The 72089-nt window shown below is 35.9% G+C and overlaps 2 protein-coding genes across 2 annotated transcripts; both read left to right on the forward strand.

Annotated features, from left to right (window-relative positions):
- Positions 1-17625: 17625 nt before the first annotated feature.
- LOC139889300 (uncharacterized) lies at positions 17626-33604 on the forward strand. Its single transcript, XM_071872260.1, has 4 exons — positions 17626-17782; positions 30934-32171; positions 32253-32447; positions 33389-33604. The coding sequence occupies exons 1-4, from the start codon at positions 17626-17628 to the stop codon at positions 33602-33604; spliced, it is 1806 nt and encodes a 601-aa protein (XP_071728361.1).
- A 996-nt stretch (positions 33605-34600) lies between these two features.
- On the forward strand, positions 34601-40575 carry LOC139889301 (secreted RxLR effector protein 161-like). Its single transcript, XM_071872261.1, has 3 exons — positions 34601-35063; positions 40049-40140; positions 40459-40575. The coding sequence occupies exons 1-3, from the start codon at positions 34601-34603 to the stop codon at positions 40573-40575; spliced, it is 672 nt and encodes a 223-aa protein (XP_071728362.1).
- The last annotated feature ends 31514 nt before the right edge of the window (positions 40576-72089 follow it).

Consider the following 72089-nt stretch of genomic DNA (forward strand, 5'->3'; position numbering starts at 1 on the left):
GGAACCTTTAAGTATGGAAGACCGAATGAGAGCTAAACGCACTGGCCAAGGTCACGCAATTACTCATACAGACATTAATGCGCCAGATTATGAAATCAAAGGACAAATTCTACACATGGTGACTAATCAATGCCAATTTAGTGGTGCGCCGAAGGAAGATCCAAATGAACATCTACGTACCTTTAATAGGATCTGCACACTATTTAAAATACGAGAAGTGGAGGATGAACAGATATATCTCATGTTATTTCCCTGGACTTTAAAGGGAGAAGCCAAAGATTGGTTGGAATCGTTACCTGAAGGAGCGATTGATACATGGGATGTTTTAGTTGACAAATTTCTTAAACAATTCTTTCCTGCATCTAAAGCAGTAAGACTTCAAGCAGAAATTGTTACGTTCACACAGAAGCCAAATGAAACTCTATATGAGGCGTGGACAAGATATGGAAAGTTGTTAAGAGGATGTCCGCAACATAGTTTAGACACCTGTCAAATAGTACAAATATTCTACCGAGGATGCGACATCACTACAAGAAAAGACATAGATATAGCAGCTGGTGGTTCTATTATGAAGAAAACCGAAACTGATGCTTACAAAATTATTGATAACACTGCTTCCCACTCACATGAGTGGCACCAAGAAAAAGACATCATTAGATCATCTAAAGCAGCTAGAGCCGATTCTAGCCATGACTTAGATTCCATTTCAGCAAAGATAGATGCTTTCGAGAGACGAATGGAAAAGATGACTAAGGATATTCACTCAATACGAATTAGTTGTGAGCAGTGTGGAGGACCACATTTGACAAAAGATTGTCTCAGTATTGAATTAACAATGGAACAAAGAGAGAATATTTCATACATAAACCAAAGGCCTGGAAATAATTATCAGAATAATTATCAACCGCCAAGACCGATTTACAATCAAAACCAGAATTATAACCGAAATATTCCATACAACAACCAACAAGGTCCTAGCAATCAACAAGTATCCAATAATACTTATAATCAGCAAAGACCTAATTTTCAAAACAAACCACCACAACAAACCGATGATAAAAAGCCAAATTTAGAAGATATGATGACAAAGCTAGTTGAAACTCAAACGCAGTTTTTCACATCTCAGAAACAAACAAATGAACAAAATGCTCAAGCATTTAGAAATCAACAAGCTTCTATTCAAAATCTGGAACAAGAAGTAAGTAACCTAGCAAGGTTAATAGGTGAAAGAAAACCGGGAAGTCTACCTAGCGATACAAATGCTCACCCCCGGAATGAAACAGCTAAAGCTATTACCACAAGAAGTGGTACAACACTTAAACCACCTGAAATACCTGTAACTTCTGATGAAACTATTCCTACTCCACAAGAACCACAACCTGATCAAGATAAGGAAAAAGAACCGGTAGTTGAAAAGGTTAATGAAGATAACACAGTTAAGGATAAACCTTATGTTAAACCATATCAACCACCACTTCCTTATCCGAGTAAAATGAAGAAAGAGAAACTTGAAGCCGAGCAATCCAAATTCTTGGATATGTTTAAACAGATAAATGTAAATCTTCCTTTCATTGATGTGATTTCAGGAATGCCTAGATATGCTAAATTCTTGAAAGATCTAATCTCAAATAGAAAGAAAATGGAAGAACTCTCGGCTGTTACTATGAATGCTAATTGTTCAGCAGTGCTGTTGAATAAGATACCAGAAAAACTATCTGATCCAGGAAGTTTCACAATTCCATGTTTTCTGGGTAGTCTTAGTTCAATAGAAGCATTGGCAGACTTAGGTGCTAGTATAAATCTAATGCCGTATTCACTATACGCTAAACTAGACCTTGGAGAATTGAAACCAACCAGAATAAGCATACAACTAGCCGATAGATCAATAAAATATCCTAGAGGGATAATGGAGAACATGCTAGTTAAAGTTGGTACTTTAGTATTTCCAGTAGATTTTGTTGTTTTGGACATGGAAGAAGATTCTCAAGTTCCTCTCATATTAGGAAGACCATTCTTAAACACGGCTAAAGCAATGATAGACGTGTTCGGTAAGAAACTGACCCTAAGTATAGAGGATGAGAGTGTTACCTTTTCAGTTGATAGAGCAATGCAACAACCACAATCTGCAGATGATACATGTTATTATATTCAAACTATAGATGCACATGCAGAATTATTAGAAGAATTTCCAGAATTACAAGGAACAGGAGAATGTTCTTTAGGAGAAGGTAATGAACCAATTGATGAAGCTGAAATGTTAGCTACACTTATAGCTAATGGATATGAACCAACAACAGAAGAAATTCAAATGCTAAAAGAAGAAGACAGATATCGATATAAATCATCGATAGAAGAACCTCCGAAATTAGAGTTAAAGCCACTTCCAAACCATTTGGAATACGCTTATTTACATGGTGAATCTGAATTACCTGTAATAATATCGTCTTCTCTTACTGAAAATGAGAAATCACAGCTCATTTCTGTGTTGAAAGCTCATAAACCAGCCATTGCATGGAAGATTCATGATATTAAAGGAATAAGTCCTTCGTATTGCACACATAAAATCCTTATGGAAGAAGGTCATAAAACGTATGTGCAACGCCAACGAAGACTAAATCCTAATATGCAAGATGTAGTTAAGAAAGAGATTATTAAACTGCTAGATGCAGGTTTGATATATCCAATCTCTGATAGTCCATGGGTAAGCCCAGTTCAATGCGTGCCTAAGAAGGGTGGCATGACTGTCATCACAAATGAGAAAAATGAGCTTATTCCTACTAGGACTGTAACAGGATGGCGTGTATGTATTGATTATAGAAAATTAAATGACGCCACCAGAAAAGATCACTTTCCCTTACCTTTCATTGATCAAATGTTGGAAAGATTAGCCGGAAATAGTTACTATTGTTTTCTAGATGGATTTTCCGGATATTTTCAAATTCCAATAGCACCCGAAGATCACGAGAAAACCACATTCACGTGCCCTTATGGTACTTTTGCTTACAAAAGAATGCCATTTGGACTTTGTAACGCCCCTGCAACCTTTCAAAGGTGTATGATGGCGATTTTTCACGACATGATAGAAGAATGCATGGAAGTATTCATGGATGACTTTTCAGTCTTCGGTGATACATTTAAATCATGTCTAGTTAATCTGGAACGAATGCTAATTAGATGCGAAAAATCAAATCTAGTACTTAATTGGGAGAAATGCCATTTCATGGTTAAAGAAGGCATCGTTCTTGGACATAAAATTTCAAAAGAAGGAATTGAAGTGGATAGAGCTAAAGTAGATGTAATTGCTAAACTTCCACATCCCACCAATGTTAGAGGAGTTAGGAGTTTTCTAGGGCATGCCGGTTTTTACCGACGTTTCATAAAAGATTTTTCTAAAATTGCCACTCCTATGAATAAACTCCTAGAAAAGGATGCGCCATTCATCTTTTCAGATGAGTGTATCAAATCGTTTAATATTCTTAAAGAGAAACTCACTAATGCGCCGATCATGATAACACCAAATTGGAATCTACCATTTGAACTAATGTGCGATGCAAGTGATTTTGCAATGGGAGCCGTTTTAGGACAAAGGATTGAAAAACGATTTCAACCTATATATTATGCTAGTAAGACATTACAAGGAGCACAAACGAACTATACAACTACTGAAAAAGAACTCCTTGCTATTGTCTTTGCTTTTGACAAATTTCGATCATATCTCGTTCTAGCAAAAACGGTGGTCTATACCGACCATTCTGCTCTTAGATACCTATTTTCAAAACAAGATGCTAAACCAAGATTAATCCGTTGGATCTTACTCTTACAAGAGTTTGATATTGAAATCCGAGATAAAAGAGGAGCAGAAAATCTCGCCGCTGATCATCTTTCTCGTCTTGAAAATCCCGAATTAGAAGTTCTAAATGAATCGGCCATACAAGACAACTTTCCTGATGAATATCTATTGAAGATAGATTATAAAGAAATCCCATGGTTTGCAGACTATGCAAACTACTTAGTTTGTGGATTCCTTGAAAAAGGATTATCGTACCAAAGACGAAAGAAATTCTTCAGTGATATAAAACACTATTTCTGGGAAGATCCACATCTGTTTAAAAGTTGTCCCGATGGAATAATACGCCGATGTGTATTTGGAGATGAAGCTAGTAAAATTTTAAACCATTGTCACACAGGACCAACAGGAGGGCATTATGGGCCTCAACTAACAGCAAGAAAAGTTTATGAAGCTGGATTCTATTGGCCTACAATTTACAAAGACGCACACCTTCTTTGCAAATCCTGTGATGCATGTCAAAGGGCCGGAAGAATAAATCAACGTGATGAAATGCCACAAAATGTCATCCAAGTATGTGAAGTATTTGACATTTGGGGTATTGACTTTATGGGTCCATTTCCAAAATCTCATAATAATTTATATATACTCGTAGCCATTGATTATGTATCTAAATGGGCGGAAGCACAAGCTCTCCCAACTAACGATGCACGAGTTGTAGTAAACTTTTTAAAACGTCTTTTTGCAAGGTTTGGAACACCGAAAGCTTTAATAAGTGATCGAGGTACTCATTTCTGTAATAATCAACTTGAGAAAGTTCTTAAAAGATATGGAGTAACTCATAAAATCTCCACCGCATATCATCCACAAACAAGTGGACAAGTTGAAAATACCAACCGAGCTTTAAAACGTATTCTAGAGAAAACCGTAGGATCAAATCCGAAGGAATGGTCCATTAAATTGGAGGATGCACTCTGGGCTTTTAGAACAGCCTACAAAACTCCAATTGGAACCACACCTTTTAGACTTGTTTATGGAAAAGCATGTCATCTTCCAGTAGAAATTGAACACAAAGCATTTTGGGCTTTGAAGACATGTAATCTTGATTTACATGAAGCCGGACGTCTACGATTAAGTCAACTAAACGAATTAGAAGAATTAAGACATGAAGCATACGAAAATTCGTTAATCTATAAAGAAAGAACGAAGAAATGGCATGATAAAAGAATCAGAAGTTCAAAAGAATTTAAAGAAGGAGACAGAGTTCTTCTTTTCAATTCACGATTCAAGCTATTTCCTGGAAAACTGAAATCAAGATGGTCTGGACCATTCATAGTCAAAAGAGTTTTCCCATACGGAACGATAGAATTAATAAATTCAAATGGGATTGAATTTAAAGTTAATGGTCACAGAGTTAAACATTACATACATGGTCCGATGGAAGTCGACAACGAAGTTAATCACAATTTCGACACCACAGCTAACTAAGTGTGGGGAGAATCAAGTCTTTAAAGGATAATATGTATTTCTGTTAGAGTTAGATTGTCTGTTTTCGTGTAGTTCTCGAAAATGGAACACGTATGGTCTTTCCCTAGCAGACCCTAAAGAACTAGTCTTCTCCCCCCATTCTGAATTTTTATTTTTTTTAGGTTTTTACAAAATGAAGACTGCCTGTGAACTAAACCATGGTCTAATGCTACACGCTTTGATCACTAAAAGTAATAATGACATACTACCGAGCGAATTAGTATCAGTAATCAGAGAAAGAATGGACGGAGTTAGAAAAGGATCCAGATGCAAAGATAATAAGTTACAATTTGGTAAAGGAAAATCAAAATCCGCAGCGAAAAGAAGAGCACGACACCTAGAACGATGTCACAAATGCGGAAAATGGTCACATGGAGGTAAATGTTCAAATAATCAAACCTATTCAAATACCGAATTTGTTACTTTATGCAGAGACGGACCGTTCATATGTTTAGAAGAAAAGACACTGAATGCTCGAGGTTACGCCTTTGGAGCCATGGAAAATCAATTAAACCGACTATCTTATGAATGGAATAGATCATATAACTAAGAAATCTATTTCACAGGTATGTCTGTACAGTTTTTATTTTTATTTTTATTTTTAACCTTTTGATAATAAACGCTAATTTGTTCGCTAAAAAGTATTAAATTGGTATTAAATAAAATTAGGTTTGGCGACCGAAATTATTGATATCGTTCAAAAATTTATTACATCACTGCGAAATTTAACGTTTATTCTTAAGGTATAAATATCTTTAATCAATCAACCCAAAATATTTCAAAAATTCGTCATGAGTTAAATTAGGTCTTGGAACCGAAATTACTTTACCGAAAAGAGGGGCGCATATTTTTGATAATATTTGATTGATTAAAGTGGGATAAAAAGACAAAAAAAGATTTTTAATTTTATTTTTACCATGTTTTTAAAATTAATATTTAAATCTTAAATTAATATTGTAAACTTTGTAAAAACAATATATTTAAAATTGTAAATATTTGAAAAATTAATATAAGTTTGGTGTGAATTTATAATATAAATTTTTAAAATAAGTTTGGTGTGAATTTATAATATGAATTTATAAATTAAGTCTGGTGTGAATTTTTAAAATATGAATTTTTAATTTTATGCATTTCAAATTTTAAGTTTGGTGTGATTTTTTTTTATATATTAATTTTGAATTTTATAATTGTGTGAATTTAAAAACAAAAATTTACTCTATCTCATTAAGTTAAAAATATGATTTTTAAAATTCGTCGTAAGTTGAAGACTAGGTCTTTGAACCGAAATTGCTTTACCCAAGGGAGGGACGAGAACTTTTATTATCATTATTTTTAATCTTATTGATTTAAAGTATGCCAAAAAAATTAAATAATCCAAAAATCTAAGCTTTTAAAACAATCGCTTGAAAATGACAAAATTTTAAAATTTTGTCGAGGGACGGACTAGGGCATCGTCCCGAAACGACCTCGTCTTAAAAAGAAACAAAATTTTTAAAATTTTATTAGATTTTATGTTTTAAAAGCTTAAGGTTTTAATAAAATAAAAAAAAAAAAAAAAAAAATATACCTGGAATTTAACCCCATGCGAGTCGCATGGGGATGGGCAGGAAACCATGCGACTCGCATGGCTAATAAAAACTGGCCAGGATCAAAATTCCAGTCGACCTGCTTCTTTCTCACAATAAACACACATACACAAACACGAAAACTCTCCCAAATCCTCTCAAAAATCCGCCATTTTTCACCAAATTTCTTGCAAGACTTCACAACAATCATGCCTAGATTTAGTAGTGTCAACCCCTTCAGGAGAAAGGTAAAGATTTCACCCCTAATCTCTTTAAATTCAAATTTTTGTGTTCTTGAGCTAGAAATTTTATATTTTGATTTTGTTAAATTTAGGTGTAATTAAAGCTAAATTTTTGTTATATTATGCATGTATATCCTAGATAGAAGCTATTTAACATGAATTGAAGCTAAAAACTTCAAATTTTTAAGAATCTAGGGTTTGTGTTCTTGAGCAATTTGGGGCTTTTTGATATAAACAGGTTATGGCCGATTTTTGTCATGAATTGTTACTCAATTAAGTAGTGTAACATGTTTAGGTAGTTAATTGATCCAAACTTTGAGCCTAAACATGTTTTTGATAATTAAAGTAGACTTTTTAAGTCTAAAAATTCATGAACTTGGATAATTTGATATAAAGGCCATTTGAAACTTGTTTCATTGCTAGTAGTGATTATTTTGGCATGTTATTTGAGATAAATGCTTATGAACTTGATGTACATTTTTCGTATATGCTTATTTGACAAAGTGTAGACTTGACAAAAATATGAAAATGAGCACTAGTTTGATTTGAATGCCATGTAACAAGTGTTTAATTGTTATAATAATTATTGTTGACATGTTTAAGAGTTTAATTGTGATAAAACATTGTACACATTTTCGTATGTAAAAGTATATAATTGTTATTTTTAGGAAAATATGTATAAAATGTGTTATGAATTGAACATGTCATCATAATTGTTTCAAGTTATTATTTTGCTAACACTAATGCATATTTGGATGCACAAATTTTGTGTTTAATGTGTTTTGCAGAGAAATACAGATACGGTCGGTGCATCATCGTCCAGACAACCAGAGCCCGAACCGGAAATGTTTCATGAACAAGAACAACATATGCAACAAGAAGAAGAAGAACATGAGGAGCAACATATTCCTTATCACGATCAAGATCAATTATTCATGAATCAGTTTCGTCAATTCGCTCCACATCAAATGATTCTGAGCTTAGACATTAATGAAGATCAGTTACACCCAAATCTAAGATTTGATCGATGTTGGATAGAGTATCCAGATTATCAAAAGAACATGCACATTCTCTACTTTAAGGTTGTTGAAATGCCAAGGGCAATTAACTGGGTACCTTTGGAAACAGTTGACCTTGCCGAACCGATTCGGGAATTATTGGTGCAAAGGTATGGTAATTCTCAGTTTAACGATTGGATGCGCCTATTTTCCATTCGTAGAACCATATATAGGGAATGGTGTATAGAATTACTTAGTACTATTAAGTTAAACAGTGATGTTAGGAGGATAGATGATAGAAGCTTTATTAGATTTCTGTTAGGTAGACGCATGTACAGAATGTCCATGATAGATTTAGCCAGGGCCTTACAGATTTACACCCCTGCTGAACTTTTGAGCCCCGACTGTAATAGCCTGATTGCCCAAGGAGAAAGGATAGATAGGGAATTTGATATTAACGCCGTCTGGAGGCGTATGTCCCACTTTAATGAATTTCACGCCAGTGGAAATCATACATACTTAGATATAGACAGAGCTGAACTCCGGGTGATTCATAGATTCTTAGCAAACACAATTACACAAAGGGGTAAGAATAAAGAGAAATTGACCGTAAACGATTTGTTCTACCTCAAGTGTATTAGAGACCGGAGGAGTTTCGTTAACATTCCCTATTGTGTTGGTTATTATCTCGCTAATGTAGTTTCGGGGATGAAATCGGGGAGTATTATAGGTGGTGGTATTTTCATTACTCTCATTGGAGAGTATTTAGGTGTGGATAAGCACCAAGGGGGTCCAATGAACGAAATAGAGGACGAAGGTGAAACTATAAGTTCAAACCTTTATCACGGGGCAAGGGTATTATTGATGAGACGTGGTCGGGTATATCGATACGAGGGACCTCAGCGACAGGTAGAGAGAGGTTCGGATGACGAGATGGAGGAGGCGAACAACATTATAGGAGTTGTTCGGGAGACTGCTCTTGATTTAGGCGTTCGTATGGAGGATGAATACATGACGAACTATGATAGGCATATGCAGTACGAGGCATGGCAACGTCGGAATGACTACGAGCATTCCCGGCAACGAGAGCATGGCCGATGGGATTATCATCAGCGCCAAATTATAAGCCAGTTGCAGCCTGGCGAGATGTATTATCCGACCCGACCCGCATACTATCCCGCACATCAGCCAGAAATGAGACCACCCTATGATTCATATGATTATGACGCAGCATACCAGTTCACCTATAATCAGCCATGGAACCCGGACGCGAACATGAATTGGGATCCATATCCTAATTTTCCTCCTAACCCACCTCCTGATCAGTAGAGATAAGTTGGTAATTTATATTTTTATTATTTTAAACACTTAACATTTTTATTACGTTTATGTAATGTTTGATATTCTTATTATTATTGTGTACTAATATTTTTCTTATAGTTTGAAAGTGGGATGCCAAAGTTCCATTTCAAATTGCATGTATGATTATATTTGTATTGTATGTATTCTCTTTTATGCACAAAACAGGGTAAAACAACGCGTTTTGAAAGACTGGCATTAAGTTCAGCAAAAGCAAGTAATTTTGACGACAATGATGAAAAATGTATGTGAAATAACAACAAGACGGAATGAACAAATGACGTGCACCATTTATCATTCAGCAAACAAACGCCAATATATTTGGAAACTTTGGTAAAAATTTAATCATTTTCACACAAATCACCCTCAATAATTTAAATTGTTACTGATTTCTTGCAAATGAGGGCATTGCGAGATCTTAAGTGTGGGAAGGGGTTAAATTCTTTCGGATTTTAAAATTTTTATATTAAACACTTGGTTACCATTAAAAATACTAGTAAAGCAGTAGTTGTATTAGAATCTAGTGCTCTCTGATAAAAAAGAACAGCCCTAGTCTTATATACTAACTACCCAATTCTAGTAAAATTTTTCAAAATTTTCAATTAAATGAACTCAAAATCATGTTTATACATATTTATGACCGATAAAACTAGGTTTTAACACCGAAATTATTGTTACCTCGGAAAGGACATAAATTGAGAAACAAACTAAAATGTTAAAATTCATTTAATGGAATAGAGGACGATAAAAAGGAAAATAAAAGCCAAGTGTGGGAAAATTTACCAAGTTATTTTAAACATATGTCACATATATCTGTAACAAATAACTGAAAATACTTTTGCTTTGGACTAAACTAAACTGTTTTACCCGATAAAAAAAAAGAATAGATGGATCTACACGATGAATCAATTCCATCATTAGAAGGAAGTAAAGTCTTCCGAAAAAGACACGCGCTTCTTGATTTAGGTCATGAAGTTGTCGTCCAGACCAGCTGTAGGTTGACGAAAAATCTAGAAAAGTCATCACTAAAATCGGCTGGAAATCCACGGACCTCAGCATCAAACAGGGTCGCCAAGTGGTCAGATTTATCCTAACCATGAGAAGGATTTATCTCGTACAATGGGGGGGCACCGTGCAAATTAGCTTGATAAGACTAATGAATCAGATCCCCAGAAAGGATAATCTCCTTAAAGATTAAAAATCAGCTTTTAAGACTGATATTACTCAATCCTAGAGATTGACCTTAAAGATTGAGAATTACAAACTCATGGAATTCGATGATATCTAAGCTCGAGCTTAAACGAGAAAATATTTTGATCAAAATTATAAACCGATTTGTTTTCTGAAAACCCTATTTTCAATGCGTTCATTACCATTGAACGTAAAATCCTAGGAATTCACCTGGAATTCATTAGGTCACCTGAACTAAATCGGGTGTCAACCGTAAGAACGGTGGTTGCATAACATGGTCAAAGACAGGACCTTGTGCCAAACCGACAAATTATAAGGGTGAGCTTTACTATTGCTCCTACCAAGGATAGTAATTGCGTCCGACACGTTATAGACCATAATCAAAAGCATGTCACGGGACATTGCCTTAACAGTTGCTTGTTCAACGCTTTCCTTTACAACCGGACGGTAGTTTGCCGAAAGGTAATATACGGAACAAGTAAACTGGACGTGTTGCTTTCCTAATACAAGGTTAGCAAGTGGGTGACACAAAACCGCAAGTTTTGAGCTAAAATTTTCAAATCTGAAACCCACCAAACCCACAAAAATATTTTGCAAACACCGGTAAAGGGTTATTCCGGAAAACTTATCTAGGGTAAAAACTAGATTTAATTTTCAAAAGATCAAATGTTTTCATAAAGATCCAATTTCCTTAATGGATCTAAATTTTTATAGTCATGTGGGACTGTAAACCACATCGTTACTACCATTGTTCATACCGCCGTATTGAAATCACTGATGTACAAAGTGTGAAGAATAAAGAAGTGATTCTAGTATTTCAAAACAATATTGCTTGAGGACAAGCAACGCTCAAGTGTGGGAATATTTGATAATGCTAAAAACGAACATATATTTCATAGCATTATTCCTCAAGAAAGACAAGCTTTTAGTTGCAATTGTTCTATTTACAAGTGATATTCGTTTAAATAATAAAAGGTGAAGACAAAAGACAGATTCGACGAATTGAAGACGCAAACGTCCAAAAAGCTCAAAAGTACAAAAGACAATCAAAAAGGTTCAAAATATTGATGGGGAACGTCTCAAAATGACAAGAGTACAAGTTACAAGACGCAAAGTACACGATATAAAATAATACGCGAAGACGTCCGAAAATCCGGAACCGGGACCTGAGCCAAGAAGAAACGCCCGACGCAACGGACCAAAAATATCTAGTCTACTATGCACAAGAATATAATATAATATATATATAATTATATATTATATTATATATTATTATTATATATATTATATTACGTCGGCAAGAAGAAAACAAAGCAATTTGGCTGGATCCAGGGTGGCCATGCGACTCGTATGGCCAGAGGCACAAATCCATGCGAGTCGCATGGAGTGAAATTGCTGGTCAGGTCCTATATAAAGCCAGTTTTCTGCCGAGTTTTACACACATAATTTTAATCTCTCTCAATATATACGATATATATATATATAATTTATATTTTAATTTTAATTTTAATTTTAAATCCTAATAATAAGGGTATGTTAGCGAATGTTGTAAGGGTGTAAGTCGAAATTCTGTCCGTGTAACGCTACGCTATTTTTAATCATTGTAAGTTATGTTCAACCTTTTTATATTAATGTCTCGTAGCTAAGTTATTATTATGCTTATTTAAAACGAAGTAATCATGATGTTGGGCTAATTACTAAAATTGGGTAATTGGGCTTTGTACCATAATTGGGGTTTGGACAAAAGAACGACACTTGTGAAAATTAGACTATGGGCTATTAATGGGCTTTATATTTGTTTAACTAAATGAAAGTTTGTTAATGTTAATATAAAGATTTACAATTGGGCGTCCCTATAGATTACCATATACACTCGATCGAACACGATGGGCGGGGTATTTATATGTACGAATAATCGTTCATTTAACCGGACACGGGAATGGATTAATAGCCACTAGAATAATTAAAACAGGGGTGAAATTACATTCAAGGGTAATTGGTGTAATTGTTAACAAAGTAGTAAAACCTTGGTTTACACGCAGTCGATAACCTGGTGTATTCATCAAACAAAGTATTAAAACCTTGTTACAATTCGAATCCCCAATTAGTTGGAATATTTAACTTCGGGTATAATAATAATTTGATGAGGACACTTGCAATTTATATTTATGACTGATGGACTGTTATGGACAAAAACCAGACGGACATATTAAATAATCCAGGACAAAGGACAATTAACCCATGGGAATAAAACTAAAATCAACACGTCAAACATCATGATTACGGAAGTTTAAATAAGCATAATTCTTTTATTTCATATTTAATTTCCTTTATTTTATATTTAATTGCACTTCTAATTATCGTACTTTTATTTATTGTTATTTTATTTAATCGCACTTTTAATTATCGTACTTTTTAATTATCGCAATTTTATTTTCTCGCATTTTTATTATTCGCAATTTCATTATCGTTATTTACTTTACGCTTTAATTTAAGTTTTGTATTTATTTTATATTTTACATTAGGTTTTAACTGCGACTAAAATCTTAAAATCGACAAACCGGTCATTAAACGGTAAAAACCCCCCTTTATAATAATAATATTACTTATATATATATTTGTATTTTTATAAAAGTAAACTAATATAGCGTTGAGCTTTGTTTAAAGATTTCCCTGTGGAACGAACCGGACTTACTAAAAACTACACTACTGTACGATTAGGTACACTGCCTATAAGTGTTGTAGCAAGGTTTAAGTATATCCATTCTATAAATAAATAAATATCTTGTGTAAAATTGTATCGTATTTAATAGTGTTTCCTGCTAAAATTAATAACTATTTTATATATACCTCGCTTCGCATCATTATCCCTTTGGGAGGGGACTGCTTAAAACATCTACGACACTGATGTGGTTACTCTACATATTCCTTCCTTCGTTGGTTGCAACTATCTGTTGTCCTAGTTAATGTTAACCCTAACTTCAACATGTAACTGAAAGGATGAAGTTACATTACGAAACTGTGCTTGCATTTCATCCAAGGATAAGTTCACCTGCAGTATGGTAAACTGGGTGATATCCTTCATTTTTCGTTCAGACCGTCCTGAAGACACTATAAATAATTATGGCTTGCAAGTCCAATTGGTCACTTTCAGCTAAAATTTCAATTCATTTATTCAAATGAAACATTCTTAAATATCGAGTTCTTTATGTCTATGGCCTCCTTCCGAAATCAAGGGGTTAGTAAAATTCGTGGCTAACACTATCAAGACATCAAATCGCATGGTTGTGATCACCATATTTTTCATTCTACCTGTCAGCTTATATTGCGACATACGCGCTCAATGTTTTAGATGAGTTTAGTAACATTCAAGATTCATTTCACGAAACCAGCTTACTGAAGATGCCTGTAAGGCTAAAAACTTCATCTTTCCTTTTGTGGGTATATATTCAGATGACATACACATGTTAACCGGAAATGAAATCAATTTGTTGATCTCTTAGGACAAGAGACTTAATTAATGGCATATACCTATTCTTACTTTCATACGCCGAAGTACCCTACAAGGTAAATAACTCACTTCTAAGCCTACGAGTCTCACGGAACTTTGATACGCTCCTCCTTATTCAAATATGGTACCATTGTTGGTCACTCCTCAAAATTTCAGGACGAATTTTTCTTTAACAGGTGGGTAATGTAACGACCCGGCTTTTTCGACTTGCTTTGTGCTTTCACGAAACTGCATATTTGTGCGTACTGAGCTAGCTTATGCTCTGGGATCTTTAATCATGATTAATTACTTTCGTTAATATCTTACTACGTGCTATTAAGTGTGTAATCACTTAACTTGATCCCCGAATTCTTTTACGATCGTTGGTGTCACTTATCGTTTTAAACGAGATACATACTTGGTACACGTTAAACTTTTGTCGTAATTGGAATATTATGACTGCGTAAACTTGATTGTTATTTATTATAACAATTACTTGGCTTAAGGGCTTATTTAATTAAGCTTAGTGTTTACTAATGCTTACTAGTTACCTTAATGGACTTGTCACCGTATTTGACTTTCCATGTCCCGACTTGTCTTTGTGACACACGCTTTTCACGAATAATATTTAGAATATTATTTACGTTCATGATTAATTTTTATTAATCATTTTTAATTAACTAATGTAAGTAGTTAGTTACTTGGGCTTTATTTATTTAATTGTTACATACTTGGACTTGGGCCTTTATCAATGGACATGGACTTGGAAGCCCACCCTACTTTCTTAATGGACTAGTTAGCCCATCATTAAGCTAGTGAATTATTAAGGCTTAAACTAGATTAATTAGTCAATAAGGAGACAAATACTACAAGCATGCTTGCACCTCTTTCCCATGCATTTAACTTTAATCTATTCTAAGCTTACACCATCTCCCCGTGCATGAAAGTTGGCTTTTGACCTTGCCCCTTTTGGCACTCCTTTGGCCGTTAGTTTTGTAGCTAGGAGGAATGAGTTTCATTTCTTTTTTTTTTTTGATACTTATAAACTAGTTTTCTACTTCATTTTTCACACATACTTACACCACTCTATTTTTCTCTCATCTTTTCTCTCAAACTTGTAAGTAACAAAACTTTATTTTCTTTCTTTTTCTTGTTCCAAAACCGAATTATTCATCATCATTTACCAGTTTGTAGTTTGTTGTTGTTTGTTGTTAAAGATCAAACTTGTTAGTTTGTATCTTCATGAATCTTGTTCTTCCATCTTTGTTTGATGAAGAACCAAGAACAAGGATCTAAGTTTCTATAACTTATGGTTCTACACTTAAATGTTTAAAGATCTAAAATTCATAAGCCTTGAGAGCTTACTTGTGTTCATGTTTTGTAGACTTAAATTCTTAAGATCCAAGCTTGACTTGTATCTTCTTAAGTATAAAATAAACATGAACATAATACTTGTAACTTTAGTTTATTTCTTTCTTTTGTAAGTACTTTAAAGTTGTGATGTTGTTAATTTGGTCAAGTATTACTAGTTAAACGTGATCTCATATTTCTTGAAACTAAAGTTAAACTTTGTAAGTTCAAGAACATAGAAGTATAACTTTCTAGTTATAACTTCATAAACTTATATTGGATCTAAGTTTCTATAGCTTATAGTCTTCTAATTTTGTTGTAAACAAGAGCTTATAAGCTTATATACATTTTACAAGATGAAAATCTAAGTTTCATAACTTATGGTTTTATTAAAGTAAATATCCAAGTTCTATAACTTATGATTTAACTTAAGAACACTAGATCTAGACTTTCTAGTCTAGGATCTTTAAGATCTAACTAAGAATTAAGTTCTACAACATAAGATCTTGTTTATTTAACTTACTTTCAAGTTTATAGCTTAATATTACTACTAGAACTCATGTATGTGTCGGATCTAAGATCTTGATGTAACTTTGGTTCATCAACCTACTTACAACCCTTAAATGAGTTGTGCTACTTATATTAGACATACACTTGTGTTATGATGGTCAAACCTTGGTTAAGATGATGCAAACACATCAACGAGTTATACACTTGAACCTACAAGCATCAAGGATGAGAACCGTGATGAGCATCAAGCACCAAGAACTCACCGGAACACATTACTTACTGTTTTCTGGAACTGATCAGCAACCTGGGCTACTGGAAAAGTTAATTTCCAGATTGTTCAGTTCGATTAGATGACTTTTCATTTAAGACTCGTCTTAATCCGATTTACGGTTTGGGATTTATAGCCTTCCAAAAGTCACTACACCATTATAACGTTGTGCTGAAATTTCTGACCTACTCGCACTTAAACCGTCGCCACGGTCAAACAAAGACGAGTTTGGTTCTGAATTTTGGTCAGCAACTAGTGGACTCACATATGGAGCCATAGCCACTGATTGCGCGTCTTTTCGATTTACATAGAGGTCGTAGCAGCTGATCAAAGTCGCCTTTGTTTCGATCTCTACTCTTGAATGAAACTTACTTTGTCCTTTTTGACTTATGATGAATGATGATGATACTTAAGACCTAATTTACATACTTTTAAACCTTTGGGAACGATTTACTGACTTAGTAACTTTTGACTTAGGTTGAGGACCTTTCGGACAAACTACTTGCTTACTTATCCCGAATCAACTTAACTACTTTTCACTGTGAGTTATAGCATCCCTTTTTACTTTAACTACACTGGGAACTGAGAATACATGCGCATTTTATGTTTTATATACTAGGCACGAGTACTTAAACTTTATATATGTGTGGGTTATACAACGGCATAAACTTTCCCCTTAGCTCGGTAACGTTTAGTCATTGGTATTTGAACCGGTGAACGCGAATCTTAGATATGGATCCATAGGGTTTGACATCCCCACTCGGGCTAGTCGCGATAGCATTTAACGGGTGTTTAATACTTCATAAACTTACGCACTGGCCAAGTGTACTTTCAGGGGGTGATATTTACGTTAAGTTAGTTACCAAGTGCCCACGGTTGAACATATACTTTATCATACTGATTTGAATTACTGATTTAAACTGCTGTTTGAAGCACTGAAATCTCGTGGCCTACATTACATTATTGATTACAAACAAACTATAACTCACCAACATTCGTGTTGAATTTTTAAGCATGTATTTCTCAGGTGCTTAGACGTTGTTGCTTCCGCTGTTAGACTTGTTGTCTTGGTGTTACAGACTTGCTGTGTTAGACTTCCGCTGCATTACTTAGAGATGTCTCAATCATGGAACTTTTATTTTGCATTCGTAACTTACGTTATTTTCAAACAATGGCTTTGTAACGACATTTAGGTCACGTACTTTTGTTTATGCTTCTATTCATAGGAAGCACGTTATCTTTTGTAAAACGCTATATTTTCATGAATGCAAAACTGATTTTCAAACAGCATATAGTGTTTGACCTTGTGATGATCCTGTTGTTGATGATCCGTACACGATGGTTTTGTACGGGGCGTCACATTGGGAATGGAAGAATTGTCCTGTTGGTTGGCAAGGGCAATACACAAGAGGTGATCAAAAAGGGCCTTCTGTAATGCTTAAAGCAGTCGCCTCACAAGATTTGTGGATATGGCATGCATTCTTTGGTATGGCAGGTTCGAACAATGATATTAACGTTCTAAATACATCACCAATTTTCAACTCTATAAAAGATGGAACGGCTCCACCTTCACCAATTACATTATTTCTTATAAATAGAAAATAAACTTAGTTCCTAAAAACGATTACATTATTCCTAACGGCTATTTTCAACAAACACAATCATCAATCTTCGAATTCACGTGGATCGTGTTGCTGAAACCCTGGAGATTCAGGAGCAGCTTCATCTTCACTTGCAGAAATGGCGTAGCTTTCATCAATCCATTCGGTGTAAATGTTAATTGGTTGGTTACGTAACAAGGCTCTCCCAATCGCACCAAACCAATAGTGATCTTCTTTTAGTAGCGAGACACGAGCGTTGGGTTTTTTTGAAAAACCAGATTTGTCTAGTGGGGTAGAATATGTCTCGATGTAGCAACTCAAGCAAACACCTATAACTTGAACACTTATGAACATCCATGTAAAAATCTCGTGTTTCATACTCGTTATAATTCATCATTTCGCTATCAAATTCACCTCCATAGTGAACTTTAACAACAACATTCAACAGGCTCATTTCGAAGTGTGTGTGTTTATAATTTGAGAGTTTTAGAAGAGATGAAGTGTGTGTTTATGAGTTGAGAAGAGTGGTTGTATATATAGGGGTAAAAGTAGCCGTTTAAAATAATAATAATAATAATAATAATAATAAAATAACGGTTATAAATATATCGCCGTTATATTTTAAAAACATTTTTAAAAAATAAATATAATCATATAATAATATAAATAAAAATAAATAAAACAGAAAAAAGAAAAATAAAATGTCGCCTCAGCATTCCAATAAAGTAACACCAGAATTACTCCACTCAGAAAAGTAACACATCATACTCAGCAAAAAAAAGTGCAAAAAGGCAAGTGACACTAAAAGTGACACCGGTCACCATGTGATTGTAATATGAAAGAAAGAAAGAAGCTGATGAGGTGGCACTAAGGTGACACATTGTGATTGTAAAAGTAGTGTGATGGTTGAGAGTAGTCTTAATAATTACATAAAACTGTATTCTTATTAAGGTGAAAAATACTAGTTTAAGTTGTCTTATTAAAAGTATACATTATATTTTATTATATTTTGTTAAAAAAAGTTATTTGAATAGAGATGCTAATTGATTGGTTAAAATTATAGCTAGTGCTAGTTTTAAAACTATGTTCTATCAAAACAGGCACTATTACTATGATAATTATGTTTATACTTCAATAGTTTTGCTTTTTCGTTACTACGTATTTATCAACAACAACAACAACAACAACAACAACAAAATTCAATACCACATAAGTAGTGTATGGAGAAGGTGAGATGTAGACAATCATTCCTCTATCTGAGAATAAAGACAAGTCATTTCTCCACCCAAAGTGAAAACACTCTCAAAAGTAGAGAAAGTAATCCCTCTCTCTATTCGACTAATAGAGAGATTGCTTCCGAGTGGACCTCCGGGTAATAAGTAGGAAAAAAGTTTTTAAAAAAATAAAATTAAAAATAAATATAAAATTGAGACGCCATGAAAATGGTAAAATCAAATTTTCATGGGTTATAATCCTGCCTGAAATTTAATTTAGGCTCTAAGAGTCAGTCAAGTCGCTAATAAATCGACGCTTGATGTCGACTCAATAGCTAGAGTCGTATTACTACGTATTTATCGTTTGAGTAAAATCATCAAGTTGTGTATATACGAGTTTACGTCCAATATAGTTAATAGAAAAGCTAGAGTTTGAGCATTGCATGGAAGTATAAAAAAAGTTATATTGTATATTTTAGTTTTATTTATTCACACAATATTAACATATGCTAGTGCATAGGCAATGAGTTTTTGTTTAATAACTAGAAAATAGGTTTTGCGTGCTTCGTTGGGCCAAACTGCGTTGCTGCTGACAGAATAATTATCCTTATACAAAACTATATGTTTCCTGTTGAAATATCCCTTACTATGTTTAACAAAATGAAAAAATAACAGAAATAAAAAAAACCAGTTGAATATACCAAATCCGTATAATTTCATTTTTTATAATTAGACAATGAAACCCATATGAATTGGTTTTTACCTTAAAAGAATTATTGTTAAACAAAAGTAAATAATAATTGGAAAAAATTTCGCCGTTGGTACCTGTGGTTTGTTTACATTTTCATCACAAAACCTTAACTTTGATTTTTGCATCATTAGTACCTATGTTTTGCTTAAGTTTCGTGGTTGGTACCCCATGATAACGTCTGTTAGGTTTCTAAGGTTAACACCTCACATGTACTACGCATGTGAGGGTAAAATTGTCCATTCAATAATTTATTTCATTTAAAAACCATATGAATTGCCCAAATCGATAAGCTCTAACTCCTTTTTTCACTTTAATCTTTATCTTCATCCATATCTCTACTCCATTTCTAACAAAATTTATACTCTAACTGAATAAAAAACCTAACTAACCCAAAATCAAATCAAGACTTTCATTTATACTTTTTACTTTCATCTCCTTCTTAATCTTTTATCCAAATATCAAACTCTAATCTAAATTTCCCATTTCTCATCTTCATTTCTCATCAACATTTTACAGATCTGGAAAGTTCATCAACAACAACAATGGAAAGTTCATCAACACCAACAAAATAATTAACTGTATTTTTAGTTTTAAATCATCATTACGTCAACTGAGATATCGATCGAATCACCCAACTAGCAAAGTACTAGTATTGTATCCGGACACTCCACGGAGTTTGGAGTATCATAGTGAAGAAAAATCTCAATTCGTAGAATTGGGGAGTGGATTAAGGAAGATTAGTTAACATCTTCCCGAACCACTATATATCGTTGTGTTTGTTCTCTCTTCCCTTATCTCTTTGATTACATATACACTTGTATATATTTTATATACGTATAGTTTGAGAACAAACATTTCAAATCATACTATATCAAGTTCAAGTTTAAGAAAATGTAAAGAAATTTTTAAAAATCGACTAAGTAACTATTCACCCCCTCTAGTTACTTACAATTGGTATCAGAGCGGTTGCTCTAAACGTTTTGCTAAAAATTACTAATTTGGCATTAAGACTAATTTTTGCAAATCTTAGAGTTTAAGATCATGGAACAAAAAATTGAAAACTTGAACTATAGTGAAGGATGCTCCATGCAAAGGCTTCCACTTCTTGAAAGTGGTGGATTTTGTTATTGGAAGCATCGATTTGAAACGTATGTTCGCTCCAAAGACATAGACTATTGGAACATCATTACTAAAGGTGACTATGTTCCATTTAAGCTTGGCGATGATAGAAAAACTAAAAATTTTATACCTGAGGAAGAGTGGTCTAAGGAACACAAAGTAGATGTAGGTAAAAACTATGAAGCAAAAATGATCATTTTTAATGCTTTGCCTAGAAAAGAATGATGTGTGCAACGGAGGTGTACGAAATACTATTATTTTTATTACGAAATACAATACAATTTACACTAGTTTTATTTATTTATATAGATGGGATATACTTAAACCTTGCAACAACACTATAGGCAGTGTACCTAATCGTAGAATAGTGTAGTTTTTAGTAAGTCCGGTTCGTTCCACAGGGAGCTAGCTGAGTTTAACGCTATATATATATTTTAAACTATGTATATATGTATATATATATATATATGTGTATATATATATATATATATATATATATATTAGTAATATAGTAGTATTATTATTATTATAAAAGGGGGGTTTTACCGTTTAATGACCGGTTTGTCAATTTTAAATAAAGCGTAAAGATAAATGACGATAATATAAATGATAGAATTTAAATTGCGATAAAGTAAATTGCAGTAATTAAAATGACAGTAAATAAAGGTACGATGAAATATGAAATAAAAGTATTATGCTTATTTAAACTTCCGTAATCATGATGTTTGACGTTTTGATTTTAATTAATTGTTACCCGGGTTAATTGTCCTTTGTCCTGGTTTATTTGATACCTATCTGGTTTTTGTCCATAATAGTCCATCAGACATAATTATAAAATGCTCGTCAAATTAACCTTATTCCCGAAGTCAAATATTCCAACTAATTAGGGATTCGAACTGTAACAAGGTTTTAATACTTTGTTTAATGATTACACCAGGTTATCGACTGCGTGTAATCCAAGGTTTTAATACTTTGTTAACAATTATACCAATTATCCTTGTATGTAATCCACCCCTGTTTTAATGAGACATGAATATTAATTTACCCACTTGATCAGAATGAATAATCAATTACCCAACCCGAATAATTAATTAAATGATTGTAAAAGATGTCGTATAAACGTCACTAAATAGAACATACATAATCATTTTAATAATTATTAGATTAACTAATTTGAAGATAGGTTCGACAGATTCTAATGAGTTGTCATTCGATTAGACAATACCCTCTATCTATTAATAGTTAATAGTCCAATGTCCACAAGTGTCGGTCTTTTGTCCAAACCTTAATTATGGTACAAAATCTAATAACCCCGTCTTAATATTTAGTCTAACATCACGATTACTTTGGCTCAAATAAGCATAATAATAACTTAGTTACGAGACATTAAATTAAAAAGGAAGAACATAGCTTACAGTGGTGATTAATTGCGTAGCGTTGCACGGACAGAATTTCGACTTACAAAACCTTAAAACATTTCTTACATTAACCTAATTATTATTAAACTTAATTTAAACTTAAAATTATAAATATATAATTCTTACATAAGGAAAGAAAGAAGAGAAAAGGTGTAATCAGTCGAGCAGAATTCGTGGCCTTTTATAGTACTTTTCTGAATCCTGTAGCTCATGCACTCGCATGAGATTTCAGTGCATTTTCCATGCACTCGCATGGCCGTCCTGGCCAGCTCATATCTTGATTAAAACGTGGGCTGCTGAGATTTATTTAAAATAAAATATAATATATATAATTTTATATAATTATATATATATTATATTATATTCTTGTGCATAGTTGACTTGTAATTTTAGCTCCGTTGACTCGCGCGTTGATGCTCGGTTCTTATCTCGGTTCCGGATTTTCGAACGTCTTTTCGTATGCTTAGATATCTTGTACTTTGCATTCCGCGGCTTGTAATCTTGTAAATTTTAGACGATTCTCATCAATAAATGGAACCACTTAAATTATATCTTGTTCATTTGAGCTTTTTGGTCATTTGCGTCTTTAAATCGTCGTTTTCTTCTTTTGTCTTCGCACTTATTTATTTAAACGAATATTACATAAAAATAGAACAATTGCAACTAAAAGCTTTACATATTGGAAGGATATCGTGCCTAAATATATGTTCATTTGGAGCACTATCAAATATCCCCACACTTGAGCGTTGCTTTTCCTCAAGCAATACAGAACTTGAAATAAAATCACACTTCACTCGAATTACTTTTTTTATTCTCACACTTTGTACATCAGTGATTTTGATACAGCGATATAAACAATGATAGTAACGATGTGGTTTACAGTTCCACATGACTATAAAAATTTAGATCCTTAAAAGAAATTGGATCTTTATGAAAACATTTGATCTTTTGAAAATTTATTCTAGCTTTTACCCTAGATAAGTTTTCCGGAATAACCCTTCACCGATGTTTGCAAAATATTTTTATGGGTTTTGTGGGTTTCAGATTTTAAAATTTTAGCTCAAAACTTGCGGTTTTGTGTTACCCACTTGCTAACCTTGTATTAGAAAAGCAACACGTCCAGTATACTTGTTCCGTATATTACCTTTCGGTAAACTACCGTCTGGTTGTAAAGGAAAGCGTTGAACAAGCAACTGTTAAGGCAATGTCTAATGACATGCGTTTGTTCATGGTCTACAACGTGTCGGATGAAATTACTATCCTTTGTAGGAGCAATAGTAAAGATCACCCTATCATTTTTCGGTCTGGCATAAGGTCCTGTCTTCGACCATGCTATGCAACCACCGTTCTTACGGTTGACACCTGATTTGGTTCAGGTGACCGAATGAATTTCGGTGAATTCTTAGGATTTTACGTTCAATGGTAATGAACGCATTGAAAATAGGTTTTTAGAAAACAAATCGGTTTTAATTTAATCAAAATATTTTCTCGTTCAAGCTCGAGTTTAGATATCATTGAATTCCATGAATTTGTAATTCTCAATCTTTAAGGTCAATCTCAAGGATTGAATAATATCAGGCTTAGAAGCTGATTTTTAATCTTTAAGGAGATTATCCTTTCTGGGGGTCTGATTCATTAGTCTTATCAAGCTAATTTGCACGGCACCCTTCCCATTTTACGAGACAGATCCTCTCATGGATAGGATAAGTCTGACCACTTGGTGACCCTGTTTGATGCTGAGGTTCGTGGATTTCCAGCTGATTTTCGAGAAAACTTTTCAAGGTTTTTCGTAGACTCTACAACTGGTCTGGACGACAACTTCCTGACCTAAATCAAGAAGCGCGTGTCTTTTTCGGAAGACTTTACTTCTTATAATGATGGAATTTATTCATCGTGTAGATCCATCTTTCTTTCAAATATATTACAATTTACCGGGTAAAACAGTTAATTTTGTCCAAAACAAAAGCACCTGCAATAACTTTACAGAAACATGTGATAGATAGTTTTTAATTGAAAAACTTGGTACATTCTCCCCACACTTGGCTTTTATTTATTTCTTTCTTTGCCTTTTTATTCTCCTTTATTTCATTTTAAATGAATTCTAACGTTTTGGGTTGTTTCTCAATTTATGTCCTTTCCGAGGTAATAATAATTTCGGTATTAACACCTAGTTTGATCGTTCATAAATATGTATAAACATGATTTTGAATTCATTTAGTTGAAAAATTTTCAAATTTTCATAAAATTTAGCAAATAAACCAAGTGCAAACCCGAGAGAATTTATAACCCTTCCCCACACTTGAGATCATGCAATGCCCTCATTTGCATGAAATCAGACTATAATTATAAATCCATGAGGGAGATTAGTGTAGAAAAGTGATTAAAAATACCGAGTTTGCAAACATATTATTTTATATCACATTTGATATTTTGCGTCTTGTCGTCAAAATTAGTAGTTTTTGCTGAACTTAATGTCAGTCTTTGAAAGTGCACTGTTTTACCCTGTTTTGTACATGAGATAAACTACAAACATATATATACATACTTTTACATATATATATATATATATATATATATATATATATATATATATATATATATATATATATATATATATATATATATATATATATATATATATATATATATATATATATATATATATATATATATATATATATATATATTATAAAACCTTTATTTATTAAAACAATTTAAATGAATAATTTTTTAAAACTTTGTTTCCTTTTACTTTAGGTAGTTTCGGTATGTTTACCTACTCCGTCCCTCGACAAAATTTAAAATTTGTCATTTTTAAAGCGATTGTTTTAAAAGCAAAGATTTTTGGATTTTTTTAATTTTTTTGGTATACTTTAAATCAATAAAATTAAAAATAATGATAACAAAATTTTTCGTCCCGCCCTCGGGAAAAGCAATTTCGGTTCCATGACCTAGTCTTCAACTTACGATGAATTTTAGAAATCATTTTTTAAACTTAATGAAATAAAGTAATTTTTTGTTTTTAAATTCACACAAAACTTAAATTTAAAAATGCATATTAATTTTATACAAAACCTATAAAACAAAAATTCAGAATGGGGGGAGAAAACTTGTTCTTTAGTGTCTGCTAGTGGAAAAGACCATCCGGATTCCATTCTCGGAACTACACGAGAGCAGAACAACTAACTCTAGACAGCATTTTCTTTTTAGAACATTTGAATCTCCCCACACTTAGGTAGCTGTGGTTTTGAAATTGTGATTAACTTCATCGTCAATTTCTCTTGGATCATAATCAACTTGCATATCTGTGACTTTTGCTTTAAGCCATTGGTCGGATTCCTGTGTAATTTCCACAAATTCAACTAGTTTCGCCTTTTCTTTAGGCGATAGATTGGATACTAACAGGTTACATAACTTAAAGTTCCCCTTAGTTCTAGCATTGCGAATCCGTAATAATGGGGTTCATTTAATTTTGTATCAACAACGGGGTTCTTTGTTATCAAGTTATCATTATGTGTTACTTCATCTTCCCCACACTTAGGAGTTTTATTATTGTTAAGCACTACCGTTGGAGTTGGTAAAACAATATGGTTCTTACCAATTGTTTTTGTTGGCTCAACGGTTTTGGTTGGTGGAGATTTAGACTTTCGACTCACAAAGGTGATCGATTTTTCATCATTACTAAGTGTCATTCTACCCTCTCTTACATCAAATAACGCCCCGGTGGACGCTAAGAATGGTCAACCTAAAATTAGAGGAATGTTTGGGTCCTCTTCTATGTCAATGATAATAAATTCGACTAAAAAGGTTAAATTACCCACTTGAACGGGTAGGTTGTCAGCAATTCTAACTGGGTGCCTAATGGTTTGATCAAAGAGTCTAACACTCATGTTCGTTGGATTTAACTCACCTACTCCTAATCTCTTATATAATGAAAGAGGCATAACACTCACACTCGCACCTAAATCTGCTAGTGCATCATACATGACACAATCACTAAGTAGACAAGGAACAATAAATTCACCCAGATCACCCAACCTTGGTGGAAGTTTTGGTGGAACTGTCTTTACTGGGTTTATCTTTACGGTTTTTGTTTCTTGTACTTTCTTATTCTTCTTCTTCTTCTTTTCAAAGGTATCACAAACTTTATTACCTATCACTTGCTCATACTCAACACCTTTTCTTGGAAACAGGATGGGTGGTCTGTATGGTGCCACCACTGGCTTTACATACTCGGGTGGTGGTGGTGTTATAACTTCTTCATTGTTACTCACATTAAAAACCTTCCCATCTTCTTATGCTGATTTTTCAGAATTTGTTGACACCATATTAACATTCTCATTCCGAGGATTTACTTCAGTATTACTCAGTAGCTTTCCTTGTTCCCTCTCACTCATCATGCTAGTAAGAGTGCCTACATGTTTTTCTAGATTCAGAATGGAAGCTTGTTGAGTTCTTAATGACTGATCAAACCTCTCATTCGTTTAGGTTTGAGATGTAATAAAATGTGTTTGAGATTTCATTAGCTTTGCCATCATTTCTTCCAGATTTAGATTTTTCTCTTCGGTTTTTTGTGGTGGTTTATACAAGCTAGGTCTTTGTTGAATAGAGTACAGGAGATAGATCTGTTCATCCTCAACTTCTCTTATTTTGAATAGAGTACAGATCCTATTAAAAGTTCGAAGATGTTCGTTTGGATATTCCTTCGGCGCACCACTAAATTGGTATTGATTAGTTACCATGTGTAGGATTTTTCCTTTGATTTCATAATCTGACGCATTAATGTCTGGCTTAATAATGGCGTGTCCTTGGCCCGTGCGTGTGGCTCTCATTCGATCTTCCATACTTAGAGGTTCTGTTACTTCCATAATTGAATTTGTTGAATACGAATCACTAGAGGATTCTGATTTAACGGTTTGTGGTTCAGAAGGAATAATTAGTAGATCAGGATCTTGGAATTGTCCTTGAATATCATCCGGGTTCTCGATAGTGAAATCGGGTTCAAAAAATGGATTATCGAAAATTTGAATTGGAGTACTTGGTCGACTAGATGACGATTCTAAAGAAAAATCAACGGTGACAATGTTGGCTAGATGTCTTGATCGAGTTACATGTGGTGAACGTATGAAAGGTGGTGAACGTTTTGCTCGGTGCATTCACTGAATGTCCTATAAGTTATAAAAGATAAAAATTATATAAGCTATCAAATTAATAGACTTTTCTGATTTTGCCCACGTTTCGAATAGCCAATAGATGCAGCAGGTAGCCAGGGCCCTTTAAATCGGAAGCCCACAACTCGCCACTAACAAATCCAACTATTACTACGAACCAGAAAATTTTGGATGTCTATCAATTTAACCGTTTAAAATAATTTTTCGTCAAAGTTTAAAGAAGATAAAGAAAATTCTATGTCCTAAAAACTAGAGCGTCGAGAAATAAGAAAGAAAAAGAGTGCGTCGTAAAACGTTGAAAAATAAAAGGTCGAAAAATAAAAATAAGAAAGAAAAACGTCGAAACTTAAAAGTCTAAAAATTAAAAATTAAAAGTTGCGCCTAAAGGTGTTAAGGTTTAAAAGGAATTCTATATCCAAAACGGCAATAACTTAAAAGGCACTAAAATATATGAACGGCGTCGCAAAATTCTAAAGCGCCTAAATCTTAATCTAAAGAAAAAGCACTTAAGAAATTTTACGGCAAAGTCTTAAAAGCTAAAAATCTACGGAAAATCTATAACTACGAAACTAATATTACGAACGATAAATATACAAATTACGATTAAATGATAAAAAGACAAATTATAACTAAAATGATAAAAATACAAAATTTTTTATATAAAAATATTATTTTTATAAAAATATTATATAAAAATATTAAACTATATAATTAATAATAAAAACTTAAACTAAATATTACAAATTAAATATTAAAACTAAAAACTAATTATTAAATTAAACCTAATAATAATAATTAAAATATTAAACCCTAACGGCGCAATTAATGCTGGGATCAGACCTGTCAGATTCAACCATGCGGTTGCATGGAATTAAGGTATCCGGCTCATGCGATCGCATAGGCCTGGATTCCAGATCAGTTTTGGGCTTCGATCAGGTTCGGCCCAATCTTATATTAATTTTATATATATATATATATATATATATATATATATATATATATATATATATATATATATATTATAGAAAAATATTTATATTAATTTAAATAAACTAAAAAAATAAATTACTTATTAGTTTTTATAACTAAAAAAATATAAACTTTTTAATTTAAATACTTAAAAATATAGAAATATATTTTTCTCTTTTTTTTATGTTTTTATAATTTTATATTTAAAACTTATATAAATATATTTTTACAAAACTAACTTAAAAACTAAAAAAAAAAATTTATAGCGTTTCGCTTCGGTGTTGAGTGTTCCCCGGCAGCGGCGCCAAAAACTTGATGTGTGCAACGGAGGTGTACGAAATATTATTATTTTTATTACGAAATACGATACAATTTACACAAGTTTTATTTATTTATATAGATGGGATATACTTAAACCTTGCTACAACACTATAGGCAGTGTACCTAATCGTAGAGTAGTATAGTTTTTAGTAAGTCCGATTCGTTTCACAGGGAGTTAGCTGAGTTTAATACTATATATATTTTAAACTATATTTGTATAAATATATATATATATATATATATATATATATATATGTATATATATATATATATATATATATATATATATATATATATATATATATTAGTAATATAGTAGTATTATTATTATTATTATAAAAGGGGGGTTTTACCGTTTAATGACCGGTTTGTCGATTTTAAATAAAGCGTAAAGATAAATGACGATAATATAAATGACAGAATTTAAATTGCGATAAAGTAAATTGCAGTAATTAAAATGACAGTAAATAAAGGTACGATGAAATATGAAATAAAAGTATTATGCTTATTTAAACTTCCGTAATCATGATGTTTGACGTTTTGATTTTAATTAATTGTTACCCGGGTTAATTGTCCTTTGTCCTGGTTTATTTGATACCTATCTGGTTTTTGTCCATAATGGTCCATCGGTCATAATTATAAAATGCTCGTCAAATTAACCTTATTTCCGAAGTCAAATATTCCAACTAATTAGGGATTCGAACTGTAACAAGGTTTTAATACTTTGTTTAATGATTACACCAGGTTATCGACTGCGTGTAATCCAAGGTTTTAATACTTTGTTAAAAATTACACCAATTATCCTTGTATGTAATCCACCCCTGTTTTAATGAGATATGAATATTAATTTACCCACTTGATCAGAATGAATAATCAATTACCCAACCCGAATAATTAATTAAATGATTGTAAAAGATGTCGTATAAACGTCACTAAATAGAACATACATAATCATTTTAATAATTATTAGATTAACTAATTTGAAGATAGGTTCGACAGATTCTAATGAGTTGTCATTCGATTAGATAATACCCCATATCTATTAATAGTTAATAGTCCAATGTCCACAAGTGTCGGTCTTTTGTCCAAACCTTAATTATGGTACAAAATCTAATAACCCCGTCTTAATATTTAGTCTAACATCACGATTACTTTGGCTCAAATAAGCATAATAATAACTTAGTTACGAGACATTAAATTAAAAAGGAAGAACATAGCTTACAGTGGTGATTAATTGCGTAGCGTTGCACGGACAGAATTTCGACTTACAAAACCTTAAAACATTTCTTACATTAACCCAATTATTATTAAACTTAATTTAAACTTAAAATTATAAATATATAATTCTTACATGAGGAAAGAAAGAAGAGAAAAGGTGTAATCAGTCGAGCAGAATTCGTGGCCTTTTATAGTACTTTTCTGAATCCTGTAGCTCATGAACTCGCATGAGATTTCAGTGCATTTCCCATGCACTCGCATGGCTGCCCTGGCCAGCTCATATCTAGATTAAAACGTGGGCTGCTGAGATTTATTTAATATATAATATAATATATATAATTTTATATAATTATATATATATATTATATTATATTCTTGTGCATAGTTGACTTGTAATTTTAGCTCTGTTGACTCGCGCGTTGATGCTCGGTTCTGGATTTTTGAACGTCTTTTCGTATGCTTAGATATCTTGTACTTTGCGTTCCGCGGCTTGTACTCTTGTAAATTTTAGACGTTTCTCATCAATAAATGGAACCACTTGAATTATATCTAGTTCATTTGAGCTTTTTGGTCATTTGCATCTTTAAATCGTCGTTTTCTTCTTTTGTCTTCGCACTTATTTATTTAAACGAATATTACATAAAAATAGAACAATTGCAACTAAAAGCTTTACATATTGGAAGGATATTGTGCCTAAATATATGTTTATTTGGAGCACTATCAAAGAATATGAGAGAGTTTTTATGATGGGTAGTGCTAAAGAAATTTGGGATAGTATAATGATTACTCATCATGGAAACCCGCAAGTCATAGAAAATAAAGTAGAATTGCTTATAACTAAATATGAACAATTTGTTATTGAAGATTATGAGAAAATAGATAGTACTTATACTAGATTTAATAATATTTGTTCAAGTTTGAAAGCTCTAGGTACAATCTATACGGATAAGCAATATGTTCGAAAGTTCTTGAGAGCTCTACCATCAAGATGGAGACCAAAAGTGACGGCCATTGATGAATCAAAGAATGCAGAAAAGTTGACTCTAGATGAACTCATTGGAAATATCAAAGTACATGAGGTCATACTAGATAAAGATGATGAAATAGATAAGGCCAAAAGAGAGAAGAACAAGTCAATTGCTCTAAAGGCTAAGAATCATGAAGAATATGGTGTCAATGATGATGATGACGACATTATAAATGATGAAGAACAACTTGCATTCATCGTTCACTCATTTAAGAAATTTTATCGAAGGCCGGGAAACCATGTTCGTCCTCCAATGGAACCAAAGAAGACACCATTCGATTCCAAGAAGAAGTTTGTGCGAAAATGCTTTGGGTGCGGTGATCCAAATCACTTGATAAGTGAATGTCCAAAAAGAGGGAATGAAAAAGCATTCCTTGGAGGTGCGTGGGATGATGAAGAAAACGACTCACAAGAAGAGGGAAAAGAAACATGTCTCATGGCCATTGATAATCCAAATGATGACGACGAAGCATCACAAGTCGGACAAACTGACAATGAGGTACTTTCAAATACATTTGAATTTAATGTTGACAACTTTGTTAAATTGTGTGTTTTGAGTAATAGAGTAAGTAATAACAACACAAGCCTTAAGGAAGAAAACAACTTACTTAGGTTAGAAATCTTACAACTCAAAGAAAGAATCTCTAACTCACAAGAATGTCTCACATGTGATGATTTAAAACATGAAAACCTTGTTTTAAACAAAGCTAACAAACTACTCGAAAATAGAATTAAATTCTCAAAATATGATAGAAGTAGTAAAGTGTTAGAAAACATTTTGAATGTTCAAAAAACAAAGAATAACAAACAAGGGTTAGGATATAAGGAAAATACTCTTAAGGTACAAACATCTAAGCATAAACCAATCGTGTTTGTTAAACCCCAAGAAAAACCCAAAGTAGTGGAAATACTAAAGGCTAACATGATTGATCGAGTTGAAACCAATAGGAAAGAATTTAAGTCACTTGTGAAAAATCCTCTAAAAAGAATGATTAATCAAAATACTAGGAGTAACAAGACCGAAACTAAAACACATATAAAAAAGAACAATAATGTCAAAATTGTGAGAAGATGGGTTAGAGTAGGAATCTTTGATGCTAATCATCCCGGACCCAACAAACATTGGGTACCAAAGTTATTAATTGATTAAATATAGGTTTGTCTCAATGGTGTTATACAAAATGAAGTTTGGATAATTGATAGAGGATGTACAACACACATGACGGGTAACAAAGAGTTCTTCGCAAAGTATACGGAGCACAATGGAGGTGATGTAATCTTTGGTGGCGATGTAAAAGGAAAAATTGTCGGTAAAGGTAACATTACTAATCAAAAGATTACACTTGACAATGTATTACACATTAAAAACCTAAGCTTTAACTTGCTAAGTGTAGGAAGAATATGTGATAAAGGTTATAACATGACATTTACCAAAAACTCCTCACACATAATAAAAGATGGTAAAAGTGTCATAAATGAAATTAAAAGAAAGACCTTTATACATGTAAACTAGATGACTTTAAACATGTAGATATTTGTCTAACTTCTATACATGATACTACTACTTTGTGGCATAGAAGACTAGGGCATGCTAATATGAAATTAATTCATAACATTTCGTCAAAAGACATAGTTAGAGACTTGTCTAAATTGAAATATGAAAGTCATTTTTGTGATGCATGCAAAGTAGGAAAACAAGTTCATACAAGTCATAAGCCTAAGAATTTTATCTCTACTAAAAGATGTCTAGAACTTTTACACATGGATTTATTTGGGACATCGGCCGTTCAAAGTTATGGAGGAAATTTTTATACTTTAGTAATAGTAGATGACTTCTCAAGATATACATGGACACTATTTCTAAAACATAAAAATGAAGTGTGCGAAAGATTTATAATTTTTGCTATTAAAATACAAAACTTGCTTGGTTGTACTATAGTAACAATAAGAACAGATCATGGTAGAGAATTTGATAATGATGCTCAATTTGGAGTCTTTTGTGATTTAAATGGTATTTCTCATAATTTCTCGGCTCCTCGCACACCTCAATCTAATGTGCTTGTTGAAAGGAAAAACCAAACTCTTCAAGAAATGAGTCGAACAATGTTAAATGAACAATCTATACCTCAAAAGTTTTGGAGTGAAGTCGTTGCTACCTCCACCTACATTCAAAATAGAGTCTTAATTAGGACATCAATAGATAAAACACCTCATGAAGTCTTAAATGGTAGAAAACCAACTGTAAGTCATCTTAGAGTATTCAGATGCAAATGTTTTATCTTAAACAAAAAGGAATATCTTACAAAGTTTGAACCCAAAGCTTATGAGGGAGTGTTCTTAGGATATTCGTTAGAAAGTAAGGCATATAGGGTTCTAAATAAATACACCAGTGTCATAGAAGAATCCCTAGATGTCACGTTCAATGAAACTCCTCATCCACCTAAGACTAAACCTTCAAAAGATGCTGATGTGATAGGACAAGATGCTATGGAAATAATGCCAACTTAAATTGAGTCCAATGAAATAAATGAGGATGGATCTCATTTAAAACCAAGTAAGGATAACTTAGTATCCTCGATCGATCTTAAACATGTTAGTGATCATCTTATAGAACAAGTCATAGGAGATATTAATACTAGAACCACTAGGTCTCAAGAATTTAACCTAATTGCCAACTATGCTTTCATCTCCCAAATAAAACCCAAAAATATTAAGGAAGCCCTATTAGATGAAAGTTGGGTAGATGTAATGCAAGAAGAATTAAATCAATTCCAAAGGAGTGATGTATGGGATTTGGTTCCTATACCCAGTGAGAGCAATATCATAGGTACCAAATGGGTCTATAGAAACAAACTAGATGAAGATGGCAATGTAGTTAGAAACAAAGCTAGACTAGTTGCACAAGGATATAGCCAACAAGAGGGAATTGATTATGATGAAACATTTGCCCCCGTCGGTAGGCTAGAATCTATAAGAATTCTTCTTGCATATGCATGTGCAAATAACTTCAAACTACATCAAATGGATGTTAAAAGTGCTTTTCTAAATGGTGTCATTAATGAAGAAGTATATGTGTCACAACCTCCGGGGTTTAAAGATTTCAAAAAACTATATCATGTTTTTAAACTTAAAAAGGTTCTTTATGGACTTAAACAAGCACCTAGAGCATGGTATGAAAGAGTTAGAACCTTTTTAATAAATCACGGTTATGAGATGGGAAAAATTGATAACACACTCTTTATTTAAAGGCATGAAAAAGATTTAGTTATAGTTCAAATATATGTTGATGATATTGTATTTGGGTCAACTAACAAATCTCTTAGTAGTGAGTTTTCTAAGTTAATGCATGATGAGTTTGAAATGAGCATGATGGGTGAACTCAAGTTCTTTCTCAGACTTTAAATCAAACAACTAGAAGATGGAACGTTCATCAATCAACAAAAGTACATTCATGAAATGATCAAAAAGTTTGGAATGGAGAACTCAAAACTAATGTCGACTATTATGGCAACAAATGTGAAGCTTACTTTAGAAGGAGAAGGAGAACCGTTCGATTTCACCAAATATAGGGGAATGATTGGATCTCTTCTATATTTAACGGTAAGTAGGCCCGATATCATGTTTAGTGTGTGCTTGTGTGCAAGATTTCAAGAAAATACAAAAACATCACACGTTGAGGCCGTCAAAAAGATCTTTAGATACTTAAAGGGAATAATGCATCTTGGGTTATGGTATCCAAAGTTCACCGGGGTTGATATTATGTGCTTTGCGGATTCCAATCACGGAGGGTCAATGATTGATAGAAAGAGCATAAGTGGAGTATGCGCGTTCGTGGGTCTTTGCTTAACATCATGGTTCTCAAAGAAGCAAACGTCCGTTGCATTATCTACCACCGAAGCCGAATATGTAGCTATGGGAAGAGCATGTGCACAAGTGTTATGGATGAAGCAAAACTTCCTTGATTACGGTATCATCTCATCCGAAATACCCATATGCTGTGATAACAAAAGTGCTATGGACCTATCTAAAAATCAAATATTACACTCTAGGACTAAACACATAGACATTAGGCACCACTTCCTTCGTGACCACGTCCAAAATGGTAATATTGTGATAAACAAGGTAGAATCTGCTGAAAACATAGCTGATATATTCACTAAGCCCCTTAAAAATGAGACCTTTAACTTGCTTAGGAATGGGTTGGGAATGATGGAACATACTCCGTAAAATCTGATGCAGATTACGCACGGTCGAACTACGGTCGACCGTGTTGTCAACTGTCTGGCGTCTGACAATTTTCTTTGTCTTTTTTGTACTCTCTTTAATATCCAAACAAATTTTCCACCAACCACATCTCTTTTTTAAACCTCAACCACTAGATCTCTAGATTTTCTTTTGTCCTTTTTCAAGTACTCTTCAAAAGTGGTCCAAACTCTTTCAATTTTCTTCAAGGTAAGAATCCAAAAACTTATTTTAATTTTGCCTATACTTGTTTAATTATGTAAGAGTCCTTCCAAACTAATAGGAACACTTGTTTTCTTGCATGGATTTCTTAATTATATGAGTAAAAATTGTTATGAAAAGCATTACTTATCAAATGTTCCATAATAGTGGTTTCTTGCATAAAATCTCATATATGTTTTAAGCTTTTAAATCCATTCATGCACACACATATGTTTGAACAAATCATTATGGTACTAGTAAATCTCATGACTAGTATCTATACTTGACAAACATAAAGCAAAATGATGAAACTTTTCTAAATTTTCAAAAAGAAATGGCACAATTTACTTTCAAAATTTTGTTTTCAAAATGAGTCTAGACGAGGACTAATCTACAGATGTTTAGCATATAGTTTTTCAAAATTATATAATAAACTTGAATATTTTGCTAAAAAAAAATGTGGGTTTTCTAGGAAATGACCAACATAAGAAATCAACGTATTACAAACAATAGGCAACACATGGAAACTAGAACACTTCATGAAGAGCGTGTTGTTCATCATACCGAATTTTCTGAACTAACTCAACTTTTCACTCAAAACAATTGCTTCTTAATCCTTGAGCTTGATGAAGTCATTTATCCAACGTTGATTAGAGAATTTTATGCTCATCTTGATGTTTCAAATCCCGACCAAGTTGCATTTTGACTTTTCAATTCAAACTACACTTGGTCTCTTGAATAATTTGCAACCGTAATGGCCATCCCTTCCAATGGGCATTCCTTCTATACTCCTTCTACCGATCTAAGATCACTTAACCCCACATTTCCGTTACAACCTATCTTAGATCTCATTACCATTCCGGGAGCACAACGAAACCTCAACCAATGACTTCGCATTCAAGATGACGAAATATGTCATGATCTTCAACTCCTATTGAATGTCATTCGCAACAATGTCTATTGTAGGGACCCTACCTCCACTCACATTTCAGGAACCGAAGTTGTTATCATGTGGTCTCTTCTTACTCATGAACCTATAAATCTCGCTTATCTCACGACTCAATGAATGGGTTATCTTCGAGAGCTAGGAAATTGCCCTCTTCCGTACTCAAACCACCTTAATCGACTTTTCCAATTTGTTGGTGCCATTACTCCTTCTCAAAATTCTCAACCCGTGTCCACAATTCCTCTCACCTATTGGGAAGCCCATCCGACCATCATTATCTCTTCCGACAATGAAGGCTTAACAATCTCTGATGCGTTTAGCACCAACGGAATTTATCATTGAACTATTAATGTTGGTTAAGATTAGGTTTAAGGGCTGGTAGATACAACACTTGTCCTAGAAACTAAAACTTGTTGTGTACTAATTATTGTCATGTACTTGCTATGCTTATTATGTTTGTTGCTCTTTTACTTTCGATTTTGGTTCAAGGGGGAGCCATACTATTGATAAACAGGAACAATTACTAAGCTTGTACGTTTTAAGGGGGAGAATTACTCTAGGGCGCGTTTAGTTCCAGGGGGAGCTAACCTTTTTGCTTCGACAAAAGGGGAAGAAAGTGTATGGTAAGTGATTGTAACACTTATGTCGACTTACATAGTTAAAACACTTACTCATATGTTTGTCATCATCAAAAAGGGGGAGAATGTTGGTTAAGATTCCAATCATAATATTCAAAAGTTAATCACTTTGTTTTGATGATGACACAAAAGAGATAAGTGCTTAATCATATGTAAGACGACATGAGTTCATAAGCCTACACTATCTCTAGCAAAAGACCAATACATAAATAATTAATTTGGTAAATTTTTTATGCGGCTGAACCACGGTCGACCGTGGGTCTGACCGTGGATGTCCTGTACCAACGGCTGCAATCCTTTTCAAATTTATGATGTGCAGTCAAGTACACGGTCGACCGCAGTTCGACCGCAGTTTTCTATGTTACCAAAATCATCCACTTTAAGTTAGACCACTTTGAGGCATTTATAATTTACAAAACCTTTTTTTAACATACTTATAATAGTTGTCCTTTTTGATCTCAAAAGAGTTTTGAACCAAAAGATGTTAATTTCTACTAATCACACCTAATGACATCTTAATGACATTTTAAGCTCAATTAAGATTTAATACATAAGTGTTTTATTTTTTACTTGTTACAAATTGTCACTCAAATACATACTAATGATGGTCATTAAAAGTCCCAACAAAAGAGTTGCTCTCCCATAACTTTTATGTATCATTTTTATGTATGTGCAATTACGAACTAGTAAGTTGTGGATGTAATAATCTTCAAGTAAGCTCTAACTAGATTAAAAATAGTTCATTTAAAATGCAACAAGATTCCAAATGACAATATACTTCCATTAGCAAAATGACAAGTAATTAAGAAATTTGATGAAGATTTTGGAAGATAATGTTTTGTCAAGAGACAAAATTCTGCAATTACCCTATTAAGTAATCAATGACAAATGGTCAAAGCTTGAAGACTTTCTCCTTTTATGGACATGTCAACTTCTATACTTATGTCCAAAATAAAAAGGGTAATGGGGATGATTTCAGAAATAATTGGCTTTTAGTTGCAGCTATTCAACAAAGGAAAATGACAATTTTCAAAGGATAAAAACGGCTATAAGAATTAGATGTCAGAGGTACACGATCGAACCACGGTCGACCGTGCAGTGAGCCGTACAGCTTCTAGGCAGATTTCTCTTTCTTATAATAGCCAAGGCTTGGAGCATTTGAAGACTCACCTCTTGTACTTATATTTTCTTATACTTACTGATATCATTCTCATAATTCATTGTAAACTTTTTGAGTGATTCTAGCAAGAGTACTTGTAAGCTTAAGTTGTAAGTTTACTTGTAAACTATCTTCTTAAAAGGATCTAAAAGGTAGTTGTGTTTTCACTAGGATAGTGCATTAGGATCTTATAGTAAGAGCTTTAGGTGTTTGTGAAGTCTTCAAAGGGACGTTAGCATTCACAAGTTTCGGCTTATCAAAGTACTAGTGTTGTATCCGGACACTCCACCGAGTTTGGAGTATCATAGTGAAGAAAAATCTCAATTCGTAGAATTGGGGAGTGGATTAAGGAAGATTAGTTAACATCTTCCCGAACCACTATATATCGTTGTGATTGTTCTCTCTTCCCTTATCTCTTTGATTACATCTACACTTGCATATATTTTATATACGTATAGTTTGAGAACAAACATTTCAAATCACACTATATCAAGTTCAAATTTAAGAAAACGTAAAGAAATTTTTAAAAATCGACTAAGTAACTATTCACCCCCCTTTCCCCCCCCTAGTTACTTACATGGGTCATTTTAGCTACTTGTAGAAAACTATAGAGCTGAGGGTACTTTTTTTTAAATACCTTATTTTTCTCAATTTAAGTGCTTTTTAGTTCAATTTTTTATCAAAATGATTTGTTCACATAAATATAATCTGACAATACGATTATTTTTACAATCAAGGTATATAAAATCTCTTACAATCAAGGTATATAATCTGACAACACATCTTTCCATCCTCAAATCTCTTACAATCAAGGTATATAAAATGATAAGGTATATAAAATGACAGATTGAATTTTTATATTGAATTTTGATCATTTTACATGTTTATGTTGTCCTTTGGTTTGAATCATTACTAATAATTCATTGCCATTCTATAAGTGGATCAAACTGTTATAACTAAGTGATATGTTGGTATATAATTTGTTCAATTGAAATGTGAATGGTGCTTATATAGAATGGTGCTTATAGACATCAAATTTTTAAAAACTATCAGTGTTATTGTTAGTGATTTACGTTGATATGTAAACCAGGTGTATTAGTAACCGATATTTGCTGAAATGATGACTGATGACTAAAGCACGTCAAGAGAAGAAAGATGTTTTTAAATGTGGATTAACAGTCTTTTAGTTAAAACGCACGTTAACAATGTTTGGGAGGATGTCAGAAACGGGTTAGTTGAAACTTGAAACAAACACGGTCTATAAAGTGGTTTATGTTTCTAACATTGATATCTTTTAAATAAATTAGTAATTATTTGTTTGTTAGTGTGCACACAGATTTTTTGTGGCAGTTAATGAGATTTAGTATGCTTTAAATTCTTAAAAACTTAAGAACACATGGTAAAGGAAAGGAGATAACGGATGCCGATATTATACAATGGACAAACAACAAAGTAAAGATCTCAGGAAAATCAAAACAAATGGATAGCTTCAAGGTAACCACAACATATGTTATGAACTTGAATATGATTATGATGATTTTATAGTAATATTAACCCTGAAAGTTTACAATTATTAGTGTATAGGATAAGTACCTATCGGGTGGTATTTTTTTTCCTTGAGCTTCTTAGTGCAGTTGAAAAGAGGGTTGTAAACTGGGGTCTTGTTACCAAATGAGAACTGGTAATCTCTCAACTTAGATCTTTGTTGTGCATTTAGCCTTGGACTGTATTGAAACAACTTTTTATTTTTATATGTCTAACTACAGAGGAGGATAAGAAGTTAAATGCATCATACATAATTAGTGTTGCAAGAAAGCTTGGGTGCTCTGTTTTCTTATTGCTAGAGGACATTCTTGAGGTAAGACACAAAATCAGTAGTGTCAATACGTGGGTCGGATAGTAGGAGCGGGTTGGGTCAAGTTGATCCACAACACTTTCGCCCATATGATTTTCTTATCTTACAAGCAATTGGTGTGTCATGAAAGTATGGTGGATTTTCAATCCATTTAACCCATTTCACTTTTAAATAATTGTGTAAATCCATATGACAACATAACCAGAATTGGCACTTGCCAAGTGTACAACTGCTACCTCTTGTGAATACCTATGTTAAATACTTAAAACTAGTGAATATCGAAAACATTTTACACAACGAACTTTAATTTTTTATTGACAGCTTAACCCAAAGATGATTCTAATATTAACTGCAAGCATCATGTATTGGAGCTTGCTACAAAAGGGTAAATGCGATGAAGAAGATATACCACCCGAGGACGAACAGGGCACTGCATAGGAAGAAGAAGATAACACAGTTACCAATGAAGTTGCTAGTGAAGATGGAGTTTCCGAGACGTTGAGGAAACCACAGAAAACAATGATGAATAATAATTATGAAAACACAATTATATTATCAATTAATCATGTTTTTTTAGAGTAATATAAGAAAATTTTGTTACTTCCTCTGTTTTTCTATCATTCTTATATGCTATAGTATATTAGAACTGTAATGTAATTTCGGGTACCTTGACATTAATACATTAAAACCTTACTCTTTCACGTCTAAATTTATTAAAAATGTTCAAATTTATGGAGAACAATTAGGAATCTACATGAAAATGTAGAAAGAAAAGAAGAATACACATACACTATTTTCTTTTTAATCATTATGCTTAAAAAAAATGATGATCCAAAAAAAAAAATTACTCAGCAGATTGTTCTTGTTCGTGTTCTGCAACCATCATAAACATTTCAACACACTTATCAAAAATCAACGCACTTTCGCCTCTAGGGGTTTAGGGTTTAGGGACTAGGGTTATGGTTTAGGGGTTAGGGTTTAGAGTTTAGAGTTTTTAAGGTTTAAGGTTTAGATTTAGGGTGTAGGGTTTAGAGTTTAGGTTTAGGGTTTTGGGTTTAGATTTAGGGTTTAGGTTATGGTTTAGGGTTTAGAGTTAGGGTTTAGAGTTTAGATTTTAGGGTTTAGAGTTTACGTTTAGGGTTTTGGGTTTAGATTTTGATGCCTTTTAAACATTACTCAGCAGATTGTTCTTGTTCTGCAACCATCTAAGCATTTCAAGACGCTTATCAAATATCAACGCACTTTTATCTCTAGGGGTTTAGGAGTTAGGGTTATGGTTTAGGGTTAGGGTTTAGATTAGGGTTTAGGGTTTAGATTTAGATTGTAGGGTTTAGAGTTTAGGTTTAGGGTTTTGGGTTTAAATTTAGGGGTTAGGGTTCTGGGTTTAAATTTAGGGTTTAGGGTTTAGGTCAGATTTAGGGTTTAGTGTTTAGATTTAGGGTTTAGGGTTTAGATTTTAGGGTTTAGATTTTAGGGTTTAGAGTTTAGGTTTGGGGTTTTAGGTTTAGATTTAGGATTTAGGTTAAGGTTTAGGGTTTAGATTCTAGGGTGTAGGGTTTTGGGTTTAGATTTAGGGTTTGAGGTTTAGATTTTAGGGTTTAGGGTAAAGGTTTAGAGTTTTTAGAGTTTAGGGCTAAAGTTTAGAGTTTTTATGGTTTTGGTTAGGGTTTAGGGTTTAGATTTAGGGTGTAGAGTTTAGGTTTAGGGTTTTGGGTTTAGGGTTTAGGTTACGGTTTAAATTTTAGGTTTAGAGTTTTGGGTTTAGATTTAGGGTTTACGTTGAGGTTTAGGGTTTAGATTTCAGGGTTTAGGGTTTAGGGTTAGGGTTTAGATTTAGTTTTTAAATCAAATAATTTAGAAGAGTTTAGGGTTTGAATACCCTAAACTCTTCTAAATCTTAAACTGAGAGAAAAATTGAGAAACATTAAAGTCACTCATTTGGCCATCATTTTAATTATCATCCCTTTATGCAACTTTTCAATAATTGCGTATGTCATATCAATTAGATTATCTTCTTAGTTATGACATACGTATCTAAAAGACAATGTTTTTTTTTTTGTTTGTTATGACATACGTTGAGAATCTCAATCTATTTTTATTTGCTCTCATCATTTTACTGCAATATTCAACTTAGAAGATATCAGACATCAATGACAAAAGCAGAGGTATTTGTCTTTACTTGATTAACCGTAATTTTTAATTACAATAATAGATAGAAAACATAGTGCTATTAGGATTCATTGCTACCCAAAAATACTGACTATTGTTTACAGTTTCTAATCCTAATACATTTTCTGTTAAGTACTAAAAAAAAAGACCAATCGATCTTCACTATATATGTAATTTCTGTTCTTTAATCACTATTTTTTTTATATAAACTAAGAATTTTAGTTGTTTATTTTTATTACCTCTCACCATTTTACTGCGATTACTCAATTTAGAAGAAAGAAGACATTAATGACGAAAGCAGGTATTTGTCACCGCGCAGCAAAGCTCGCTAACCACTTTACTTGTTAACAACCAAAACTATTCTCTTTATACGCTTAAACACGAAGGCTGACAGAAATCAAAATCACCATCGACATCAGCATTGTGTCACTCCATTATAATAAAATTGTTTACAAAATATTGAATGTATCACTACATTATAATAAAATTTCTTACAAAACCTGCGATACCTGTATTTTTAAACATTTGAACTTTTGAAAAATTTATTGTTTATTGTGTTATTATGGTTGGAGATTGTCTTAAACTTTCATCATTTTATAAAATTTGCGAAATCACGGGTCTTTAACTAGTAATTTTATATATGCATACATACATACATACATATATATATATATATATATATATATATATATATATATATATATATATATATATATATATAGGGTCATAATCAAGAGGGAAGCACTTTTTTGGGGGGAAGGGGAAGCAAATTAATTTTTTTTTTATTTTTTTGTTTTTTGAAAAAATTTTGTTCACGAACATTAAAGATTAGATGAAAATATGAATATTTAAAAAAGACACTTTGTGATGGATGTCATTATTTTGGCGGGAAAACGCTCGAAAAAAATAAAAACATTCAATGCATTGAATGTTTTGCTGCTGAGTTTATTTGCATCGTTTTGTTTTCATCTTTTGTGAAGTGTTTTTTTCGAATTTAGCTCGATTTAGAGTTTAGGGTTTAGGGTTTTAGGTTGAGGGTTTACTCCGTAAACCCTCAACCCAAAACCCTAAATCCTAAACCCTAAACTCTAAACCGTTCGTATTAAAATATTCAATCTAAATCCTAATTTCTAAACCCTAAACTCTAATTTCTAAACCCAAAGGCCTAATTTCTAAACCCTAATAGCTAAACCCTAATTTCTAAACCCTAATTTCTAAAACCTAATTTCTAAACCCTACTTTCTAACCCCTTAAAAAATACTTAGCAGCAAAACATTCAATGCATTGAATGTTTTTATTTTTTTATTCGAGCATTTTTCCGCCAAAATAATGATATTTATCACAAAGTGTCTTTTTTAAATGTTCATATTTTTATCTAATCTATAATGTTCGTGAACAAAGTTTTTTCAAAAAACGAAAAAAAATTACTTCCCCCCACTTCCCCCAAAAAAGTGCTTCCCTCTTGATTATATATATATATATATATATATATATATATATATATATATATATAAAGGGTGAGGATCCATGGAGAACCAAAGGTAGTAGAGAACCCATGGAACTCGTGCAGATTGAGTCAATCTGCTGCAGATTGACGTTTTCTTTCTTTTTTTTTTTTGCAGATTTTTTTTCCTGTGCAGATTGACTTTTTTTGTGTGTGCAGATTGACGTTTTTTTGCAGTTTTTTTTTGCAGATTGACTTTTTTTCTGTGCAGATTGACTTTTTTTGTGCAGATTGAGTCAATCTGCGTTTTTTTTGCAGTTTTTTTTTTTTTTGCAGATCGACTTTTTTTCTGTGCAGATTGACTTTTTTTTTTGTGCAGTTTGACGTTTTTTTGCAGTTTTTTTCTGTGCAGATTGACTATTTTTTTTTTCAAATTTTTTTTTTCTTCCATAGATTGAAGCTCAATCTCTACATAGATTGAAGTTCAATGAGTTATATGGGTTCTCTACATAACTAGAGATCCTTTCACTATATATATATATATATATATATATATATATATATATATATATATATATATATATATATATATATATATATATATATATATATATATATATATATATATATATATATATATATATATATATATATATATATATATATATATATATATATATCCGTTTACATATACGTAGTTATATTATATATAAATTTAAATATTTTTATTTCACAAAATGAAAGTATGCAAAATATGTTAAAAATTGGTATACGGCTAAATATAATAATTACGCTTATTACGCTTGCGGATAAGATTTTTTCTAATTACAAAATATGTTCAAATAACCGTTACTAATTTTTGGTGTTATACTAATTTATATTGTAAATATTGTAATTATAAAATGCGGATTTATATTTGTGATTAAAAGTACTTAAAAAATAATATTTTTTCAAATATGTTATATTATAAACTAATATTGTTTTTGAGATATTTACCAAAAATGTCAAAAAATAATAAGGATGTCATTGGGTCGGGTTTGAGCCGGGTTTAGGTAATCCCGGGTATATGGGTCGAGTATACGGGCCGGGTAAGCGAGTTTATATCTAAAACCAAACCCATACCCGAACCCGCAAAAAAAAATTAATACCATCCCCATACCTGGCCTACGATCTGAATACCAGGACCCGAACCCGCCCAAAAAGTGTCGGGTTTCGAGTTTACCCATCGAGTGCAGGTCTTTTTATCATCCCTAACCAACACCCGCTATAAAGTTATAGTACATTTTATCATATACATTTTGCTAGATACAATGTTTCAGTTTCAGACTTGTTCAGTTGTATGGGACGCCGTCCCAATGGTGGGACGCCGCCCAGTAGAGAAGGGCTGGACGCCTCCAGAATGTTGGACGCCGTCCAATTAGTCTGTCGGGCCAGCTGGGTAATTTTAAGATTTTAAAAGGGGTATGATGGTCTTTTCACTTGGGGTCGGTTTGGAGCCTCCAATGCTGACCCATTGATCATCTTATCCTCACTTTACACCTACAAACACTCTCATCTTCAAACTCTAGAGAGAGGAAGAGTTTTAGAGAGAGGAAGTTCCATTTGGAGAAGAAGGAGTTGGATTCTCACCAAAGCTCGAGTTTTAAAGTTGTTCATATCGTTTACGGCTACGTTGTGGTAGTATTGGTAAGTTCAAACTCCGAATTTCACTTGTTAGAATTGATATTCAAGTTAGGGTTTGAGCTTGATTAGTTGTGAAACCCTTTTAGATGATAAAGTGGGTTTATGGTGACTAGTTATTCTTGTCACTTGGCGGGTTTTGGGTTGGTTGATGTTTTGGCCATGCTTAGGCTTTGATATTGGGTTTAATCACTAGGTTTAGTGATTATGGAAGTGTTGGAACCCTTTTGGGAGTATTTGGTTGATTAATTTTGAAATGGGTCAAATTAGGGTTTGGTGTCAATTTGGGCAAGACGAGTGTTTAACACTTGTGTTCCGGTTTAATTGGCGTATTGGGACCATTCTCACTTGTGCTAGTGATTATTGGTTGGTTTAGACGCGGTTTGGTGCTTGGAAGTGCAATGGGTCGAAATTGCACTAAGTGTCGATTTGAGTTGGTTTGTAAATCCACTCTAAGTGTGTTGTTTGTATTGTGATAATGGAATAGGTACTTTCCATTGGCGAGTTGCGGATTATTCAGTTGTATTCATCAAGACCTCAAGGTGAGTGTTAATATCCTATGTACATATGTATGTGTAGGATGAGTGCGGGTCGGGTGAAGTGGTTCTCGGTTATAGAGCTCACTTCAGATATAGGTGAATATGATGAACTTGTGTATAGGTCCAATTGGAACGGTTGTGCGTTTTGGTTGACCACCTTTGGCAAGGTGCACAATTTGTGTGTACGTTATCACATGTGCTTGTGATTTGAATTATATAACCCCAATGGCGAAGGGTTGATATTGAGTTGTGTTGTGGATAACCCCGATGTGGTGGATTTTATAATCCCGTGACCGTGGGTTTTGATTGGAGAAGTGGATCACGTGTGGTTGCGGATTCACGATGACGCGTGTAGTTCGGTCATCTTATTGAGGTAGTAGTCTCGTGTGGATGCAGATTTACTAAGGCTCGCGTAAAATTGTAAAACTGATCAGAATATTTTAGTTCATTTGGACGTCGTCCAAAAGGCTTGGACACCGTCCAGTCCTTCAGAGCTGGACGCCGTCCAGATAACTGGACGCCGTCCAGATGTACTGTCCCACAAATTTTTTTTAGGCGTATTTTTGGTTGGATAACGGGTTGGGTCGTTACAAGTGGTATCAGAGCATGGTCCAAGGGATTTTGGCGACTTGAGATAGGTGCCTAGACTTAGACTTTTGTGTGTGCTTATTTGTTGTGGGACTTGTAGGAGTACGGGTCGGAATGGGAATTTGGTTAGTGCCTTAGCGTGTAGGTGAACTAACTAGGGTATTGGCTTGTGTTGTGACATTATTCTTGCGTGTGTTTATGTCGCGTAGAATATTTGGTTGTGGTGTTTATATCATCGAGTGAGGCGGACGTTGTACTAACAAGTTGATACGGCGTGTGTGCGTAATAAGGACTTGCAAACCCTATTACGGGTGCAAATCGTGTCTAACAAGTGATGTACGACGAGTGTTTAGCAAGATGGGGCGGTGTTGTACTTGTGGATTTATACGTTCGTAGACTAATCATTTTTGCATTCTTTAGAATGATGATGCGAAACGAGATCGAGACGAATGACGAGGAGTTTAACGCTAGAGTTTCGGCCGCCGTTGCGGAGCAAATGGGTGCGTTTCGAGAAGAAATGGATAGGAAGTATTCCGAATTTCGGAGTAGTAGTGAAATGGAGCGTTGTCTTAAGAGCTTCATGAGGACTAAACCCCTGATGTATGACGGGAAACCGGATCCTTTGGTAAGCACAACATGGATCTCGGATGTCGAAGGGTGTTTTCGCACTATTGAATGCCCTCCCGAGAAGATGACAAGACTCGCTACTAGCTTGTTGCGGGGTAGGGCGAAGGATTGGTTGGATGGTAAGATTGATCTTGTCGGTGGAGAAGCGTTTATGGGATTGTCATGGGACGATTTTAAGAAGGAATTCTTCGAGGAGTTCCGGACTTCAGCCGATTTGTCGAAATTGCGTAATGAGTTGCGAAATTTGCAACAGGGTTCTATGAATTTGAATACTCTCAAGACGACCTTTATGGCAAAGGCTCGTTTTTGCCCGGAGTATATGGGGAATGATCATCTGTTGATGGAAGATTTCTATCGAACTTTGAATGATGACTTGAAGAACAAAATTAGCAGAGGTCAGGCGAAATCGTTTACAGAATTATTCGCCGTGGCTAGGGGTTTCGAGTCGTATTCGCGATCAAAGATTGGTGAACCTTCAAGTGAGAGAAGGGTTGTTTCATATGGCGCTCCAAGTAAGAGAGTGTTGGTCCCTTGATAACAACAGGAGTATTGTAGAGGGGGGGTGAATACAATTTCTTTTAGTTAACTTAACAGTTAAACATGATTCGTATTCAAGCATGTAAATTAAATAGAGTCACATGTAATTTTCAACGGTTATTCTTTATTGATTGAATCACAAAGAATCACAACTATCCTTGGCGGAATGATAGTTGGTTGATACAGATTACCTAGAATATAGCTAAGAGGTAAACTAAAAGCTATTACACGTTTTTGACTCTAAATAAATAAACCACACCACTAGTTGTTACAATAGTGGATACAATAATTTATAGTAGTCCTATTAACCGTGTAATGGTTCTATTGTCCACTGGTACATAGGATGTCTGTACTTATGGGGACAACTGCATCAGAGAGCATGCTCTCCTCTTTCCTCTTTGGTAGCTATTTGCAGGAACACCCCAATTCGGTTTGGCACCACTATTTGATTAAACAAATAGAATGTTGTGTTCCCTAGGTGTTGGCAAAGTATAACCCATGTCTGCACATGCGTTAAACTTCTGCATTCCCACGTGTTCTTGTAAGGTCACTTGTCAGCCTGTTCAACTTTGTCATTGACTTCTGTTGAATAGTACAATTGATGTAGACCACTCGAGAAACTACTATGCTTATAATGGAGCATAGCTGTCTTGTATAGTAAGCTGCATTCCAGCTGTGCTGGTTCTTCATTGCTGAGACACTTGATATTCTTGAACTGCTGAGTACACATCATGTGCTGATTGAAGAACACTGTCTGCCTTGTGCTGGTAGACTGAACAGCAAACTACACTCGACACAGCAATATCTGCTGTCTATACATGAACAAACTTGTGCTGGCTGCACATAACATTTTAGTGCAAATAAATTACAGTTTTGTCATAATTAAATCCTTAATTATTTTGGAGACTCAACAATATCCCCCTATTTGATGATGACAAAACCTATGACATATAGAGAAAACACTAAAGCTAGCACAGAGGGACCTAATAAAAAATGGGCAGTAAATTTGTCCCTTTTAAGTTTGTTTTTGAGATCTTTTGCTGAGTTATCTATATCTTATAATTTGATATGATTTTGAAGATAAACTCATTTCACTTTCATTACAACAGAGTATATACAGTAATTACAAGAACATCATAATGAAAAAATAAATAAACAAAATATACAATTTGAGCACTAGAGGGCTATCTATCTTTATCTTTATCTAATTCCTCTTCAGATAGCTCTTCTTATTTGATTTTCCAGGCTTCGGGAAATAGGATAGGTATATCAGCAGGATTAAATACAGGGATATGAGGAGGTAGAATGATGGGATCTCTTCTTTGTGGGCCTTCACCAGTAGATTTCTTTCCTTTAGGTTTTTGAGAAAGTACTTCTTCTACGTTTACTACTGGTGCATTCCTAAATTTTGTAGCTTTGTTGAAGAGCTCTTGGAGTTATGGCTTCAATGTCTTTTTAATACCACTTTCAGCTTTACCAATAAAGTACTCCAATATCTCCATCCATTCACTGAATCCTAAGGATCGTAACTCATCATAATTTATCCTTTCTTGAACATTATTCTCCCTGCTGACATGGAAAGCTCTTTTTGAGCCTCTGTGCACTTTGATGATCTTGCTGGGATTTGATCTTCTGTTCATCACATCACCATACCTGCTCCTATAATAATGATCAGATAGTTCTATGGTTCGTGCAGTTTCCATAGGAGCAATAGCAGGTACTTTCTCAACAGCTTCTAGTTCATCAAGGGCCTTATCCTGTTCCTTGACAATGGCTTTAGCTAATTTGAGGGACTCAGCCTCTTGCTTTCTTTCAACAGCCAATTTGTCTTCTACTTCCTGAAGCCTTATCCTCTCAACGAGTTCAGCATCAGCAGCCTCCCTTCTTTGCCTTTCAGCTTCTAAGCCCAACAGATAATCATCGGCAGTAATTTTCAGGGACTTTGCTGTTTCAATCATCTTTCTACCCTCTTCAGTTCTAAGGGCAGCACGATACTCCCTTAGATCCATACCCAGCTGGCGAGCCTCTTGAAATTGAGCTTTCTCCTCATCAGTAGAGAGCCTTTGACCACTGTTATTTAAGTATACACCAATTTCAATGCCATAAGTCAAGGCAGTGATGTAGAATGGCTGATCAAGAGGATGATGTAGCAATCTAACTTGGCGTATCCTTTCATTAATAGCTTCTTGTCTTTGCTCAAGCCATTATGGTACAGTGATCTCCAGCCTGTAAGCCTCTCTTTCATCTGGATTCATTCTAAATAGATCTGGCTCACCACGGGCAACTGAATTATCTTCCCAAGATCGGTGTTTACCATGACGTTTTGGGGAAGATAGAGGATACATGATTGATTCACCTATGCCAGATGAACTCATTGGAAACTGATTAACACGATTATTCTGTGTTCTGTTAAAATAAGTGAGGGTCCGGGGAGAGATAGGTGATTGAACAAATAAGTGATCTCTTCTACCCAGACTGTAAAGTCAGCAGGATTAACCGTATCATCATCTTGTTTAGCACCCAGCACATCCACCTTTGCTGGGTCTTCAGCACTTGTTTCACCCAGCAGCACACTACTGGTTGGGTCTTCATTCACAGCACTCCTTGCTGTGTCTTCAGTACCAGCTGACTGATTAGTATCACCTGGCACAACTGCCACAGTAGCTTCATCAGCTACCTCAAATAGGGGTCCTTTCCTTAGGGGCTGGTTGTCCCTAGGAGCAGATTTCACCCTTTGTCTGTCAATTGGCTTGGGTTCAGCTGATGGTTCTTGTGTTGATACTGGTTCTTGTGGTGGCAGATAGGGAACAATAGCAAGATGCTCCCCCTGAACATCAACATCTGCTGGTTGTTGTTGTGTAGCTGGCTAAGTAGATGATACTGGTTGAGAAGATGAGCTGGTTTCTAACATTGCACCTAGCCATTTCATAAATACATCAGCTCTAACTCCTCCTGACTCAGTAGAAGCTAAATAGTCTTTCATCTCTTTAGGAGTCATCTTCTTTATTCTATATGCTCGCTCAACATACAGCTTGGCTTTCTTTTTATCATACTTGATCATAAAATTAGCATTTCTTTTCAGGGTAGCCCTTTTATATTCTTCAATGCTGATCAGATCATCATTAATTTCACGCTTATCAGGAGTGAGGGTTCGTCTATGCTCAATTTTAAGTCTTTTTAGAGCCGCATAGGCCCCAAACTTAGCGTTGAAAGCAGCATCTAATTCCTGCTGTCTCTTCTTATGTCTCTCCATTTTTTTTCATTTTACGTTCAATGGTTTGAGAGACAACAAAAGATTCAGCAACAGCCAATTCATAAACGTCACTGAGCTTACTGCCAAAACCAATATCATCCACTGATGTGGCAGACACACTGGGTTGAGATTCACTAGCTGCCTGTACACCAGCTTCAGTATGAGCGTTGCTGGGCTTAGTGCCAGTACCATCACCACCATCATCACCATCTCTCCTTTGCTGCTTAGGAGCCTTTTCATGCTCATGCCCCCCTTCAGATTGTTTTCTCTTTTTGAACTTCTTTCTAGACTTCTTCTCCCCCTTTTTTGTCATCTGCAGGGGCAGAAGGGTGAGCAGGGGAGACCTGTGCATCAAGGTCACTATCTGACTGAGGAACAGAGAAAGCAAAATTGTTCCAGTCAGCATCAGCAGGAGAAAGATGGGCACCAGGATCTACGCCATATTGTCTTAGGCAGAGGTTGAAAGTTCGAACTTCATTTCTAGCAACACCCATGGCCATTTATTAGACATCAGCCCTAACATCAGCTTGAAGAGCAGCCATTCGTTGCATTACCTCCAACATTTGAACATAAGCTGAGGCAGGAATCATAGTAGCCATTTATTGTTCCTGCGAAACCAATCTCTCTGACAATACCCTATTCTCCTCATTAAGAAAGAGAATTCTGCGATTAGCAGCATCCAAATCAGCTTGGAGACGGGCAATATCCTCAGTATACTCATTGTGAGAGATGATTCGCTTCTTTAAATCCTCCTCCTCTTCATGTTGTTTGACAATGACTTCCACCACAAGATCTGCAAAGGCATATACTTATTTTAGTTGGGCTTCAATGGATGAAGTTGTAACTTGCCCAGCTTGTTGTATGGCTTCAGTCATTCTATCAACAATGGCAGAGCGGATGGTGTTTTGTAGATCTGGTGTAACTTCAGCTAATGTCTTATAGACAGCCAAAGTGGAGATGGTAGCCACCTCATCAGCATTAAACTTAGTATAGCTGGTGGAGGGGCGATCACTAGCAGCTAACACAGGAGTACCTCCGTGGGGTGGTGGAGGTGGTAGGTCAGAGTCTGACTTGTTACCATGATCACCATCATTTTTACCTTCACCCGAAGGTTTAGAACCACTGGTATCCTTGTCAGCATCATCAGTGAGATTCACTGGTTTATCTTTGGAGCCAGTCACATTATCATGAATGACTGGCTCTTCCTTACCAGTACCTTTATCAGCATCACCATCAGATGAAGAAGATGATGAGGAAGAAGCTGATGACTCAGAAGGTACTGGTGAATCAGGAAGTTTTTGCATGATAAATTTACCAGTAGTGGGATCTCTGATGAACTTGAGAGGCCTCCATGTACCAGGCCATGGAGAAGCAGCTGGAGCCATACCAAAATAGTGATAGTATGGCTGCTCATTGATCTGTTCTAAAGTGGCCAGCCTCTCATATACCTCTTCTCTTGCTGGTCGATCAAGCTAAGACAGCATTTCAGTCAGCTCTTCTCTAGGTAGTTTACTGGCTGACACCAGAGCACTTTAGGGATCAATAGTCAGCTGATCCACCAGCAAGGCAACTCTGGGAGTGATGGATGCTCCCTTATAGATGAAGTTAGGTACAACTTCATCAGGATCTGGTAGCTGGCACACATATGGTTTCTTCTCAGCAGAAGCAGTAGCCTGAGACGAATCTGTAGTGGCAGTAGCAGAGGTACCAGCATCCATAATGGATTCCGTAGAACCAGTAGCAACAGCGGGTGACTGTGCAGTAGGTGAAGAAGCAGCATCTGCAGCACCTCTAAAGAAAGTATCCGGTGTTGAATCAGAAACCTGTAGATTACCAGTGGGATCCACAGTAATAAATTGTCTCAATTGAAGATCAGAAACATCCAGAATACTAATAGAACCATTGACATGCACAGAATAGGCAGCATTTACTGCAATAAGCTCATCAGTAAGCACCACGTCATCCTGGTCACCACCTGTAGTAATTTCCTTAGTAACAGCAGTTGGAGGAGTAACGGTGGTAGAACCAGTAACTTCAATATCAAGAACCTCCTTAACAATATTACCAATGACCTTTTCAAGTCTAGGAGGAGGTTCCATTATCATCTCCTCAACCACTACAGAATCAGTGATTGAAGCAGCAATACCAGAGATAGTAGGAGGAGTAGCAGAAATATCAGCAGTAGCTAACTCCTCATTATCAGTAAGAACAGTGGAACCAGCAACCACATTGTCTCCAGTAGAGCCAGCAGCAGTAGAGATAACAGTACTAGTATCATCATCACCAGTAAGAAAATCAGTAGCACCAACACCAGTAGCAGAAGCAGAGAGCTCATCAGTAGAAACATTAACATCCTTTTCTTTCTCCCCCTCTGCCTGTTCATCTACCCTGCTAAGAACTGAAACAAAAGAACATTTTATGTTAACAACTGTAGAACCAAATAAATTTGACTCAACAATTGCATCTGTTGTTGGTCTCTGGGGACAGACTGGTGGTTTAGTCAGCCCTTTGATTGAGACAGAGTTAGGTGTTTGTAAGTGCAGCTGTGACTCTGCTGACTCATTGGCAACACATGTTGGCCCAGATAGTGTAAGAGTTCTGGCTGGTAATGATGTAGGAGTGAGACTCTTATCATGATCCAAGTAACATATTGGATGTGCAGTATCCTGAGCTGGTTTAACACAATGAGGACCCAGCTCAAGTCTGGTTTGGGGGTCAGTTATGTGCTCTGCTGGTTGTACTGTCAGCAGAGGGTATAGCATTAATTTCAATTTAGAAAAATGTGGAAGTGTCTGGTTAGAAGAGTATGGGTTGCTACTCTTCTTAACACTAGTTTTAAAACCAGTCAGCTTGGGAGCCAAGGTTTTACCTTTAGCTCCACTTTCATTTTTCAAGTCAGCAGTTAAAATGTTTTCAATTAAGTTAGAATTTTCTGCTGTTTGGTCTAGAAACGCACCAGGTTCCATAACCACATCCTTTGCAGGAGCAGCAATTGAGATTGGTGCAATCTCCCCTGTAGTTTGCTTGGAGCCAGCCTTTGCACGTTTGGATTTGCCTGTTACCAAGAAATAGATGAGCAACGGATTCCAATACTAGAATTGGGTAGTCAGTATATAAGACTAGGGCTGTTCTTTATTATCAGAGAGCACTAGATTCTAATACAACTACTGCTTTACCAGTATGTGAGACGGTGGCTGTTCTAGTTGAGGTAGCTGGCTGCTTCCTACGTATAGCTGGCTTACGCTAAGGACCCTCCCCCTCAGCTGGTGCAACACCAGAGGCAGTCGATTGGTGAGCTCCACCCCGAGCAGCAAGATACTCGAACATGCCTGGTGTTAAACCAGTATATGGAGCAGCAGGCGCATCTTTTGGCGTACCCCCTTGTTTTAGAGGCAGGTCGTATGATTGATCAGCAATCTGCTAGTAAGCTTCACCCAGAAAATTTTCAAAAACCAGGCTTAAAAATCTTGGAAAGGGGATTAAATGTGTTCGTTTAGGTGCTTGCACCATCTCCCTTAGCCTCAAATAAATTTCCCCGGCATAATCAATGTTTCTGTTGAACAACAAACCATGACCAATTTTAAGCTCAAAATCTGAGCACTGGTCAAAACTTCCTGATTTCTGGCTGATGCACTGGGTCAGCAGCCCAAAGAAGTAGTACCAAAGAGTTGGCATATGCTTCCTCAAAGGTGTATGAGCTATTGGTTGAGAAAACCCAATGATTTCTAGCACCTCCCGTCTGAATACATCGCTAGTTGATGAATCGACAAATGGTCCATCTAATAATTGAAGTGCACGGCGGATGGCCTCAACGGTGATGGAGCAAGTTAGGGTTTCGGTTACCATGCCACGAATACATGGAACATTCTGGGGAGTGGTGGCAGTGGTGGCAGTATACCAAAATTGTGCCAAGCAGGCAGCATATAAGTGTGAAGGTACACCGGTGATAGCTCTAGACAGAGGGAATTGCCGGATGTAGTAGATTAGCGTTTCATAACGCATAATGGCTTTTGATTTGGGAATGGAGAGTGAATGAGCAGCATTGCCTCTCAATAGGCAAATAATCGTATGTTCAGGTGCATTAGCAGCCCTAACCAGAGTTGGGTGGAGATTGAACAGTGGTCCTTGAACAACCTGTTCCTCCGGTGCCGGTTGTGGGTGTTGATCAGGTTGTTGTACCGGTTGTTGTTGTTGTTGTTGTTCCTCTGGCTGGTTTTCAGCATGTGGTGATTGTGGTTGGTCTGCCATTGATGATAGGTAAAGATGAAGATATGAAGTTGTGAAAGTTGGAAGATTGGAAGATTTTGAGAGAAAAGAGTGTGTGATTTTGAATAATGAATAACCGAAGGTTATTATGGAAGATAAAACACTCTTTTATCCGTTCTGATTGCTTGAAAAAGTGCAGGAGAGAGAAAATGGCAACTGTCATCTGCAGGCGCGTGGACAGATGTGACATACTGGCAAATTTTTGAGGGGACACAGACTGTTGACATGACGTATATACGGATTGAACACTCATACCTCCCATTCAGCATTAAATGCAGCAGGTTTTAATTCAAAATTGATTTAAAGACCACAAAATAAGTTTTGTATTAAATACAAAATACTTTGGTACATTTAATATGTCATGAATTTAATTTAAATCATTGAGAGTAAATGAGTTTCAGTTTTAAGGAATCATTTAATTTTGTGAGCTATTTATTATTTCATTTAAAATATTTTGAGTAACCAAAGTATAAAAGGCCTTGTTGTGCTGAGTGTTTGACATGTAGGCAGTAAGTTAATAAATGTGACTTACTGGTTTGCCCTACATGTTGTAGAGCCAGCACACCAACAAAATTTTCTTTTATTTATAGTTCAAGCATACCCAGCTCAGAGATGAGATAGTTAAAATGTTTCTCATCTAAGGGCTTTGTGAATAGATTTGCTAACTGCTGGTCTGTTGAAATAAAATGTAGCTCCACATCTCCTTTTTGAACATGATCCCTTATGAAATGATATCGAACGTCAATGTGCTTCATCCTTGAATGCATCACAGGATTGTTGGTGATAGCAATTGCACTCGTGTTGTCACAGTATATTGGAGTCTTTGTAACATGAACACCATAGTCCTTCAGCTGGCTTTGCATCCATAGTACTTGAGCAGTACAACTACCAGCAGAAATGTATTATGCCTCATCAGTAGATGTGGACACAGTATTTTGCTTTTTGCTCGTCCAGCTAACTAGCCTACCAACCACTAACTGGCAACCACCAGTAGTACTTTTCCTGTTTATTTTACACCCTACGAAGTCAGCATCTGAATACCCAATTAGCTCAAAATCCTGGTCTTTGGGATACCAAAGACCACGTTTAGCAGTACCTTTCAGATACCTAAATATCCTTTTTACTGCTAGCAAGTGTGACTCTTTAGGATCAGCTTGATATCTGGCACAGAGACATGTGGCAAACATAATATCTGGTCTGCTGGCTGTAAGATAAAGTAGGGATCCAATCATACCTCTATATTCAGTGATATTGACTGGTTCACCATTGGGATCAGCATCTATTTTAATAGATGTTGCCATTGGGGTCCCTATTTCCTTTAAACAGGTCAGACCAAATTTCTTTAACATATCTTTGATATATTTATCCTGACTTATAAAAATTCCATCATCAAGTTGTTTAATTTGCAATCCCAAAAAGTATTGCAAATCTCTTTGTAAGCTCATTTCATATGTCTTTAACATAAGTTTTGAAAATCTTGACAATGTTTCTCATTTTTAGATCCATAAATAATATCATCCACATATATCTGTACCAGCAAGAGATCACCATCTGTCTCTTTTGAGAACAGAGTGGTATCAATTATTCCAACTTTAAAACCTATACCAGTGAGATACACATGAAGTGTCTCATACCATGCTCTTGGTGCCTGTTTGAGGCCATAAAGAGCTTTGTCTAGCTTGTAGACATGGTCTGAATATTTACTGCTTACAAAACCAGGAGGCTGTTTGACATAAACTTCTTCTTGCAGCTTCCCATTTAGAAATGCAGATTTAACATCCATCTGGAATACCCTAAAGTTCATCTTAGTAGCATATGCCAAGAACAATCTGATAGCTTCCATCCTAGCCACTGGAGCATATGTCTCTCCATAATCCAATCCTTCTTCCTGTTTGAATCCTTGAGCTACCAATCTAGCTTTGTTTCTAATCACAATCCCATCTTCATCCATCTTGTTCTTGAAAACCCACTTGGTACCAATGATCTTCTTAGTTTCATCATCAGGTTTAGGTATCAATGTCCAAACCTTATTCCTATCAAACTGGGAGATCTCTTCTTGCATAGCTCCTGCCCAGCTTGGATCTTTGATTGCTTCATCAGGACATGTAGGTTCAATGGTAGACACAAAATTTACATGCATACAAAAGTTGCTGGTTGCATGTCTTCTTGTTTTAACACCACTAGCCAGATTACCAATAACTTGCTCAATTGGATGCTCTTTTGTCCATTTAGTGTTATGAACAGGTGATCTTGTCGTAGAACACACAACATCTTGATCATCAGCTGGTTCAAAGGTATGAGCAGCAGTTAGAGATAGCTATTCATTATTAATGTAACCAGTACCAGCTTGTGTTCCTTCAGAACTAGTAGACCTATGCTCAAGTTGTAGGACTTCATTAGAGCCAGTAGATCTACTTGGTTTAGACACAGATGGAACAGAGTGTTCCATCTCATCATCAGAGAACCCAGCAACATGGATTGGTGAGAGATTTGCAGCTGGTTCTTATTCATCATCAAGAGATTACTGATTAGGCTCTTCAAATAATAACTCTTCATCTTCTTGACTGGGAGATGAAGCTGGGGTAGTTTCATCAAATGTAACATTAATTGATTCTTCAAAACAATCCCTTCTTTTATTGAAAACCCTATATGCCTTTGACATGTTGGAATATCCCAAGAATATACCTTCATCAGCCTTAGCATCAAACTTGCCTAGCTGATCTCTATTATTTTACAATGAAACAGGGAGTGCCAAATACATGAAGAAATGAAATTGAGGGTCTTCTTCCTTTGAGAACTTCATAAGCAGTTTTCTGATGTCTTTTCACTATTAAAGATCTATTCTGGGTAAAACATGCAGTGTTCACAGCTTCTGCCCAATATGAATTTTTCAGCCCAGACTCAGCTAACATAGATCTTGCTGCTTCAATGAGAGTTCTGTTTCTTCTTTCTACAACACCATTCTGTTGAGGTGTTCTCACAGCAGAAATGTTCTGTGAAATACCTTTGTCAGCACAAAATTCTTCTAATGTAGCATTTTTAAATTCTGTACCATGATCACTTCATAGCTGTTTCACCAGTTGCCCATTTAAAAGCTCCATTCTTTTGATAAAATTGATAATTTCATCAGCAGCTTCACTCTTTTGCTTCAAAAAGAATACCCAGGTGTATCTGAAATATTCATCAATAATAACCAGTGTATACTTCTTCCCACTACAGCTGGCCACATTAATAGGACCAAATAGATCCATATGAAGTAAATGAAATGGTTTTTCAACAGATGAGATTTGCTTTGATTTGAAATAGGCATGGTGATGTTTTCCTTTTTCACAGCCAGGACACAATCTGTCCTTTACATAAGACATAGTGGGTAGCCCAGACACCAAACTTCTACTGGATAATTTGTGAATGTCTTTGAAGTTGAGATGTGAGAGTCTCTTGTGCCATAACCACTTCAGGTTGTCTGCTGCCTTTGAATAGAAACAAGTATCAGTTGTTGTGACTGTTGTGTTCATGTCAATTTGATACATGTTTTCAAGACATTTTGTAGTCAGCAGTGGCTTCCCTGTCTTATCAAAAATAGTGCAAATTTTCTTTCTGAATTGGACTATCTTGTTCTTACTTGTCAGTTAGCTTATGTTGAGTAAATTATGTTTAAGCCCAACGACATATGCAACATTTGAGAACGTGACATTCCCATTTGTCAAAGTACCAAAACCCTTTGTGTAACCCAACGAATTATCTCCATACGAAACAACTGAACCATCCTTTTCTTGATAGTCCATCAGCAGGGACTTACATCCAGTCATATGTCTCGAACAACCACTATCGAGATACCAGATTTGCTTGTTTTGAATGCCCTGCACAGTAGCTAAGAGATTAGTTCTTTTTAGGAAGCCATCCAAGGATAAGTTCTGGAAGAGTCATCTTGATGATCTCTTCCTATCTGTTGGTTTGCTTGAAGAAGCAGCAGCAGATGGGGTTAGGGTTAGAGTACACCGGTTGGCTAAGTGAAACTTGCTGCCACATTTGTAGAATTTTCTCACATTTGGTATTGGTGACTGGTCATACACTGAGTAAATGGGTGCAGTAAGATCGGGTCGACTTTTGGTTACTCCCTCAATTAGCTGGTCAAGCTTGACTGTCATAATCTCAGTGATAGACAGCTCATCATTCGAGTCCACTTTTGCTTTTCCCTTAATGGCAGCTTTCTTCATAGAACCAGTACCATAGTCATGGCGTATTGCTTTGCCTTTATCACTTGACGAGCCAGCGTGGGACGTTACTGGCTTGTCTACTGAAGCTGATGAGCTATAAGAAGTTTTACCTGCTGCCTTGGACTTGCTAGTATTTTGTTTGACTGGCTTGTCTACAGCTACTGGTTGACCAGTAAGTTTGTCATCAGCTGGCTCAGCACAATTGAAACTCGAACACGAAGGGGAATCAGTTGGTTTAATTTTTCTTAGATTATTTTCAGTGATTTCCCTTTTAATACGTCTTTCTTTTGGAGTCATGTAGTAGATGCTTGAGGGGTCAGTAGTCTCATCAATTGAGGTACTGGCTTCTCTTGCTCTAACTTCATCCTCCAAAATCTCTTTCATGGCAGGTGGTGGGGACACAGTACGTCTAACAAACTTATTTATCAAGACCTTTTTACCCTTAACTATCTTAGCAAAAGTATTTGGCAAGACAGCTTCAGGATCAGTTTCAAGAATTGGGCCCATGAAAGTAACTTCTGCAATAGCAGCAGCAGCAGCATAGTCACCAGCAAAGAAAGCTTCAACTTGGGCAGACACCTGCTCGTTAACACACTTGCCTGTGTGTTGAGCAGATGTACACCACGAAGCGACAACCTTTTTAAGATTATCCAGCCTGTTCTTGACTTCTACTGCCTCAACGTGAAGAGACTTTAAAGTAAAGTTTTATTTTTCAAGTTTGGAAATATCATCTTTCAAGATTTTAATTTCATCATTTTTGCTTTTAAGTTTCTCATTTAAAGATTTGTTGTCAGTTTTCAAAACTTCTTCACGTTTGCTGCCTCTACATAAATCAACTCTTAGGTAGTCAAACATTTCGGCTTTTTCATCATCAGTATAAATTCAAAAATTATCAACCTTATACATCATTTTAGTTTTCCATTGAGGTGAATCTCTTTTCTGATCAGCTTCCCTCATATCATCCAAAAACTTACTACAACTATCATCCTCATCAGACTCCTTGACCTCCTTGGCCATTAAACACGGCTTTTTATCCGAAGCATAACCAGCACCATCATCATCAGTATCACTATCAGAGGATGATGACGAGCTGGTTTCATCCCAATCATGATGCTCAGCAACTAGAACCTTTTCTGGCTTTTTACCCTTCTTATCAGTCTTAGCACTTTCCTTCATCTGAGCTTTCATAGCTTTGTACTTGTTCTTGTACTTATCAGCTTTTGAGAAAGAGTTTGCATGTGAAGTTGAAGGTTTCCTGGACATGCATTCAGCAGTAAAATGTCCAACCTTCCCACAATTATAACACTCAGATTTAGGACCCTTGACTGACTTGCTGCTATACCTATCACTCGGTTTCTTACTCCCTTTGTATGACTTGCTGGTTCTATTACGATTGAACCTTTTGAACTGCCTAGCCAGCAAAGCCATACCTTCAGCAAACCCTTCCACATCACTTTCATCATCACTGCTTTCTTTAGACCCAGTACAACTATCCACATCACTCTCAGCTGTCTCTTCTTCTGCCAACAACTTTTGAACCAGTAAAGCCTTTTGAGCTTTCTTTTTAGCAGCAGCAATAAGAGCAGTATCATCTGTCTTAGAAGATTTTGAAGTGGTGGGGGCAGACCTAAAGTTTTCTTTCAAGTTAAGTTCAAATTTAGCCTCTGCTCTCTCATGGTTCCATAATGAACTGTAGAGAGAAGACATGTTAAAGTTCTTTAAGGTCTGAGTGGTTCTTAAAGGGTCAATAACATATTTCCATTTAGTAGGCAGTGAATTAATGAATTTGTTTACTTGTTCAAATTCAGTATAGGTGACATTCAAAGTGATCAGGTCTGCAATCAAGGAGTTAAACCTAATAAAGGTTAGCTTAAGGGTATTCATTCTTGTAGGCAAAGAACATTTCATATTCTCTTTTCAAAGTAATCATTCTGTTCTGCCTTACTTCTCCTATACCCTCATAGGTGACATCTAGATAGTCCAACATAAGCTTGGCATTTGCTTTTCCCCTAATCAGTTTGAACAGTGGGTTAGGCAAAGTTATAGCTAACAGGATTCTAATTTTAGGGTCAAGTCTAACACGACGTTTATCCTCAGCATCCCATCTAGAAGGAGTGAGAATAACCTCTCTGCCAAGAACAGCAGGAGTGTCAGCTGTAGCTGGAGCAATACCAATAGTCTCAGTGGGAACAAATGGACCATCTGTGGCAATACCAGGCATGAGTGGGTCAATAGACTCAAGGTGAAGCATGAATCTTGCCTTCCAAGTTTTATACTCATCTTCATCAAATTTGGGTGGTCTATTGAATGAGCCATTTTCAAGGTAAGCTGTATTTGAATATGCAGCCATGAGAGAATTCAAATCCAAGATATTAATTATCAAGACTGAAGCTCTGATACCAGTTGTTGGTCCCTTGATAACAACAGGAGTATTGTAGAGGGGGGTGAATACAATTTCTTTTAGTTAACTTAACAATTAAACACGATTAGTATTCAAGCATGTAAATTAAATAGAGTCACAGGTAATTTTCAACAGTTATTTTTTATTGATTGAATCACAAAGAATCACAACTATCCTTGGTGGAATGATAGTTGGTTGATACAGATTACCTAGAATATAGCTAAGAGGTAAACTAAAAGCTATTACACGTTTTTGACTCTAAATAAATAAAACCACACCACTAGTTGTTACAATAGTGGATACAACAATTTATAGTAGTCCTATTAACCGTGTAATGGTTCTATTGTCCACTGGTACATAGGATGTATGTACTTGTGGGGACAACTGCATTAGAGAGCATGCTCTCCTCTTTCCTCTTTGGTAGCTATTTGCAGGAACACCCCAATTCAGTATGGCACCACTATTTGATTAAACAAATAGAATGTTGTGTTCCCTAGGTGTTGACAAAGTATAACCCATGTCTGCACATGCGTTAAACTTCTGCATTCCCACGTGGTCTTGTAAGGTCACTTGTCAGCCGCCGACGCGTGTCCTTTTTCTGTTCAACTTTGTCTTTGACTTTTGTTGAATAGTACAATTGATGTAGACCACTCGGGAAACTACTATGCTTATAATGGAGCATAGCTGTCTTGTATAGTAAGCTGCATTCCAGCTGTGTTGGTTCTTCATTGCTGAGACGCTTGATATTCTTGAACTGCTGAGTACACATCCTGTGCTGATTGAAGAACACTGTCTACCTTGTGCTGGTAGACTGAACAACAAACTACACTCGACACAGCAATATTTGCTGTCTATACATGAACAAACTTGTGCTGGCTGCACATAACATTTTAGTGCAAATAAATTACAGTTTTGTCATAATTAAATCCTTAATTATTTTGGGGACTCAACAAAGAGCTAGGGGTGCAAGTGTGAGCACGGGTGGTATACAGACGAGTATATCGGATTCTAGTGCGTCTAGGTGTTACAATTGTGGCGTGAGGGGTCACAAGTCTTGGGAATGTTCGGTGCCAAAGGGTGATGGCACGGTGTGCTTCAATTGCCAAGAAGAAGGACATCGTAAGTCGAAGTGTCCCGAGTTAGAAGGGACGGGTGCGACAAGGAGACGTTAAGGTATGTTTCGTTTTAATGAGTATGTCCTTTAATCATTTATTATGTGCCGATTGAGTTCGGGTTTGTTAAATCCCTTGTGTTGTACATAGTATTATTATGGGTGATGTTCCTAACGGAATTACCCTACCGTGATGTTTTGATTGATGGGCGAAGGGCGTAAGACTTGGTGCAACCAAGCATTCTTTAGTGTTGAGAAATGTTTCTACCAAGCCATGGGTATGGGCTTTGGTGTTCGGTCGTTAAGCGCGTGTTTGCTTTCGTGATTGAGATTGATGAACCATGATGTTCGACGGGTGGATAAAACCCTAAAGATCGAGTGTTTGATCTCGATGTGTGTTGGTAATGGAGTCTACGTGATGCGATGTTAGGTGCCTCTTTCATACCTACTAGCGTGGTATTCGACTCCGATGATGTTGTGGTCACATTGTACTTAGGGTACCGGAGAGAAACCCTTAGGTACATGAGTGACTAGGTAGAAATTTGACAAGCTATAGCAATTGGATGATTGCGAGAGTAAAATTTTTATAGTTGTGGTGAACTCTTCATTCGAAGTGTTTAAGGATAGGTTAAAATCCTTCGTATGATCAAGGTCGGAGCAAGATGTAGTGATGGGTCGTGTGAACCCAAATGCTAGTAAAGTATACCTTTGGTAGCATTGTACGGTTGTACAAGATGCGGTTAGGGGACGTGGTTCTAAGTGGGGGAGTTTGAACTCCTGCACGAGGATGTTCTAGTGTATTGATATTGTACGATGCTCGTAGGGATTCAGAGCTAGCGTTGAGACCTACATTGGTCGATTGTGGTAAGAGTACGATTTGGAATAAATTGTACTTAGGGTTTGGATTTAAATTATCACCGAGGTGGTAATGTGGTAAATCTCGTTGAGAGATAATGGACGTGTTCGACGAGCAAGGTGAGATCCCTCGGTTAAGGGATGTGCGTGTCGGATTCTCTTATAGAGAATTATTATTATGTGCCTATGTGCGATATAGGTCATTCGTGCTCGATTGTGTTGGCGTTCCCTTCCAAGTTTTATACTCATCTTCATCAAATTTGGGTGGTCTATTGAATGAGCCATTTTCAAGGTAAGCTGTATTTGAATATGCAGCCATGAGAGAATTCAAATCCAAGATATTAATTATCAAGACTGAAGCTCTGATACCAGTTGTTGGTCCCTTGATAACAACAGGAGTATTGTAGAGGGGGGTGAATACAATTTCTTTTAGTTAACTTAACAATTAAACATGATTAGTATTCAAGCATGTAAATTAAATAGAGTCACAGGTAATTTTCAACAGTTATTTTTTATTGATTGAATCACAAAGAATCACAACTATCCTTAGTGGAATGATAGTTGGTTGATACAGATTACCTAGAATATAGCTAAGAGGTAAACTAAAAGCTATTACACGTTTTTGACTCTAAATAAATAAAACCACACCACTAGTTGTTACAATAGTGGATACAACAATTTATAGTAGTCCTATTAACCGTGTAATGGTTCTATTGTCCACTGGTACATAGGATGTATGTACTTGTGGGGACAACTGCATCAGAGAGCATGCTCTCCTCTTTCCTCTTTGGTAGCTATTTGCAGGAACACCCCAATTCGGTTTGGCACCACTATTTGATTAAACAAATAGAATGTTGTGTTCCCTAGGTGTTGACAAAGTATAACCCATGTCTGCACATGCGTTAAACTTCTGCATTCTCACGTGGTCTTGTAAGGTCACTTGTCAGCCGCCGACGTGTGTCCTTTTTCTGTTTAACTTTGTCTTTGACTTCTGTTGAATAGTACAATTGATGTAGACCACTCGGGAAACTACTATGCTTATAATGGAGCATAGCTGTCTTGTATAGTAAGCTGCATTCCAGCTGTGTTGGTTCTTCATTGCTGAGACGCTTGATATTCTTGAACTGCTGAGTACACATCCTGTGCTGATTGAAGAACACTGTCTACCTTGTGCTGGTAGACTGAACAACAAACTACACTCGACACAGCAATATTTGCTGTCTATACATGAACAAACTTGTGCTGGCTGCACATAACATTTTAGTGCAAATAAATTACAGTTTTGTCATAATTAAATCCTTAATTATTTTGGGGACTCAACAGAGAGCTAGGGGTGCAAGTGTGAGCACGGGTGGTATACAGACGAGTATATCGGATTCTAGTGCGTCTAAGTGTTACAATTGTGGCGTGAGGGGTCACAAGTCTTGGGAATGTTCGGTGCCAAAGGGTGATGGCACGGTGTGCTTCAATTGCCAAGAAGAAGGACATCGTAAGTCGAAGTGTCCCGAGTTAGCAGGGACGGGTGCGACAAGGAGACGTTAAGGTATGTTTCGTTTTAATGAGTATGTCCTTTGACCATTTATTATGTGCCGATTGAGTTCTGGTTTGTTAAATGCCTTGTGTTGTACATAGTATTATTATGGGTGATGTTCCTAACGGAATTACCCTACCGTGATGTTTTGATTGATGGGCGAAGGGTGTAAGACTTGGTGCAACCAAGCATTCTTTAGTGTTGAGAAATGTTTCTACCAAGCCATGGGTATGGGCTTTGGTGTTCGGTCGTTAAGCGCGTGTTTGCTTTCGTGATTGAGATTGATGAACCATGATGTTCGACGGGTGGATAAAACCCTAAAGATCGAGTGTTTGATCTCGATGTGTGTTGGTAATGCAGTCTACGTGATGCGATGTTAGGTGCCTCTTTCATACCTACTAGCGTGGTATTCGACTCCGATGATGTTGTGGTCACATTGTACTTAGGGTACCGGAGAGAAACCCTTAGGTACATGAGTGACTAGGTAGAAATTTGACAAGCTATAGCAATTGGATGATTGCGAGAGTAAAATTTGTGTAGTTGTGGTGAACTCTTCATTCGAAGTGTTTAAGGATAGGTTAAAATCCTTCGTATGATCAAGGTCGGAGCAAGATGTAGTGATGGGTCGTGTGAACCCAAATGCTAGTAAAGTATACCTTTGGTAGCATTGTACGGTTGTACAAGATGCGGTTAGGGGACGTGGTTCTAAGTGGGGGAGTTTGAACTCCCGCACGAGGATGTTCTAGTGTATTGATATTGTACGATGCTCGTAGGGATTCGGAGCTAGCATTGAGACCTACATTGGTCGATTGTGGTAAGAGTACGATTTGGAATAAATTGTACTTAGGGTTTGGATTTAAATTATCACCGAGGTGGTAATGTGGTAAATCTCGTTGAGAGATAATGGACGTGTTCGACGAGCAAGGTGAGATCCCTCGGTTAAGGGATGTGCGTGTCGGATTCTCTTATAGAGAATTATTGTTATGTGCCTATGTACGATATAGGTCATTCATGCTCGATTGTGTTGGCGTTGCCTTCCAAGTTTTATACTCATCTTCATCAAATTTGGGTGGTCTATTGAATGAGCCATTTTCAAGGTAAGCTGTATTTGAATATGCAGCCATGAGAGAATTCAAATCCAAGATATTAATTATCAAGACTGAAGCTCTGATACCAGTTGTTGGTCCCTTGATAACAACAGGAGTATTGTAGAGGGGGGTGAATACAATTTCTTTTAGTTAACTTAACAATTAAACACGATTAGTATTCAAGCATGTAAATTAAATAGAGTCACAGGTAATTTTCAACAGTTATTTTTTATTGATTGTATCACAAAGAATCACAACTATCCTTGGTGGAATGATAGTTGGTTGATACAGATTACCTAGAATATAGCTAAGAGGTAAACTAAAAGCTATTACACATTTTTGACTCTAAATAAATAAAACCACACCACTAGTTGTTACAATAGTGGATACAACAATTTATAGTAGTCCTATTAACCGTGTAATGGTTCTATTGTCCACTGGTACATAGGATGTATGTACTTGTGGGGACAACTGCATCCGAGAGCATGCTCTCCTCTTTCCTCTTTGGTAGATATTTGCAGGAACACCCCAATTCGGTTTGGCACCACTATTTGATTAAACAAATAGAATGTTGTGTTCCCTAGGTGTTGACAAAGTATAACCCATGTCTACACATGCGTTAAACTTCTGCATTCCCACGTGGTCTTGTAAGGTCACTTGTCAGTCGCCGACGCGTGTCCTTTTTCTGTTCAACTTTGTCTTTGACTTCTGTTGAATAGTACAATTGATGTAGACCACTCGGGAAACTACTATGCTTATAATGGAGCATAGCTGTCTTGTATAGTAAGCTGCATTCCAGCTGTGTTGGTTCTTCATTGCTGAGACGCTTGATATTCTTGAACTGCTGAGTACACATCCTGTGCTGATTGAAGAACACTGTCTACCTTGTGCTGGTAGACTGAACAACAAACTACACTCGCTACAGCAATATTTGCTATCTATACATGAATAAACTTGTGCTGGCTGCACATAACATTTTAGTGCAAATAAATTACAGTTTTTCATAATTAAATCCTTAATTATTTTGGGGACTCAACAGAGAGCTAGGGGTGCAAGTGTGAGCACGGGTGGTATACAGACGAGTATATCGGATTCTAGTACGTCTAGGTGTTACAATTGTGGCGTGAGGGGTCACAAGTCTTGGGAATGTTCGGTGCCAAAGGGTGATGGCACGGTGTGCTTCAATTGCCAAGAAGAAGGACATCGTAAGTCGAAGTGTCCCGAGTTAGCAGGGACGGGTGCGACAAGGAGACGTTAAGGTATGTTTCGTTTTAATGAGTATGTCCTTTGATCATTTATTATGTGCCGATTGAGTTCGGGTTTGTTAAATGCCTTGTGTTGTACATAGTATTATTATGGGTGATGTTCCTAACGGAATTACCCTACCGTGATGTTTTGATTGATGGGCGAAGGGCGTAAGACTTGGTGCAACCAAGCATTCTTTAGTGTTGAGAAATGTTTCTACCAAGCCATGGGTATGGGCTTTGGTGTTCGGTCGTTAAGCGCGTGTTTGCTTTCGTGATTGAGATTGATGAACCATGATGTTCGACGGGTGGATAAAACCCTAAAGATCGAGTGTTTGATCTCGATGTGTTTTGGTAATGGAGTCTACGTGATGCGATGTTAGGTTCCTCTTTCATACCTACTAGCGTGGTATTCGACTCCGATGATGTTGTGGTCACATTGTACTTAGGGTACCGGAGAGAAACCCTTAGGTACATGAGTGACTAGGTAGAAATTTGACAAGCTATAGCAATTGGATGATTGCGAGAGTAAAATTTGTGTAGTTGTGGTGAACTCTTCATTCGAAGTGTTTAAGGATAGGTTAAAATCCTTCGTATGATCAAGGTCGGAGCAAGATGTAGTGATGGGTCGTGTGAACCCAAATGCTAGTAAAGTATACCTTTGGTAGCATTGTACGGTTGTACAAGATGCGGTTAGGGGACGTGGTTCTAAGTGGGGGAGTTTGAACTCCCGCACGAGGATGTTCTAGTGTATTGATATTGTACGATGCTCGTAGGGATTCGGAGCTAGCGTTGAGACCTACATTGGTCGATTGTGGTAAGAGTACGATTTGGAATAAATTGTACTTAGGGTTTGGATTTAAATTATCACCGAGGTGGTAATGTGGTAAATCTCGTTGAGAGATAATGGACGTGTTCGACGAGCAAGGTGAGATCCCTCGGTTAAGGCATGTGCGTGTCGGATTCTCTTATAGAGAATTATTGTTATGTGCCTATGTGCGATATAGGTCATTCGTGCTCGATTGTGTTGGCGTTGTGTACGCGTACGTATGATGCGCGTAGATGTATGATGGTTTTACTTGGGTGGGTTAGTCGCGGTGTTAAGACACCACCTGAGAGTTAGTGTTACGTGGTGTTAAGTACACTAATGGATATCTTTTTGGGGTGGATGGTTAGTGTAATCCGTTAGGATTCACTATGGTGTAGCAGTGCGCGATGTTACACTACTCGTTGTGATCGAGGCCAAAAGAGCGTGTGTTGATGGTTAGTGTATTCCGTCAGGATTCACTATGGTGTAGCAGTGCGCGATGTTACACTACTCGTTGTATGAGGCCTAAAGAGCGTGTGTGATTGGTGAGTTATGACCGTTGACGTGGTCTGCTAACTTCACCTTCGGAGTAGGGTTATATCGGTATGGTATAATGATATCGAGAAATGCGAGTACTGATGGGGAATGGGAGTACCATTCCTGTGTTGAGATTTGAGAAGTGGATCACGTGTAGATGCGGATTCACGATGACGCGTGTAGTTCGGTCATCTTATTGTGGAAGTGAGTCTCGTGTAGTTCGGATTCACGATGACACGTGTAGTTCGGTCATCTTATTGAGGAAGTGAGTCTCGTGTAGTTCGGATTCACAATGACGTGTGTGGATACGGTCATTCTATTGAGAAGTGAGTCTCGTGTAGTTCGGATTCACAATGACTCGTGTGGATGCGGTCATTCTATTGGGATAGTGACTCTCGTGTAGTTCGGATTCACTGGGGCGCGTGTAGTTCGGCCAATCCCGATTGTTGTTGCGGTGGAGGTGGTGAGTCGCGTGTGGTGAGGATTCACTAAGGCACGTGTAGTTTTGGCCAGCCTTCATGTGGTTTGTATTGAGAACTATTGGTTGTTTTATACGCCAATGGTGGGGTCGTGAGGACCATGTTGTGTGATTAGTGATGCGATAGCCGTGTTTCGCTCACATGTTGTTACGGGTGTGACAATAGTCGATTTTGTACACCTTGGGTTTACGTTGCCATAGTCGTTTTGGGAGCTATCGGTTTTAGCCGTTTGCTTATGATGTTACGATAGTTGCGTATTGGTCGTATTGCGCACTACAAGGGATGTTAAGTGGTAAGTGTAATCCGTAAGGATTCTTTTTATTCGGTCTTCATCGTTCGGGTTGTTGACCTTAGGTTGAGACTTGGTCGCTTTTAGCGTTGTCCTTGGTAAGAGTACGCTAAGGGGTTGATATCTCGGTATGAGATTGGTTGAGTTTTACCCGATGTGAGGGATTGAGCGAGTTTTAATGCCCGAATTTGTGGATTTGATAAATCACGGATGACGATTTAGTTGTTAAAGGTAATTCATTGAGAAGAATTGCCTAGGAAAGTCGGATTGGGACTTATGTTCGAGGACCGTTGAGTGTGGTCTGTTCGGTTAAGTGGCACAGATCGAGAGGACGCGATCATGTTTAAGTGGGGGAGAGTTGTAAGACCCTGTTTCAGTTTCAGACTTGTTCAGATGTATGGGACGCCGTCCCAATGGTGGGACGCCGTCCAGTAGAGAAGGGTTGGACGCCGTCCAGAATGTTGGACGCCGTCCAATTAGTCTGTCGGGCCAGCTGTATAATTTTAAGATTTTAAAAGGGGCATGATGGTCTTTTCACTTGGGGTCGGTTTGGAGCCTTCAAAGCTGACCCATTGATCATCTTATCCTCACCTTACACCCACAAACACTCTCATCTTCAAACCCTAGAGAGAGAAAGAGTTTTAGAGAGAGGAAGCTCCATTTGGAGAAGAAGGAGTTGGATTCTCACCAAAGCTCGAGTTTTAAAGTTGTTCATCTCGTTTACGGCTACGTTGTGATAGTATTGGTAAGTTCAAACTCCAAATTTCACTTGTTAGAATTGATATTCAAGTTAGGGTTTGAGCTTGATTAGTTGTGAAACCCTTTTAGATAATGAAGTGGGTTTATGGTGACTAGTTATTCTTGTCACTTGGCGGGTTTTGGGTTGGTTGATGTTTTGGCCATGCTTAGGCTTTGATATTGGGTTTAATCAATCGGTTTAGTGATTATGAAAGTGTTGGAACCCTTTTGGGAGTATTTGGTTGATTAATTTTGAAATGGGTCAAATTAGAGTTTGGTGTCAATTTGGGCAAGACGAGTGTTTAACACTTGTGTTCGGGTTTAATTGGCGTATTGGGACCATTCTCACTTGTGCTAGTGATTATTGGTTGGTTTAGACGCGGTTTGGTGTTTGGAAGTGCAATGGGTCGAAATTGCACTAAGTGTCGATTTGAGTTGGTTTGTAAATCCACTCTAAGTGTGTTGTTTGTATTGTGATTATGGAATAGGTACTTTCCATTGGCGAGTTGCGGATTATTCGGTTGCATTCATCAAGACGACAAGGTGAGTGTTAATATCCTATGTACATATGTATGTGTACGATGGGTGCGGGTCGGGTGAAGTGGTTCTCGGTTATAGAGCTCACTTCACATATAGGTGAATATGATGGACTTGTGTATAGGTTCAATTGGCATGGTTGTGCGTTTTGGTTGACCACATTTGGCCAGGTGCACACTTTGTGTGTACGTTATCACATGTGCTTGTGATGTGAATTATATAACTCCAATGGCGAAGGGTTGATATTGAGTTGTGTTGTGGATAACCCCGATGTGGTGGATTTTATAATCCCGTGACCATGGGTTTTGATTGGAGAAGTGGATCACGTGTGGGTGCGGATTCACGATGACGCGTGTAGTTCGGTCATCTTATTGAGGTAGTAGTCTCGTGTGGATGCGGATTTACTAAGGCTCGTGTAGTTCGGCCAACCTCGATGTTGTTGTGGTATTGAAGATAGTAGTCTCGCGTGGATGCAGATTTACTAAGGCTCGTGTAGTTCGGCCAACCTCGATGTTGTTGTGTTATTGAAGATAGTAGTCTCGTGTGGATGCGGATTTACTAAGGCTCGTGTAGCTCGGCCAATCTTCTTTTAGTATTGGGTTAAGGGGTTAACCTTAGGCGTTTTACGCTTTATTGTTACATATGTCGTCGTATTATTGTGATGTAGCTAACCCTCCGGGTGTAGCTTGTTGGAGTTGTTCATAGCGTCGTTGGTGAACTTACTTGTTGATTATTAGCTTGTTGTATAGCGTTTGAACGGTATGTTTAGATTGCTAGTCTTATACTTGGATGCTCCGGTATGTGCTATTATTTGTTTGTTTGGCGTGTCCATTTTATGCATATATATGTACGTAGTATATTCTCAATCACTAAGCGTTAGCTTACCCTCTCGTTGTTTACATTTTTATAGATTTGCATGGATGCGGTGGCTCGGGTAAGCGTGGGAACTAGTGGACTCGCGTAGGTTGCTTTAGAAGACGTGCTTTTGGATTGATTAGGATTGGGTAGCGTATC

This window comes from Rutidosis leptorrhynchoides, chromosome 2, assembly GCF_046630445.1.
Source record: "Rutidosis leptorrhynchoides isolate AG116_Rl617_1_P2 chromosome 2, CSIRO_AGI_Rlap_v1, whole genome shotgun sequence".
Classification (NCBI taxonomy): domain Eukaryota; kingdom Viridiplantae; phylum Streptophyta; class Magnoliopsida; order Asterales; family Asteraceae; genus Rutidosis; species Rutidosis leptorrhynchoides.

Excerpts from the sequence above, each read along its gene's own strand:
- LOC139889300 (XM_071872260.1), top strand. The coding sequence starts at position 17,626 with ATGGTTTTGTACGGGGCGTCACATTGGGAATGGAAGAATTGTCCTGTT. Across the intron at positions 32,172-32,252 it reads TCAAAATTGTGAGAAGATGG|GTTTGTCTCAATGGTGTTAT; the intron begins GTTAGAGTAGGA and ends GATTAAATATAG. Across the intron at positions 32,448-33,388 it reads AAAAGATTACACTTGACAAT|GAATATCTTACAAAGTTTGA; the intron begins GTATTACACATT and ends TTAAACAAAAAG.
- LOC139889301 (XM_071872261.1), top strand. The coding sequence starts at position 34,601 with ATGGCAACAAATGTGAAGCTTACTTTAGAAGGAGAAGGAGAACCGTTC. Across the intron at positions 35,064-40,048 it reads GCAAAACTTCCTTGATTACG|AGGAGGATAAGAAGTTAAAT; the intron begins GTATCATCTCAT and ends GTCTAACTACAG. Across the intron at positions 40,141-40,458 it reads TGCTAGAGGACATTCTTGAG|CTTAACCCAAAGATGATTCT; the intron begins GTAAGACACAAA and ends TTTTATTGACAG.